At 44.7% G+C, this 71,197-nt stretch overlaps 1 protein-coding gene and 1 long non-coding RNA gene across 4 annotated transcripts; both read left to right on the forward strand.

Annotated features, from left to right (window-relative positions):
• The first annotated feature begins 2,981 nt into the window (after positions 1-2,981).
• Positions 2,982-48,768, forward strand: ARSJ (arylsulfatase family member J). Of its 3 annotated transcripts, none has more exons than XM_063337020.1 (2): positions 2,982-3,434; positions 46,228-48,768. In XM_063337020.1, exons 1-2 carry the CDS (start codon positions 3,058-3,060, stop codon positions 47,627-47,629), a joined length of 1,779 nt encoding a protein of 592 aa, XP_063193090.1. In that variant the 5' UTR covers positions 2,982-3,057; the 3' UTR covers positions 47,630-48,768. The 3 variants fall into 3 exon arrangements, with proteins under 3 accessions (XP_063193090.1, XP_063193092.1, XP_063193091.1); XM_063337022.1 differs by lacking the exon at positions 2,982-3,434 and adding an exon at positions 4,905-5,004; XM_063337021.1 differs by lacking the exon at positions 2,982-3,434 and adding an exon at positions 34,309-34,417.
• Positions 48,769-57,967: 9,199 nt separating this feature from the next.
• Positions 57,968-59,704, forward strand: LOC134516175 (uncharacterized). The gene is made up of 3 exons (XR_010071242.1): positions 57,968-58,038; positions 58,311-58,409; positions 59,568-59,704. It is a non-coding gene; the product is annotated as an uncharacterized LOC134516175 (long non-coding RNA).
• Positions 59,705-71,197: the final 11,493 nt, after the last annotated feature.

The raw sequence follows: 71,197 nt of genomic DNA on the forward strand, positions 1-71,197 counted from the left end.
AATATTCTCTGAAGTGGAATATTAATAGCACGTTATCTTCCAAGGCCTCTTTTACTTGAAAGGTCAGCAGAGTATTTTGCTGACGTAAGCGTCCTTTTGTTTTTACAAAAGCGTGAAGAGAAAAAAAAAAAAAAAAAAAGGGATGAAACGACGACTGAAATAAATAGGACGATGACTAGCAGGGATTGGTATGGTTAACGGGGCGCTGCCAGAAAGGCAGCACTGGAAAAATCAAATCTCCTGCTCTCCGCTAATGGCTGTGCTCTGTAGGGAGGGAAACTCTGTTGCATCTGCGTAATGATGGATTTTTATAATTTTTTTTTCTCTACCATTCAAACAGTCTTAATTCCAAACTCGCTTTCAGCCGAGTCTGTAGTTCTGCTCACCGACGTTGGTCACCTACTCGGGAATGGTCCCCTGTAGGCAGCCTCCTGCCAATCTCAGTGTTTTGGATGTGTTTTTATTTTTATTGTAAAAGCAAATTCCTATCTAGCGAGTTACAGAAAACAATATGTGGGTACCATAATGCATGGCTTGTATCATAAGTGTACCGTGACAGCTGCTGGTTGGTATAGTTAAAACAAACAAAAGAATTAATGAAAAATACATTCAACCACTAGAAAACGTGTATAAATTTGATCAGATATTTAGCGTGATGCCCTACTGTTGGCCTGAGCCTGTGGCGCTACTACAGCTTATATTAAAAGGACGTCATATTTTTGCTTGCCGTTCTTGCTGTACATGGGTTAACGGCAAAACAGCATTACTAATCCAATTTGCGTTTTACCATTTATAGTTTTTAGGTTTCTATATGCATTCTTCTGGTCTTGTAAGCGCAGGGGAAAAAGCAGGAGTAAAAAAATTTGAATAGAGAATTCTTTTAAAGGGAATGTCATTTCAATAGAGGAAGATTTTAAGGCTTTCTTCAGTTTAAGGTTTTGGAAGGTTGTGGGTGTTTTGGTGGGTTTTTTTTGTTTTTTTTTTGAAAAGAGCTTGCGCGAAGCGAGCTGTGAAGTTCCTCTGCTTTCACAAGATGACGTTCTGCCTCAGGAGTTAAACTTTGTAGGTTTTACAACGCAGATGTAATTTTATCAGTATCGCTTTCCAGTGTGGGCAAGCCCTGAGGTAGCGCGTTAAAATCACTAAATCCGCTTCTTACTTCCACGTTCTCCCTACTGCAGCCTTATAAACTGCAACGCAACGCTCCGTTATTTCTGAATAGCTCTTTTTCAGGGGCAGTTTTAGAGGGGGGACGTTTCCGTTCGCATTAGGTTGCGCAACATCAGTTAGATTCGACCCAAACTAAGGTTCCCTCAAGACGGTGTGACTTTGTATTTTTCTCTCTAGAAGGACACCACCAAGTGCTGTTGCGAACGGAATTACGTTTGTGCAGACATCTAGGCAGGCAAAATCCAGACGCTTGCGTTAGACGATGTTGTTGAAGGTAATTAAAGTGCGTAAACCAACTTGTTATCTAATACGCACACTATGGATACGGGTTAAGGAGCCGCTCCGTGTCCATTTAGTGCGTGGAAACGTCTTTGAAGGAGCAGGAAGGTGTACCTGGGAGAAAAATATTAACTCTAGGAACCGTTAAATTGACTGTCGTCCCGCCCCGTCTCTTCTGGCAGGATAATAAAGTTAGGAACTTTTAATTGGAGAAGCTGCTCCAGTGGTTGTGCTCCCTGCTCCCTCCCCATCCAAAAAAATTCTTGCGTTCTACGGAAAGCTCTTTCGAGGCGGTATTACTCAGAGCCAGGGGGAGCAGAGGGAACTTTTTAAGAGTACTAAGACTTCACTTTTAAGAGCAGTACTAAACTTTCAGTACTAGGATCCATCAGATTTTAGGAAAGGGAGATGGAAGCGTTCCTGCGGGGAGGGATAATGGCCGGGCCTGTCTCTTCTCAGGGCCCAGCCGGAGCCCTGAATACAGGATTTCATCCCGGTGGCTGTTTAAGAGTTAATGCTTTATAAAAGCTAGTTTGTCTAAAAGTTGTTGCTGTCGCGATGACTCGCGTTAGACAGGTCAAACCTGCACCTTTACTGCAGTTCATCGCGCATGAATGTGAAGTTCCTGCGTGCTGCGGCGTCTTTCGGGACGTGGGGTGAAGTCGCGTTTTGCAACGGCAGCACATTGCGTTACTTTAACCCAAATTTTCAAAAAAACGATAGGACTTCGAAAAGGCGCGTTCCTCCCGTTTGCCACAGCCTGACCAGAATTGGGAGGGTTCGGGCTTTCGGGACCGGTTTGTGGCTGAAAACAAATCCCGGTACGTTCATACCTTCCAGATGTTTGCGGCGATTTCAGAAAACACTTAAAAACAATCAATATTTCGGGGTGGGGGGGAGGGAAGGGGAGGGAAGGAGGGCAAAACGACCACCTAGCTTCGGGAAGGAGAGGTGGGACTCGCCGGCGGGGCTGCCCTGTGGAGCCTGAGGCGGCGGAGGGGGGGGGGGGGGAGGGGGTCGCCTCCGAAATACGGGGAGGGGAGGGATGGGAAGAAGAAGACGAAGAAAGCAAGGAAGAAGTTGCCGGGGAAAAACGAGAGGGGGGGAAAGGAGATGGGTTTGCAGAGGGGGAGCCGGAGGGAGGGGCGGGGATGGGGCCGGGGCCGGGGCGGGAGCGGCCCGGCAGCGCCGGAGGGGGCGGGCGGAGCGGGCGGCGGGGCCGAGGCGGGAGGGGTGGGGGGGGGCGGTGGAGGCGGCCCGGCCCGGTCCGGGTCGCCTCTGGACTCGCCCCGCCATGGGCACCCACCCCGGGGATGCTGTGAGCCCCGGAGGGGCCCCGCTCGCCTATCCGGTACCGCCACCAGCCCCGGGCCTCCGTCGCCGTCACCGGAGTTGTTGGAAGTTGGCGGTGGCTACCGTGAGCCGGGCTGCTCGCCACCTCCCCGCCCGGCGGGATCCCTGACGGCGCCCCCCCTCCACCCCCCCTCGGAGACTCTCTCGGTTTGTTAGGGTTTTTTTGTTTTGTTTTGTTTTTTTTAAGTTTTTGTGTGTGTGAGTTTTTATTATTCTTTTTCCCCTTCCGTCCCGCCCCTGCCGCAGCCGAGGCGGATGGCCGGCGGTGGGCGCAGCCGGCCCCGCCGCCTCGGCCCCGGGAAGATGCTGGCCCTGGGGCTGCTGGCCGGCCTCTCGGTCCTCAGCCTCCTGACTTACGGCTACCTGTCCTGGGACAGCCTCCGGCTCGGCCCCGGGGAGACGGAGGCCATGAGGAAAGGGCCGGGAGAGGGGCCGGGGGCCGGCGACCCCGGCTCGCAGCCTCACATCGTCTTCATCCTGGCCGACGATCAGGGATTCCGAGACGTTGGGTACCACGGCTCGGAGATCAGGACGCCCACTCTGGACAAGCTAGCTGCTGAAGGGGTTAAACTGGAGAACTATTATGTTCAGCCTATGTGCACGCCATCCAGAAGCCAATTTATCACTGGAAAGTAAGTTTACTGCTACTTCATCGTTCCCGTCACCGGCTTAAACGCCGTTGAAAAGAGCACGAGCCTGGCTACGTACGCCTCTGTCGTAGCCTGTAGGTTTTCTGATTCACTTAAAAACCGTGGCATTAAACAGACTTGCTAATACGTTTGAAATAGCGAAATAAAAACTGGCGCCGGGCGAGGCAATAAGGATTGAGCACCGCGAGCTACCCCTGCGAGGGCTATAGTGCGTTCCCATCTACTGCGGTACTAACGTACGTGCTAGTTGTCGAGTAACGCGGCTGTCACCGAGAAGAGATCTGCTTAGATTTTCTGTGCGCTTTCAGAATGATTTCCAGGAGGAATCGGTGTTGGGGAGCCAAAAACGTTGCGTTTTCTCCGGTGCGTTCAGTGCAGCCGGCACGTTGGGTCACCGGTCTCACCGAACCTTGCACTTAACGCGACTTCTCGCTGAGGGTTATATTGAATTTCGGAGGTGATGCCCCGGTGTGTCACGTGGGGATGAGTGCGGGGAAGCCAGGCTCTCGTTCGGGATCCTCTGAGCTGTGGTATCGCTCTTGGCATGATGCGGTTGCGGCTTTGCAAACGATTGGAAACTTTTAAGCCAGTTAAATAGGTGCCTCGCCGAGACGGTGCGAGCAGTGGGTTGGTATCGTGTGCTTTGCCATCTCTGGTAAATTGGGGTTTAGTGTGGTCTATTAAGTAATTAACCAATTACCCAACCTAAGGGCTTTCTTACATGTGAAAGTTAATAAGGATTAAGGCTGGGGATGTGTTTGTGTGTGTGTGTGTGTGTGTGTGTGTTGCATTTTAACTGCAGGAACGGTTCCCAAGCGTGGACACATTTACTCTGGAACAAAACCACCTTGTTTCTGTTTAGCGTAACTGGCTTTGACAGGAACAGAGAACCCTTAAGAGAGCAAAACAACATGAGAGGAAGAAAAGTTACTCGGTTTATTTTCTCCTTTCCTTCAGTATAAACAGGAACAAGGCAATGTTAATATTGCTGGTAAAAGAAACACATGTTTAACTAAAACAAGCAACTGGCCTGGTGTTTTGCATCTCCATATGGTAGAGCTGGAGATAATTCCTGGTCTCGGCCTAGTTCCCAGACTACTGGCTGGACCAGGGAGATTTGTATGGAGCGCTGACACGTTATCTACAGCAAGACTTCCGCACACATTGGTTTTCTTTTTCTTTTTTTCTTATGTGGAGCGTGCCTTAAAAGTTACTTGGAGGCACCTATGCGCTCATGGACAAGAACAGAGTTGCCCTGCGGCAACTTCAGTAATGGCTTGGGAGGGAAACGTGCATCAGGGTAGGGTTTAATGCGTCTCGGTTGTCTTTAAAGCCGTGCGGCAGTGGGAAGGAAGGACCTGGGCCAGCAGCGTGTAGCCAGCCAGCTTTCTGAGGACGGTGGTTTGGGAACCGACGCTTTGCGGAGGGAATGTCCCGCTGCACGGCAGTGACTCACCCGGCGGCCGGAGGAACGGGGCAACGGGATTCCAGGGGAACCGGGGTGCTGCGTTGGCTCTCGGAGGCTGCAGAGGTTGTCTGAACACGGGAAAGAGTAAGAGTAAAGCAAGGAGTAACAGTAATTCTATTTAACTGTTTTAATCCTTCCTTAAATACGGGGCAGTTTGCGTGTGAATATATACTAACAGTAGAAGGTAGGCATGTTCTGCGGAGCCCTGCTCTTTTCATCATCTCTCCAGGCGGAAATGGTTCTGCAACTCTGCCTACTTTGGTTTTGGAACCTTTTATAGGAAAAAAGAAATTTGCTTACACTTCGTTTTTATTTTCTTAGTCGGCTGGTCTAAAACCCCTAGGATGTTTTTTTTTCACGTTGTTCTACTTTGGGGAAAAGGAGCAGCAGAGAGAAAGAACTGCCTCGCGTGGCTGAGAAATAAGGGAGGCAACAGTGAGGGGTTAATAGGCTTAGGTAGAATATTAACGAGGCAGGTTCAGAGGATACTATTTTCCACGCTGGCTGAAGATAAAGGCTAGTGATAACTACTTTTAGTGCTTTCTCAGTGGAGGCACCTTAATTAAAATGCCGGTACTCAGAAGCCTTTGATCCAGGAGAAGCGCTGGTATTTCTTGGATCCCAAAATGAGTTAGTTCAAGGCCAAAAGCCCGTTCATCCACTGAAGGGTCACCTGGATGCTCCGTGCCTAACGCGCTCCAAGCCTGACCCGATTGATCTACGAAAAACAGGGGGAGTTGTGTAAACCAGACTCATCGGGGAGCAATGACTCACATTGCCAAGGGGAAGTTAGACTTCGGGCAGACAGACTTGGAATGCTCCAAATTCTTCCTAAGTCTCCAGGCAGTCCTTCTAAAGCTCGTGCTGGTGAAGAGACCCTTCTTTTGGTAGACGTCCTATGCCAGTGAACGAGCGTGGGGAAGGCGGTTGGAGGTGATACGTTAAAAGGAAGAGGTAGAATTAGCTCTTTTTTTCCCCTTCATGCCATACCACGGCGTAGCAGCTGGTGAGCCCATCCTTCTGACCGCTTCTGCTTCCCGCTCTTTGCTTTCTCACGCCCGGTGCTTGAGGCTTTGGCCTGATGTAATTTCTCGTTTCTCACCGGCATTACCTCTTTCCCCGTTCATCCCATCCAAAGCTATTGCTTTCAGGCGAATTAGTAAGGCTGGCTTCCACAGCTTTTTTTGACTTTGGGCTTCATTTCTGGGCGTGGGGAGGGGGCTGCAGCTGAGCTGAATCTTGGGAACGGGGAAGGAAGAGCGTCAGCCAGTGGGCTGAGTGCCACGTGTGATGTCCTCTGCTGGCCAGGAGGTAAGAGATGGGGCTCTGGGGACACAGCTCAGCCCATGCTCCTGCAGCTGGACTGCAGATTTGTTAATCGGCGGGTTTCGGAGACTCATCCCTAGTGTTGCTTTGCGCTGGATTGAGCAGGGCAGTGGCCTGCGTGTACTCAAGAGGTTATTGACCTGCTGATAAGTTGTGGAAAGACTGTGGGGATGTTTGGCTTTGGGCTCGTGGTTTTTTTTGTCTTCTAAAGGATGTGAATAAGCCTAAGTTGTCCTCCAGACCAATTGTATTGCATGATACCGTGTTTCTGTTGTTTTTTCCTTGAAAGTAACAGGCTGTATTTATTCTGAAATAATATGCTGAAATAATTTCAGCAGACTAGCTCGGGATACCTAGCTTTAAGCTACTGCTGAGGCAAAACCTGCCTTACGCAGACAGTGAGTTAGGTGAGAAGAAATTCGCCTGTGTGCATACGTTAGCTGTGCTGGAGCATCCTTAAGATAGAGAGGCGTGAATGTGGTGCAGAACCCAGCTCAACTAAAAGACTAGTTTTTAACTCATCCCTGAAAGAAACGAAAAATAATCACTTTCTGTTGTTTATGTTATTGTAATTTACATAGAAGAAGATAAAAAAGAAATAGCGGCTCGGTCTTCAAGTTATTCCCCTTAGGAAACGGGCTAAGAACACACAGGGATGCTCAGCCAGCGCCCAGCAGCCGGCTGGCCAAGCACTTACCGAGTTAGCTGTTGCATCTGGGCGCTTAATAGCCTTGATGATTTTTCATTGCGTCAGTAATCTTGTAGACCGGTTGGGTAGTAACGTTTGAGAAGATCTTGATTTATGGAACGGTATAGGTCCGTGTCACGTACTAAGAAAACCTGAGATTATTTGTGGGGGGAGTTTTCTGCGTGTGCGAGAGTGGATTGAGTGCGAGATTGATTTGTTATGGTCACGTGTGGTGTTGCTTATTTAGATAATTTGTTATGTTACATTATCATGAAGAGTCATCTCCTTTTTAAATGAAGATTTATTGAAGTCTAGTCAGTGCGTGGACAGTTTCCCAGAGTTTTTTTAAGAAATTTTGAAAAGTTACGACCAAAGGGAGGAGTGTTCCTTTGAGCTGGTGAGACAGAAAGACTGTCAGCTTAGATGAACATCTGTTGGGGTAGCTGACCCAATTCTATAGAGGGTATTACGCAATGTAGTTGCATTTGCTGGAGTAATACTTAATTTAGCAAAGGAATCTGAGAAATAAGACTGACTGATTAGAAAAGAAGGAATCTAGAAATAATATGCCATAAATGTTGTGGTGTTATGTAGGCAGCGGACGCCTGCTTCCTCTTCTAGGCTCCCGTTTTTCAGCTGACCATCAGACTTAGATGCAATGGAATCCCTTTGGGCCACAGGAAGGTTCCCGACCTACACGGGAGTGGGGATCTCTGTTGGTAGAAACCGATGCACAGCCAGGGTTACAGATCGCTCAGGAATCTGAACTCCCTTGCGCAGCGAACGCTTATGACTCATGGAAGCCCAGCGCTAATCTCAAGAATGAGCTTTGCATGATGGCTGGAATGTGGAGATGGAAGATGTTGAGAGATGTTGAAGGTCTGGGGAAATAAATCCTTCCCCCCCCCCCGCCCCGGATAAAATGAAATATTGAGGATTTGCTCATCCAAAGCAAACAGAAATAGACTGTATAATCAGTAAGCATAATTAAAGTGTTATTTTAATGTAAATAATTCTATCTTTTATCTAATTCTATAAATACTACACATGTATAAATATATGCAGCTCTGTCTAGCTAGTTAGCATGTATTCTCTTCTAGGCATCCCGGTGTAGCAATACAATCACATAGCAATCAACTATGTGATTAAAAACTATTGTGATTAAAAATCACAATATCTCAGCAAATTGAGAGTCATTTTGGCAAACAGAAGTAGACGAGAGGCAAGTTAAAGTACTTTGAATTGAAAGCAGTGCAGCTCACTTGCAAGCGAACAGAAATATTGCATTCTGGGCGGTCAGACTTCTTGCTAAGCCTCCTCTTTCCCCACCTCCGGGGTGCATAGTGCTCCAAACTGGGGCATTATTTCAGCAGTTGGGTTGCTCTGAGAAGGATCCAGGTCAGTGGTGTGTGACTGGGAAGATCTTCCGCGCTCTGAGTTGAAACGAAGGGTCTCAGAGACTTGATGGGAATACTGGGAAATGTATCTAACGCTCCGTTAGATATATATTCCCTATGTTGTAGTTAAGAAAATATGAAGGACTGCGGAATATCAGCCCCAGTATCAAGGGACGGTCTTGATACTTGATCTGCTCTGAAGTAAAGAGTCTTGGCAGTCATCGGTCCTGAGTTTAATTGTGATCAGCATTTCCATTAAGAACCTGGATGATGAAATAAAGTGTTCTGATTAAATACGCCACTAAAGTAGGAGGGACTGCCAGCATTAAGGGACTGTATCGGTATTGAAAATCGTCCTGACAAATTACAGAAATAATCCAGAAAAAAAAAAGAGGGAGAATTAAAGTCAGCAGTGATGAATAGAAGGTACTATGCTGGAGCAAGAACAACTTTACAAGCAGAGGATGGCGAGCCAATGCTTAGACAGCGTTTCTTTAGAAAAGTAGCTGGAATTATAGTGAGCTGTGCACTGAATATAAAGTCGGCAGTGTCATGCTGTTACCAAAAAGGCAAACGCCGTACCAGTTTGTATAAAGAGGGGGGAGCCTAGCAGATACAAGAAGCAGCCCTTCTGCTCTCCAGCTGGAGCACTTGTGCCCAAACTTGGGCATCGCTCTCCAAGAGCAACGTGCATAATTGGGTAGCGTCCAGCTAAGGGCCATCCGATAGCTCAGAAAGATAAGTGCGGAGGAAAGGTCAGAAGAAATGGAGTTGTTTAGTCTAAAGAAGAGAAAAACGAGAAGGGACGTGACAAGTCTTCAGTGTTTTAAAAGCGATGCAAAGAGAAAGGGCATAATGTCTTTTCAGGGCCGTGAGGGACGGTACGAGAAACAAGGGGCTTTCTTGAGTAGAGAAAGAACTTCAGGTTAGATGATAGGGGAAACTTTCAAACGCTAAGGGCTGTGAAACACTAGAATAGCCGGCTTTGGGAAATCGCTGAGTTTCTTCATTGGCAGTCATTAAGAACAGACAAGACAAATATGTCAGGAATGACTTAATGTAGTTGAATCTGTCTTGGGGAAAAGGGTTGAACTGGATGGCTTCTCGTCCAGCTCGTAGTCATCTGTGGCTCATTTGAAGTACATATTAACTACAGAAGGCGTGCTGAAGGAAAGCGTTCATAAAATATTTTTAAATGCTAGAAATGATTTCGGCGTTCATTCTGAGAGCAAATAATCTGCGTGAAAGTGTCATTTCAGTTTTCTCCTAGAAATTCCTGTTTTCCATATCCTTGTTTTCTCTGAAAATTTTCAAGATTCTTTTCCCCCTAGGCCTGCATAACTCTTGCGGGGTGTAATTATTTATTTCTGCTGGCTTCTTTCAGGACAATTTGTGGGACTGCTGCCAAAGATGTTGAGGTATCTTTTTTCCGTGTTCTTGTTACATCTTTCACTTAGGATGACATTGTCCATATATATATATATATATGTACACACACACAGAGCGTACACAGAGAACGAATAAATAATTAAATGTAAGGACTTCCTTTTCTTGTTTTGTTCTGCCTCTGTGCTTTCCTCTGTTCGTTCTGCGGAAAATTAGATCCAGGTCCTGCCCCGCGCTGTGGTCTCAAGCTAGAAGAAGTCTGTCCGTATCACCGTAATTACTAAGGCACTGAACAAAAGAGGAAAGTGTTGGAAAGGAAATCACACGCAAACAGGAGAGATTAAAAAAAAAAACAAAACAAAACGTGGAGGAAGTCGCAAAGCGTAGCGCAGGTTGTGATAACTTGCATCACCTTCTGGTAACGTTTAAGAATATTGTTTGATAGTTTTAGGCCTGCTGCTTCTAAGACAAACATAGCATTATTTGACATATATAATTAACTGGATAGTGGAAATGGATTAACTTGTTTGTTCATTGTGTAATTTATAAGAAGTGCAGTAAGTTAAAGACAACACAGTTGGAAATAAATTTGCAGAATCTGCGATCGTAAATTATCGGTACTCTGAGGAGTTTAAGTTCTAGACTTTCAGCCTGTGGTTGGTTGGGTTTTGGGTTTGTTTTGTGCTTCTTTTTTTTTTTTTTGAACTGGAAAAGAGAAATTATATTCCATGGAAAAGTTAGGCTTAAAATAATTAAGGCATTTTGCTCATTCGGTGTTGTTCCGGATACGTTTGCTTTGCAATCGATGATGCGTATCGCTGCCTATAACAGTAACTTGAGTGAGTGGTAGTGGCGGACTCCTGTTATAACAACTTTTACTTTTCAGTGTTCTGTGAATCAATTTGCAATGTCGACGGACGTTACCCTTTAAGCGAATTGAGATGGGGAAGCTGAGATGGGTGTCTGGAAATAAAACTTGTGCGGTAAAAAGATGGGATTTCCTTTCACGCCAAAGGATTTAGACCAAGGTGATCAAGTTAGGCGGGACTTAAAATTTGGACAAATTAAATTGATGTTTTCATTAAAGTACTTCACATTTCATGGAAAGATTGGCCAGATTTATGAGCTAAAGGTCAGAAGAAGAGGAAGAGCTGTCTATTTTCTTTTTGCTTTTGTGACACTTAACGATAATATCAGGCCCAGGGGTTCGTTTTTACCGTGATTGTGTGTATCTCAGTTCTGGGTTTGAGGTTTTTTGCGCTTTTGGTTTTAAATACATTTTTTTTATTTGTTTAGTTGAAATCAGGGCCTCTGCACGTGTTCATACAATATTGCTTTAAGGTAATGGAGGTCTTAAAACTCATTAAATATTTGATGTTTCTTGAATCCCTTTCAGATGTACGGTATTCTTATCGTAATATTTCATACCCTTAGAGTAATATTTCATTAATACGTGCACAGGCAAATAAAAATCAGAATAAAATATGACAAGTGAAAAGTATGAGCATTTATTTTGTATTACCACACGTCAAGAAAGAGGAGTGGATGAAAACTAAGCCATTAGATTTATGGAACGTGCAGATTTCTTTCGATTTTTATTTTTTTTTTTTCTTTTTGACAAACTTATACAATATTTCAAACTTGGGGAAGTTAGATTTTTTTTTTTTTTTCTTGTGTTGTGCCGATCGGTGTGAATTAACTTTTGCATGAAAAGTTTATCATTTCACGCGGAACCTGGTAATTTCCATGAAATCTGAAATATTAATGTTCAGTGAGTGGGTACCATTTGACACATGTGAACGATTGCCTCTTCCGTGCGTGACGTTTCACGCTGCGGGTTCTACTCCAGACGAGTAGGGTTTCTTACAGCGGGAGGAGCTAGCGCTTTCTCATTAATTCCTAGCTGTAAATCTTCGAGATTTCCTATTTCCCCTGTGGTTTTTGCCTTGTGTCGTATTCATAGTATTCATAGATTCATAGTCAAGATTCTTTCTCCTGAGCTGAATTTGCTTCGTTTTAGGATGTCTGCTTCAGAACGAATGAGGTAATTTCACCAGCCTTGATTAGATTAACATAAATAGCACAAGGTAAACAAAGTTTGCGCCTCTGTGAGCGATCCTGTGTAGGATGTGTTTGCCTTCCTTGTATCGAAAGTCTTTTTGTGGATAGCTGCCCAATTTATTAGTGTTCTTGCTTAAACGCCAGTAGGTCTGGCTGGTGGCCTCGGCTTGTCTCTGTAAATGTAAATTGTTAGGCTGAAATGCCATATAAAGAGTTGAGATAGAAATCAAGATAACAGTAATGGGCAACAATTTTTAAATATTAATATCAAAGATGCTTTTAAGCATTGAGGTTTGACTAAAACAGCTTTTGACTTTTTGTGGTCTGTGATGAAATGGAAGCATTTTAAATAGGGAGCTTTTATTGTACCTGCTGGCTCATAATAAGAAATAAGTTAAAGATGTTTCACGATTCTAGTTCAACTGCGATTGTAATACGCGAACTAACCGTGTCAGCGATCGCCTGCTTATTAATTCAGGCTGTCATCACCATATTATCAAGCTCTAGGTGGGGAGGGAGTTAGAAAACAAATCTGGAATCATGAAATACTTTTTAATACGCTTCAAATAGGAAATTGTCTTCCCGAAGGCGTGTACGAAGAGACCGTGTTAGATAATAAGCATTAAAGTAGACGTTATTGTAAGTATGCTGTGGCCGTAGAGCCTTTATTTTCCTCGGGGCATAAAATCAATAGATAGGAACAAACCCCATACTTTATTTTTGTTGCACCGAAACACCTGAAGGCGTTTGTGGCATGGCACCTTTCTCGTGGCATGGCACGTAGTATCCGCAGAGGGGCCGCCTTGTGGCACGCGGGCAGGGGGAAGGATGCTCAAGCCCTGGCACCGGCGAGGGAGGGAGGAACGCGAGACAGAGCGTGGGGCTCATCGGGGTTTACCTCTGAGGCACCAAGCGTACGTTCCCATCCCACGTGGGGGAGGAAAAAGACAGTCCAATGCCTCCTTTAAAAGGCATAAAAGAAGGCGTAGGAATGTATTTGGTTGTTAAGATTTATAAGCAGAAGGATGGAAGTGTTTATTCCAGTATTTGGAAGCTCTAAACAATATTTAGGGGGGAAAAAAAAAAAGTACAAAAGAAGGACCCACGAATCTTAACCGGCGCTTGCTCTGGCTTTTATTTTGCTTTTATTTTTACTTTTTGAAAAAAAAAATTTTTGAAATATTAATTCAGCTTTTTGGAGTACCTTTTTATGCCCATGCGTCCGTTTATCCGAATATTAGCTGGTTTCTAGGTAGATCTCTTGCGCTCGTTTTCAGGTTCAGTCCGTCTTTCTTTTCATTTACGCATTTTAAAGAGTTTCTTCCCTGATAGAGGGTATTGTACCATTACGAGATAAGATGATGTGATTTTTCTTAACGTTTATAGAACATAAGTGGGTACCGAGGTACTACTGTAGAGGCAATCTCTGGGATAAGAGGTTCCCATAAGAAATTAGTCCCCTTTTGTTTTGAAGAAGGAGAAAATTACAAGTTTGAAGAAACATTGCAATCTGAGGAAAACGGCGAGCTGGAGAGCGTGGAGAAAATTAGTCTCGGGGTAGGGGGAAGCAATGTAGTATCTTTAGACTAAATCTACTCTAATAGATATAGTTACCTCACAAATTGCGCCTCTCTGAATTTAATAAACTTTCTAAAAGCAATACTTACCATCACATTTTATATACTTAGTTTTAGTTGTCAGGTATTATAGTTCATAGAATCGTAGAAGACTGGGTTTGAGGGGACCTCTGGAGGTTGTCTCATTAGGCCTCCTGCCAACTTATATGACAGCAGGGACACGCAGACTTTATAAGCTCTCTTTTATTGTTTGTTTCCTCCTGGAAATAAGAAAATATTGCAAAGCGTACAGGAAATTGGAATCTAGACTGTTGTTAGGGAATTCCTTAGCTTTACCACGTTATCAATTTTAGTAAACTTAAGAAAACTGTTTTGTGAACTTTTCCGTATTTCCATTCATCCCTTTAAAATAAGGGTGTGTTTTTTTTCTTTCTGAGGGCCAACTGATGAAATTAGTTTGGTGAATTTGTTAATGACCACAGCATGATGGCAGCTCCTTCCTGAACTGTTCCATGGCCCTGTTTTCGAGAGAGACTTCTTATCAGGGAGTGGAGCGATAGGATGAGGAATAACGGTTTTACACTGAAAGAGGAGAGATTGAGATGAGATCTCGGGAAGAAGTTCTTTATTCTGAGGGTGGTGAGCCCCTGGCCCAGGTTGCCCAGAGAAGCTGTGGCTGCCCCATCCCTGGAGGGGTTCAAGGCCAGGGCGGACGGGGCTTGGAGCGACCTGGGCTGGTGGGAGGTGTCCCTGCCCAGGGCAGGGAGGTTGGAAGTGGATGGTCTTTGAGGTCCCTTCCAACCCAAACCATTCTATGATTCTGTGAAAGCTCTTCAGGTATGTTTGCCGATTTCTCTTAAAGCAGAGTGTTTTGACTTTTGTACTTACTTCACTACCGTAATTGCAGATTCATTCTGATTTGCAGTCTGCTTCTAGAATTTCTAGTCTCACAGGATCTTACGTCCTTTCCTACAGGAGGCGTTTCTTCAGTTTTCTCCCCGCCTGGTAGAGGGTTTGTGACTGTGCAGAAGGCAAGGCTGAGGGGAAGCTCATCCCTCTCTTCGGCTGCCTCCAGGCAGGAACAGAGAAGGCAGGAGCAGGTTCTTCAAGAGGAGCGCAGGGAAAGGCAGAAAGGCGATGGGCACTGGTCGCATCAAGGCTAGATCAGGCTGCTCAGAGAAGTTGTACCATCTACGTTCTCGGAGAAATTTGAAGTCAACTGGAGAGTGCCCTGGGCAACCCGGTTTAGCTTGGAATTAGCCCTGCTTTTGTTGGGGGTTGGACCAGAAGACCTCCACAAGTCTCTTCCAACTTGAATTATTTTATGGCTCTCATCTGTCACAATAAAATTCCTGCTGGAGGGGAGGAAGGAGCAACTTCCGTGTTGTTTCTCCCCCTGTAGAAGTACTCTAGGCCAAAAAATAAAAGTATTTGGAGTGTTTGCCTGCTTGGTTTACGGCCCTCAACCAGTCTGAACACGCGCCCTCCTGAGTCATCGTAATTACAGCCCTAGTAAAGTCTTGCTTCTTTAAGAACGCAGCATACTGGTTAAGAATATAACACCGCTAAATTTAGCATTGTCTCTCGAATTTTGAACAGTCGCCTGTACTGCTACCAGATCTATGCAGGAAATATAAACGTTAGTAAAGGTTGAGAGACTTAGGTGCGTCAGGTATGTCCTTCACTGAAGTGGTCGTACGACTTGTGAGATTTATTGCTGTCTTCTTTCTTCTTAGCTTTGCGGTTGCTGCTCTTACGATACGGAATTCATTTTAATAGGAAGATGAGAATTCGACCTTGTGCGCAGTGCGGAAGGAAGATAACGTTTCCTTGGTTCTTAATTTTGTTACTCGACAACTTCGGCCCTCTTACATCGTGAAACCTTTAAGGCTCCGTTTCATCTTAAAAAGAATGGGCCTCTGTGATAAACTGAGGAATATTTGGCCATCTTGGTAACGCTGCGCATGTACGCTGTAAGTGATGCAGTCTTGTGTAATGATTAAGAGCTTAGGTAATACTCTTTGGCACTGTTAGAGCCCTGTTGAGTCTTTACTCTGTCACAGATTTCATTTTATCACCTTTGGCAGTAATGTGCTTCCCACGGTGAAACTGCATCTAGCTTCTCTCGGAGTTTTAAGGTTCTCTGTTGATTTTTTTCAACGTCTTGTATCTTTTTGCCACCTGAGACAATGACGCGGTTTATATATCGGCTTTCCGTGGTCGCCGCCTTCCATTTTCGTGTTCCTTGCCCCAGTTTGAAATGTGGGGACTGCTTTCTCTGGTGGGGATGTGGCTTTGCAGAGCGCATCTGGCCAGGGTTGAGCTGATGGTGGGACGGAGCCCGGCAGCAGCAGGCTTCCACGTGCAGGAGTCGAATATTTTCGGAGACGTTTTCGGTAGGAACGCTTCTGCGTGCTTTGCGCTCAGAGCTTTCTCTAGACTACATTATATTCCTGCCACGCGAAACATTGGCTGTTTTCCACTGGGGAAGCATAGCTCGAGTGGCGTGTTAATGTCTTCTGTGTTAATGTCTTCTATACTAACCTCCAGGCTCTCATCTGTGTTGCTACTAGAAGCCAAGTGGCTTTCTTCAGCGTCCGTTTGGTACTCTGCCCGCTGATACTAAACGTGACCTTGAAGAGCGCTGGAGTTTAATAGCCTGAATTCTCTCCGTTCTCTCCTACACTCCATTGGTTAACCAGGCACGATCTTTACCCCGACGCTGATTTAACGGCTTTGTTTGCGGAGATGTAGCTTTTCTGTGCAAGTCCTTACGAGTGCTTTGGATTCTGAAAAACTGTCACGTCAAGGTGGCACTTTATTATTCAACGCGCTTCCTCGATGTAACTGAGTCATTCCTGCTCACTTCAGTAACAAAAACCTATATTTTGCTACCATTAACCATGGTGAGTCAGCTTAGGTAAGGCAAAATTAAGTTTGTGGGCTACTTTGCTTTGTTTTTCTTAATAAACAAGTCACAGTCTGAGACGTCTTAAACAACAACAACAAAATCAGAGTAATGCATTTCTGTGTGAAATGATTTTATGTCATATTTGGGTTTTGGGGAGTGCTTGGGGAGCATTTCTGCTCCTTAGAAAACGATTGCTCTTCGTAATAAATCCCTCCCATTCGTCAGGATGGCTCTTTGACCTTTTCCGCAGTATTCCCCCAAAAAAACCAAACCATTTGAACCTTTTGCGTTGTTCCAGAATCAGTTTCAAACCTTTGCAGCCTCCCAGACATCTTCCAGGCTTTCCTGGGTACCAGCCCACCAGGTTGTGCTTTTGGAATCTTCTCTCTGCTTCCAAGGCCAATCAATTCGGCTGCCCGGACTTAAATCCATTTTCTTCGTTTCCCTCCTTATCCTGTCTCTGGCACCAAGCGAAAGGGGACCCGAACCAAGTCTTCTCCACAAGAAAGAATCGTATCACCCCGTCTTTTAGTTCTCTAATTCTTCAGGTATTTTTGGGCTGAATAGCGAGCTTGGCGTGTCTTTCAGACACGATCAGAATTCACGTTAATCAGTTACTGGCACGCATGTGTGCGGCTTTTGCATCAGTAAGGTAAGAACATTTATACTTGCCTTTTCAGAGGATTTTAAGGCTGGATTACCTGGAGTTGATCACCGTAGTAAATACGGTGATACTTTATCGGATATAGTTTTAATATATATAATAATTAATATATTTAATAATAACCGGATATTTCCGGATACGGAAATAAAGTAAATACTTTAAGGAGTCATAGGTAATAATCCTTGCATAGTTCTGAAAATACTTAAAACCGGTTTAAAAGCCTGCTGCCAAAGGAGATTTTCTAACAAAAACTTGATTTTTATCCCGTAGCTTGCTATCAGCGTAGCGTTTAAAAAACCGGGAGAGAAAAGGTGATACTAACAGGGAAGAGAAGGAACTTTACAAAAGTTACGCTGATCCTAAGAATGTTCGAAAAGAAAACAAACCTAAGGCACTTGGAAACAGTTCAGGGGTTTCTAATTAGATATGACATGATATGATATGCGATGTGATATGATAGATAGGCAAGATTATTCACCTTTTTAAGTTCACCCTTCTTTATTCAGACCCAACCACGCTTCACTGATTTACTGCAAGCCCTGGAATTTCGTTCTCTGCTCCCGCCAGCTTGCCTTAGCGACGGAGGGGAGGTTGGTTAACGCTTCGGTTTGCAATCTGGTAGGAGAACAAGGTGTTTTCAGAAAAGCAGATGTCCTTTTCACAGCATCATCCCGGGTTCAGCCCCTCTCCGGGATGGCTGGCTTGGCTGGACCCGGCTCCCGCCGGACCTGCCGGCGTTCCGGCAGCGGGGAGGAGCTCCTCATCTTTGTTGCTCAAGGAAGAAATTAAAGGCTGCGCTGCTCGCACTGGGTTTTCTCAGCTGTGCTCTGTGGATCTCATGGCCTTTTGCTGCACGAAAGCGGTCTCTGTTCAATAGAATCTCAGCTGGCCTGAGTGGCTGCCGCACGGCTAGTGCTCTCCAGATGTTCTTCCTCGCGGCTCCTGAACTGTGCCGGCTGGCTTCTGGCCAGCTCGGAGTGGAGCGAACAGGCTGGCATTTGCTGCTTTGTATCCATAGAGATAGCTCTGGAAAACAGGGCGTTTAAGAAATCTTACCTTACGCCATCCTACTTCAGGAAATTGTGACAAAAACGTTATCAAAATATGTGGGAATAACTTCTTCCCAAAAGCCTTCAGCAAAGACTTCCACGCTTTCCCCAGGCAATCTTAGCTGTAACTGCAGTTATATAGCTTTTAAATTGTCTAACTTCCATCTTTCTTGCTGCAGTTTAAGCCTGCGATCCCTTGACAATTCCCAACTTACTTTGCTATAAAAAGGCGATAAATCTCCTATACATCTGAAGTCTATTATCACGTCTCTCCTCTTCCCTTCTCTAGCCTGAGTGAAATCAGCTCTCTCCATCTTTCCATGTAGATCTTGGTTTATATATACCTCTGATGACCTTTCACGTTCTCCTCTGGACTTTTTGTATTTGGGCCTATTTTTCAGGAGAAATGACGCCCCGAACAGGACACGGTGTCCCGGTTGAAGCTGGACCAGTACTACCTCAATATGTAGTTCTAAATCCCAAAGTTTCTAAAATATTTTCACTGTTGAGTGATTGGAAGGCGGTACATCAGCTCCTTTACTGGCGTGAATTTACCTCGGCAGAAAATCTGGCCAAAGCATCCGCGTTATCAACGAGCGTACGACTCTTTTTTTTCCACTGCCGATGGGTAGGAAATGTCACAAGAACAACAGATCTCCTACTATTTTTACCAGTAAAGCTGCAATCTCCAAATTAAAACAAGATGGTTATCCTTACGGGTTTGTTGCCGTTCGAACACCCACGTTCTAGCACAGCGCAGGTCAAAGCGCGCTTGAGCCACCCCAGACCGTAGGAAGATAACAGCCAAGTTGGAGATATGTCCCCTCGCTGGTCTCTGAATGTTTAGATACGAAGCAAATGCGTTTCCTTTTCCTCTGACGGGCCTGAAAAACCTTTGTCAGCTGTTCTATTGCTTTACTTTAAACAAGGGCGTCATGCGTTTTACTTCGCCGATCGCTTTTATACATCCCAATAAGACGATGCTTTTTTCCCGCAACACCGAGTCGCTGACGACTCAGCCTCAGGTTGGGTGACCAGTAAGCTCTAGAGCTTACTGGTCCCAGAGCCCCAGGTCCGTAGAATTAGATGTCTGTTGGCCTCTTGTTTAGTTCAGGCTATTCCTCTAATTCAAGCTTGTTTGGAATTTCAGCTCTCCTCCCCAGAAGGCAATGCAGCAGTTCTACTAGTGCACGTTCGCTGTCTGCGCAGGTAATGACGTTTATTGTGTACAAATTTCACCGTAAAATGTATCCATAACCCATATGAAAATAATCACTGTAAATGTAATTAACACAGTCACTTTTATTTATTCCTCACAGGTGTATTTAAGAATGAAAAAGCCCCTAGCTTAAATGTATTTATTCCAAATTCTTCATCTTAGAACTCGAAACTGAATTTGCCAAATACGTTTCCAGGATTAGTTAAGGAATATATGGGCGTTTCGTGATGTCTTTTTCAGCCTTGGGCTTTTGGAATCTTTTCGTGTTTGTTTCGGTTTGGTTTGAAGGTGTTTCTGCTCTCCCTTCTCCGTGTTTCTGGTTCGTCAAACGAAATAATCACCTCGGGTTTTGGCATTGCAATGTCAAATGAGCCATGCCGTTGTCAGTGCATCCTGCTATGCCAGAATATTACTGGATGTCCTCTGTGCATATTAAATGAAGATAGGAATAGGTTGATTGACCGATCTTAATTAATTTCTGTGTTTTTCTGAACAAGTGAGGTGAAGAATTACCCAAATGAGCGGACAGAACCATTTCTGTAGCCATCTTCTTGTGCGGTCACTGGCAGAACAAGGCTGGTACAAGCCGGGAGACCAGGCTGTCCTGGTTGGAATCCCAGTTGTGTGCTTCCGATAGCGAGCAAGGAACGATTTGTCTTTTGGGCTGAGCCCTGTGGGGCTCGTAGAACTTCGAGATAAAGTTGGTTGAGTGTATTTCTTCACAAAAAATGGTCTGTGTTGCAGATCAAGGTGATCATAAATCACATTCAGCTAATACACAGGTACAGCTCTGTATTCAATAATACAAGGACGCTTGTACTCTTTAATGTTCTCATTACTTGGTTTCTCTGCTGAGGAAAGACCAATTCCGTGAACTAACGGACATTGACGTATGAAGGCATTTGCTTAAAAGACCGTTTGAAGCTTTCAGGTCTTTTGAAGTAGACATACGGCGTTTAACAGCAAGGCCATTTTCTACAAAATTACGGTTGGGGCCTCATCAGGTTTTAAAGATTAGAGATGACCAATCGAGTACGCTCCAGGTATTGCCTCTACTCTGGCCGCTACCTGTTTTTATTAGAAATACGACCTTTATTTTCTTTCCAGTCATGTCCGGCAAAATGGAATTGTCACTTACTATCAGCGAATGGGATTTTGGTTTCAGGAATAAACCACGCGTGTTCTTAATTGCGCGTAAGAGTTTCTTCTCTTCCTCTCCAAAGAACATGGATGACGATGAAGAAGGTAGGAAAAATAATCCCTTGCTAGATTGCAACCACCAAGATTGTATCACAAAAAATGGAAATTGTCAGTTTCTTCATTTAAAGTGGCATTACTGGAGAGGGCAGTGTCTGTCGCTCAGCCAGGGATCCCTGGTTTTTGTATATTGGCAGGTTTTGTTGCCTTTTTTCCCTTAATATTAGTAAAACATCTTTGTGAATTGGCCAGATTCTGTGCTCGGTACTGTAGTTTAGGAAAACTCAGTGGTACTCCTAATTTTCAGAAGAGCGTGCTAAAGATTTTAAACCATCTCTATTCAAAAGAATAAGCGCTACAGAAGCACCCAGCCTTTTAGAAAGGCTTCCTAGAAGAAAAACTTCCATGCTCAAGAATATGTTACTCCTGAAAAGAAATGCCGTCATTTCCCCGCGGTGAGGGTAGCACGGCCTGTAGAATAGGTGTCTCTCGGCCGCCTGAACGTATTGCCTGACCTGATTTTTGTCAAGCGCAACTACTGTATTAGGAATCACCATCCAAATGAGAATGATGGCAGAAGAGTTCTGCTTTTAGAATGATTTATACCAAATGATGGCGTACATAATTCTGAGGAGGTTTTAAAAGAACTGTCTTGCGTCCAATTTGAAAAGGGAGAGTGGCGGAACGCTGCATGCCGAGTAAAATTTTGGTATCTAGAAAAAGATGAGCAAGGGAGCCGTGAAAGTTTTCATTTTCTCTGCCACCGTTCTTCTATGGAAAATAAATTTGCTGTCTCACTTGAGCTTTCAGTCTGCTGGCAACAAATGTACGTGGCCGTAGTAGTTAGCTTTAAAAAAAAAAAAAGCGTACAAAAAAAAAAAACCCTCATCCTTGTCTAGCCTAATTCCCTTGGCTTGCATGTGGGAAATTCTGAATTTAGCAAATGGAACAAGCGTGGTCTGAACCTGCTCTGTTTGGTAGCAGTTGATAAGTCGTGTCAGAACAGCCCTGCGTACTTGGAATTAAACTCTGCACGTTTCTGAAGGAAACACGTGCAAATATTACCACGCCGCGAAAGCGCGTCGGAAACAGTTGGTGCTGGTACAACACTGGCCAGGAAGGGATGGCATTAAAATATTTCCCCTCCGCCGTCTGCTTTAGGCTTATCAGCTGCTAATGCCGTACAGAAACCGGGTCTGTCTATAGTTCGCCCATCTGAACTAAAAATATTTTCCTGCATAAACAGTTTTCTTTTCAAAGAAACCTTTCAGCATTTTGGGCTTTAACTGCCATGCTTTAAATTGCAGTCAGTTTGTCTCGCCCCGAAACCTCCAACGCATCAAAATCGGCTGCAATTAATAACTTACCGTCAGTTGCATCGGCACGAATGGAAATACTCCGGGTTTACGGTGGCCCAGTGCGGACTCGTTAGTGACTTCATATTGGAAAGTATTCAAATTCTCGGTCTAAATGGAGTAGACGCAGAGCGTAAATTTAACCTCGTATCCTTTAAAAGTATACGCAAATATTTTATGCAAATGGCCCAAACACCGCAGACTCCATATAATAAATTTCAGTCGTTTCTATGAGGAAACCCCAGCAAAGGAAAGAGATCGCGTGGAAACGAACTCTAGAAAAGTTTACTGTAAATGTAAGTCAGTATCAAAAAAGACTTATTTCAGTGGGTCTTGCAGTTCGAAATTGTAATTTTTAAAATTTATTTTATGGGGGTTTTTTTGTTGGTTTTTTTGTTTTGTTTTTTTTTTAATTTCATTCATTTTACCAAAGACAGCCAGGGACTGCACTTCGCCTCTCACCCCTGTGCCGGACGTGTGGGTCACGCCGAGTGTGTAACTCTTGTGGGAAGGCGCGGTTCGTGTTTTCCTCCACGTTCCGCGGAGCAAGCGATGCTCAGTCAGCCTCAGGCGCCGGGAACGCAACGCGCTCAGCCCACCCCACCTCCTGTCCTGGCAATCTCCTCTCCATGCCTACGCGAAGAAGGGCCGGGGAGGCGGGGAGAGAGGGGGAAAGGCGATATACAACCATATAGAAGACATTTACATTTTCTGCATTCATCAGGACCCTTCAGATGCCCGGGGCAGCGTGAGAAAGTTGGTCACGAGCCAGAGATACAGTGCGATATGGTGATAACGTCAGGTATGTGCGTCCATCTCCCGCCTGGTACACACAGGAAACAAAGCAAGCCTTAGCCAGAGATAAATCTTCGTCCGTCTCCAGAGACGAAGTCCTGATTAGGTGGTTTACTAATTTTCTTAACTGGTAATGACCGCCCTCTTCCTAGTATTTCGGAAGCATCTTTTTTCCATTCGTGTATTTTTTTACATTAGTTATGTCTTTGTTAGCTAGACGAACCTAAATTTAAGACCCAGTGAAGCAGTTATTTACAAGATTTTATTTAATGCGCACACGCGGTTTTGCCGCGGTTAATGAAAAAGATACGACTTATTAAAACAGAAATAATTTGTTGAACATAAAATGTCGTTCCCTTAAAGCTGTAATTTGATACAGCGCCTAGAAAGAGCAGTGTGGATTTTCTTAAATCAGTTGTTTAGTTAATGGACTGTCTGGGCTTATTTAGATTTATTTTAAGTAAGTGGTAGGCACGTGAAGGCAGGTAATACATTAAAAAAAACAGAGAAATGTGCACACGCAAGCACAGAAAAAACGGAATGCAGCTTAACTGTATGTCCCCTCCCGTTTTCTGCTGGGACTGAGGATTGTGGCAAAAAAACCCCTGGGTGTTCTGAGTTCTTGTGGTACAACTGGAGGTTGGCGCGCCGGAAAACATGTCGGGGGGAGAACAGATTGCTTCCCTTCGCTGAAATAGATAATTTAACCTATTTACTATGTATGGCACACAGTCGTTAGTCTGGAAGGCAAAAACTGTTCCCAGGCGGCGTGTGTTTCCTGATATCACTTGCTTCTAAATTTGCACCTCATCAGTTCGTTATTTAAGGAAGCGAGGAAGGAAAGAAGCCTTGTCTTAATTTGTGTAGGTGGATGATAACGCGAGGGCCGGCAGAGCAAGAGGGACAACCTGGGGTTGAGCCAAGAGCCGAACTTTTTCTAGGAGGGAGAAGGTTGCCCGGAGAAGCTGTGACTGCCCCATCCCTGGAGGGGTTCAAGGCCAGGTCGGACGGGGCTTGGAGCAACCTGGGCTGGTGGGGGGGTGGTCTTTGAGGTCCCTTCCAACCTAAACCATTCTATGACTCTAAGGTGCTGCCTGGAGCACCAGTGCGCTGGGTGGTGATATGGGGGTAAACGGCAAAAGGGAAGAAATAGGAAAAGATGGGCCCGACGTCCCCCGCTTTCTGCCCTCCTTTGTTGTAACCCACCCCCCCGCCCTGGATTCACGCTAGGAATTTCTGAAAGCTGTTTTCGGAGGGATAAAGGGTGAGAAATCCCGTATCTGTAATTGTCATCACAGACGTCTGAGAAAGTCACTGAACCGTGGAAACTGCAGCTACTTTGGTCTTAAAGCCTTGGCCCTCCATAGCTGCTTCCGTCAAAGGATTTCACGCGGCTTTAGCGACATGGATAAGGTTGGCCTCACAATCCTCCGGGGGAGGAGGAGAACTGAATTACCATTCTGGTTTGCTGAAATGAAGAGCTGTGATGGGCAAATTCCTTTTGGCTCAGCTGTGTGGCGTAAGACACTGATACTCTTGCCTTGCTCAAATCTATCCCTTTTCCGAACGTGTCGTGTCCCCAGGTGCCAGAAGGAGCGAAAAAGGAACGTAATTTTGGCATTGCCAGCTTGGTATTAGCTTAAGCTATCGTTGAAGCTAGGTTTCTGCTAGGGCCAAAGCACATTTTCTCTGTGGTGGGCAACCTCCGAGAGATGTAGAGAGAGTGAGATCTCAAGAGGATGTCACTATTTGGTAGAGTTGGAGTCCTACGTGCTTCGTCCTACGTCTCAAGGGAAGTTTGAGACAAATTAATAGAGAAATTCCACTTTTCCTGAATCTGTGTTTTGTTTCTTTAGCTGCCGGTTTACTTTAGGATGGAAAAGTGCAACGTGCAGGCCCAGTGTTTCTTTTTTTGTTGTTGGGTTTTTTTTGGTTTCTTTTCTAGAAAATGGACTATCTGCAGGTAATAAAAGGCCACCAAACGCTTTTTAAACAAGCAGCTGAAAACATGGCCATAATTGGGAAGGATTTTGAAGTAGGAGTTATTGAGTCAGGAGAAGCGGAATTTTGTGAGCACATTCCTGAGGGAGTGAGTGGGAGAAATCATTCTTTCTGGTGAGAGCATGCAGTAGCGAATATGTGTTTTGAGGTTTTATTAAAAGGTATAGTACGCTTCGCGTGATTCCACTTGTTCAGCAAGCTAATGTAAATCTGTCTTTTCTATCGATAGGCTAATCAAGAGCTCCGTAAGAGTCACGCGCTTGAAATTTTTAGCATTGTGAGATTGTTGTGTTGTTTCAATTTTCCTGTCTCAGTAATGCACCTTGGAAACTACAGATTCAAGGAGAGAATGAGAATTATTTTTTTTTATTTTTCATACCGAGAGAAGACAGCAAAAAAGAAAAATATTTTTTTCCAGCTAGAAAAGTTAAAAGAAAAACAGGTGGATGAGCAAAATATAGCGCTTTTTACTTTGTTGGCTCCAGGATTCTGTTTCGTACCACCAGAATATCTGCAGCTGTATTAGGGGTTGTATAAATGCCTGAACTGTACCTGCCTCGACCGGACTCCGGTTGTTTCTTTTCTGTTTACGTCCTTCTGTCGTAGTAGTTTTCTACGTAGAGGTAGTTTTCTCATTTTTCTTCTGCTGAGATTTGAAAAGTGCCCCACCTTGTACCGATGCGTGAGACCAAGAGGAAAGCAAGAGTTTCAAGGTGGTGGTGGGCTTTCGTAGAATCATGGGATGCTTTGGGTTGGAAGGGACCTTGAAGATCATCCGGTTCCGGCCCCCCTGTCATGGGCTCTCTTTTTTTTATTATTTTTTATTTATTTATTTATTTATTATTTCCTGAAGAAGACATAACAAACTCTTAACTTCTGATGTTAAAGAGCATGGTTTTGAGACTGGGATTGGAATCGGGAACCTAAATGCGGGAACTTGAACCGTGTCTGTCCCGATATCCCTCATAAGTCCCGTAGCTGTCAGAAAAAGGCGTCTTTTTTTTTTTTTTCACCGTTAAATCTGCTTCGCTATTCTAGGTCTCGGAGTCTGCGTCTGCGGAGCAATAGTTTGAGCTCTAACCTGCAGCGTAGCTCGAGACGCCGGTCAGTGAACGTGTTTAAAAAGAGCAACTGATAGAGATGTGGGCTTCTTCCCGTCTCAGGCCACAGTGCTAATGGTAAAGGCTGACGTGTCTGTCTCTCCTAGGACATTTTCCAATTTAAACTTTTGTAGTATTGTTTCCACTAAAAGGTTGGGTTTCATTGGATTGTCTAATGAATTTTTTTTTTTTTTTTTTTTTTTTAATGGAAGTGTTACTTCACCAGACAAAATAAATGGTGGTGTTACTTCACCACTTTTCAAAAGTGCTTGTAGTGTGCTGGAGAAGTCTAACGTGCAGTGGGAAAAGATGGCAACGTGAATATCCATCCGGACTGTCTACTGGTAGGCTCTTTGTAATATGGGAAACTTGTAGAAGATGCATGGAATTCCTGAAGCCTTGTAGAGAGCTAAATAGGTGCACTCGGGCAAAGCAGTGACGTTCATGCCGAAGAAAACCGTATAAACCAGAGCAGAAGGCAAAATCCGAACTTCTTGTGGGTGAATCTGTGAAGCTCATATTAGTTTGGTCCCAGTGACCCTGCGAGGCTTTTATTCCAGCGCATAAAATCCTTAAACGTCGCTGATGCAAAGGAAATGTATATGCTCAGAAGGAATACTGATGAGAGATTTTTCCAGAGCAAAGGAAGTAAAAAGGAGGCTTGTTCATAAGCAAGCGCTCTAAATCATAGCGAAGCTAACATCTTAATTTGGAGTTCAGTTCAGAGTTGGAACAGATATTTCAGATCTTGTACAGGGAATGCGGGTAATCTCAGACGGAAAGTAGATATTTCCTTCTCAAACCAATCAGACGAGCTTAGATTCTAGGATTGCAATTTGACTGTAATTTCAAGCCTGGGTTTGTTTTTTTTTTTCCCTTTTTCCCTCAGGAATGAGAATGAAGACAGACGGGAAAAAAGTGTGTGTGTGGGTGGGGGGAGAAGGCACTTTTGAACTGGAAAAGTTTGGAGGATTCTCGAAAGTGTGGTTAACGCGGTCCTATTTAGCTGTGTTGGACTGAGATACTTCCACGGGCTGTACGAAGTGCCTTGCGTTAGGTATTTATTTTTCCTCAATACTAGAGAACCTTGTGTACTTTATGAAGCACCGGACGTTTGCCTGGAATAGCCTCGGAACAGCCCATGTGCCACGGTCCGTAATTCCAGATACGCAATAAGGTACGTAGACATATACAGCCGTGGTTTGATTTTTCTGGTGGCAATCAGGATTGACGTTAATCCACAGCGAGAATACAGAAGGTGGTCTTCCCTTATTCCTTTTTTTTTAATTGTATCTTCGGGAGTGGCTAACTTCAGGTGTATAAAAAATGAATTAAAAGCTGTGTGAACTTTACTGCTTCTAATATATCGGACTACAGTTGTCTCCACGCAACCTTGATATCAAGTGGGAATTTATCGTCCTTCGGGTTGACGTGTAGCAATGGCAACAAACAGGATCGCGGTTGCGGTTTTCCTGTTGGGTTTTGGTTTTTTGTTGGTTTTTTTTTTTTTTTTTTGACAGACAAGGAGGATGAATTTCTCATAGCGTATGAGACACAATTTCAAAGAGACAAAGGAGAATCGGTCGATGGGTCAGGGAAACCCGGTTCGAAGACCCGTAGCTCATAAAAATATTTATGTACCGTTCGGAAAATAAAGGGGAAAGGGAGCTCATGTAACGTACCAGAGAACTGAAGAGCCAGCACAAAACACTCGTTCGCATCCCACAGCTGAACCGAACTTAACATATTTCAAGAGAAAGTGTGTCCAGCCATGGCTTTTCTGCAGCTGTCCCAGGCTGTACGCCATTTCCAAATATCATAATTTGGTCCTTTGCTATTCTGTTGTTCCTTGGCTGCTGCGTCGTTTCCAAGCTATGCTCGTTGTGACCGAGTGCAGAAAACTAGCTTGCCACAAGATTTATTTTTTTTTTATTATTATTATTTTTTCCTGCGTAATAAAGCAAACTGCAAATGAAAAAGGGGCAGGAGGGAAGCAACATGAGAAAGTTTACTGGAAGGTTTAAACTCCAATGACATTCCAAAGGGGGGAAAAAAACCCAAACAAACCCAGATCCCACCACCGCCACCCCAAAGCAGAAAAGAAATCTTAACTTCCAGGCAATAAAAGCCGAGAATGAATTCCGTTGTCTGTTAGCTAGCTCGCGGTGCCCTTTCCACTGTTATGACGTATCGTCATGTCTAGATTACATGTTTTTCAAATTTCTTTTGATTTTTAGATAAGTAGCTATGTGGTTTTTTTTAAATACTGTGCTTATATAACAAATACCACTGGCTTTAGGTCTAAAGTACTGTTTACTGAAAGTTGTAAAGGACAGCGTACAAAAAGTAATGAAAGGCTTAATTTAAAGTTTCAGGTTAATGTTAATAACTGGATCGAGCCCTAATGAAATCACAACGGTCCACTCCGATTCTAATGTGATTTCTGTGGAGTTTTCACCTTTCCCTTCTTTCTTTTCTTCCTAACACAGCGCAGCCGTCGCCGTTCTTACCGGGGGAGATTGATGCGCTTTCCCCAAATGACCGTCAGTGCCGCTTCCCCGTCGGTTAAATAGATTCTATCAGGAAAGATAGAAGAAACTTCATTTTCCCAAGCCAGAGCCAAACTGTGTGTTTCGCCCAGACTCTCCGCTCGCCAAAGAATGTGAACTTAGGTTTTACAGATCTTTTGCTGCTCTGCCGTTTTGTTGCCGCTGACTCTTTAGCCACCTCTCTCTCGCGCGCGTTTTTGATTTGGAACGCACATACGCGAGCCTGGTTTCGAAAAGCAGATGTTTGACTTTAATGCAAGTAAAAGCTAAGAAGTCGGTCCCGCAATTTATAGCGCGCTGCTCGGGAAAAGCTGGGCATAAAATGAACTATTGAGGAATTTGACAGTCCCGCAGCCAGATTACTAGAATTCGAAATATATTACGTGCTGAATATTGAACAAGTCAACTGGGACGGTTAAGTGAAGAACTGGTGCGTTTAGGCGGCGTGGTTAAGTTGCAGGGGCACGTTCGCAGCAGAGGTTGAAAATGTGTTTCATAGCGTGCACCCGCTCTTGTGAGAAGCCTGGTTAATTGATGCTCGAGAAGCCCATTGCGCTCAGACGGTCTTTGCAAAGTTGGCACTGACTTACGAAGCTCGTCGTAGGCGGTAAGGAAACGCAGCACAGGAAGTTTCGGGTTCGGTTAATGTAGGTGGATTAAAAAAAAAAAAACTGTAGAGAAAATTGTCAAGACGCAAACTTGATCTAGTTTGTGACTGAAAGTCAGTGAGGGCCACGCGTCCGGCTATGGTCTTGCTTTTCTAACCTTCCCTGGTGCCGGGCTGCCTTTTCAAGAGCTCTCTTGTTTTCTATCTCTGGGGCGCCGACCCAAATCATGGACTTTCCTTGTGCCATTGCGGAGCCCCAGGCTCAGACGGGGAAGACGAGGGCTCTTTCTACAGTGACGCCTTGGGTGCTGCGTAACTTGGCGTGAGATGCTTTATTTTTCCCTATCTCAGAGTGCCTGTATTTAAAATAGGGATGTTGATGTATCTGTTTTGTGGGCCGCTTTGAGACTGTGGAAAGGAAAAGCTGCGTAAGAGAGTTATATATTGTTGCTGCTAATAGGAAAATACAGATTAAGAATTTTGTCACCGAGTTAGCTGACAGGCTCCCCGAAGGGTTTACAGCTTCTTCTGGGCTGCTTCCCTCCTATGTGACCCATTAGAGCCGCGCCGGGAAGACAGATTTGTTTAGTGAATGGAAGAGTCTCATACAAACAGAACGGAGCAGATGTGATGTTCTGATATTCGGCAGTTTTATTAACGTCTTCCCGTTCTCCCAAATGAGGATGGCTCTGTGGTATTGTCACAACTCATCAGCTCTGCCTGGTGATGTACGGTCGTAATGCAGACAATACTAGACAATGACAGCAAATTACTGTGCCTGCGTTCGGTTGTGCCGATTTTCTCCTCCTTCAACTCTCTTAGCTCCCCAAGAGGAAAGAAATACTTTGTCTTCTCGTTCATGACAGATACGAAGCATGCCTGGTTCTTCTTTCTTCTCCTTCCCTCTTTTCCCTTTTCGATACCCACGACTCCCGTATTCTTCTCCCCAGGCAGAGATGAATGTTGAAAAGAACAAGAACAGACTCTAAATGATGATGCTTCATTTGTTTGGCATTATAGCATTTTGTTAATTTTGCCACGATTATTAACCACTGAAATCCCTAATTTCACAGCCTTGGAAGGACATAAGTGATTAGTGAGCCACAAGTTATTTGACACTGATAGAGCGATGTTCCACGTAGTTAATTGCTCTTGAAAAGGAGTGATGGGGTATGGTCTTACTGTCGTCTTTGTCAGCAAATGCGTGGCTTTTACAAGAAACCCGAAGGTCGAAGATCAAATGTGTAGGAGCTGCTTTTCTTTGATGATGATAATTTTGGTTTGGAACCGCGGAGAAAACCGCGTATGCCCTTTTAATTTCCCTTTTGCAAAAGGGGAAAAAAAAAATGGGGAAGGACTACATCATTGATGTATTTACTTATACGATATACAGCTCTACTGGGGCAAGAGGATTGCAAGTCAAAGTAGAGAAGAGCGTACTGATCTCCTTTGTCAAAAAGAAGCGTTTTGGACAGTGTACGTATTTTGTCCTAGTAAAAAAGCTGCCACGCTACTCTAAGGACCTAGATGTCATTTTAGACCTCCCCGTGCCCGCACAAGCGTACGTAAGTTTGTACCCACCTTAACAAATCCAGTTGCCCTGGCTGGAGTGCCAGGCTTACAGAAAAATATTGAAGGACCAGTTTGGTTTTTTTTTTTTAAAGGACGCTTAATAATGCAGATTGGGATTTTTTTTTATTTTTTTTTTAGTTGCTGTAACTTGTATTGATTTCACGGAGATTTAGGGACATGTTTTTGAGAATCCCGTTAGGCACCTATTTGTGTCTTTAGCCGTCAAAACATTTATAGACGGGTTTCTGAAACTCTTGTGATGTTGCAAAGACTGGAAGTCCCCGTAAGCATCAGTTGAAGAACAGGCAGTTCTTTAAATCCGTCCTGTTCAAGAGAACTCTTTGATCTCCACGGAATTCAGGCAGGTGTGGAAGGTTTGTCCGTACAAAGGGATCTTCCCGAGTCAGACCTCTGTAGCTATTTAACGAAGCAAACACTTTGATAAACACTAAACGTGTTTCCCTCTCACCTTAACAACTAATGTTTCCCAAAGAGACGCTACTTCTGCCTTTTCTTTTTCATTTTTAAAAGGGTTTTATTCCTCACAGCTCCAAAAGAAATCTTTGAAAAAGTAAATGCCTCGCATTCTGAAAGATCGCAATTTAAATTACTCCGGTTTTTCTTAATTGTTTTTAATTTACAGTATTATGTTGATTTTTGTCTTTCAACTGTTGAAGTTAGTGATGGAAATGCATGGGCTATGACAACGTATGCAATCAATTAGTAACACAACACCATAATTCATGCTCACTCTTTCTGTGTAATACACGTGGGTGGGATGCAGGGAACTCGGGAATAAGAACAGCATAGAGCTGAACGAAAGAAACATAAATATAGGAGCATCTTTTGGTGTGACTGTAGAACAAAGAGGGTTACTATCAGGGGTCCATCTGGTAGTCACCCCTTTGAGTGCCTTAGAGTGTGGAAAGGGCAGCTCGGTCCAAAGTACCAAAATAAGAGATCCGAATAAGGGCCCTGTGAAGTCAGTGGAAACGTCATAGACTCGTAGAATGGTTTGGGTTGGAAGGGACCTCAAAGACCATCCAGTGCCACCCCCTGCCCTGGGCAGGGACACCTCCCACCAGCCCAGGTTGCTCCAAGCCCCGTCCAACCTGGCCTTGAACCCCTCCAGGGATGGGGCAGCCACAGCTTCTCTGGGCAACCTGGGCCAGGGGCTCACCACCCTCACAGCCAAGAATTTCTTCCTGGTATCTCATCTACATCTCCCCTCTTTCAGTTTAAAACTGTCACCCCTCGTCCCATGGCTCCCCTCCCTGCTCCAGAGTCCCTCCCCAGCTTTCCTGGAGCCCCTTGAGGGACGGGAAGGGGCTGGAAGGTCTCCCCGGAGCCTTCTCTTCTCCAGGCCGAACCCCCCCAGCTCTCTCAGCCTGTCCCCACAGCAGAGGGGCTCCAGCCCTCCCACCATCTCTGCGGCCTCCTCTGGCCCCATTCCAACAGCACCGTGTCCTTCTGGTGCTGAAGACTCCTTAACTTTGATGTCTGAATCAGGCTGATAATCCCATCCACCTCTTCCAGTTTACTCCTTGCCTTGATGTTCTTTTATAGGATAGCGTAGAATATAGAATAGTATAGGACAGTGCAGAATTTTATAGGATAGTATAGAATATATAGGGTAGTATAGACTATATATACATATAGAATAGAATATCTCCCTCAATACGTGTGTTACTCTCTTGAAAATTTGTATCTGTCCTTAAATTGCTTACCACAGGGTACGTGATGCTATGATTACTCTATTAAACAAATATTTTCAGGTTGGGGGGGAAAAAGCCCTGCAGAAGGCAGGCGTACAGCGTTGATGGCACCAATACATAGGCTCCGTGAATGTGCCGGGATTTAGTTGTTTAATAGATTGAATGCACACTGCCGAAACCTTGTGCGTGTCCGATTCACGCCTCGCTTACGTTTAGTCAGCTCGCTCCGCTGCATGAGTCGTTCTTGTGGTATTTTCGTCTGGGATCAAAATCACCTGCTAACGTCTTAAATAAGGCACGGTTTCGTTAATACGTTAACATTTTATAGCAAATATTTCACGTGTGCTTTGTCTGGTTTTAGACGTAATTGCTATACATGTAAGAGACGCGGTTTCTAGATTTTTGTTGGACTAGCAATGATTAGGCACCTGTTTCCATTCACCCCCTGTCTTACGCTCTGTTTTATTTCCCGGCCTATTGCGCTGCGGCCTCAGTTTCTGTTAGGCTTTTGGGCGCTCGGAACGGTGTAAATGAGAAATGACCCATCGTTAGAAAGGATTAGAGAGCGCGGCGGCGACATCCAAAGTAGCGCTACTTGTTTGGCTAAGCCGGATTTAGGAGGGAAGTAAAGAAGCGTTTATCCAAATCGCTTCATTATTCGGTCGCGGGGAGGTCTGGAAACAGCCGTGCTGTTAACCCCCGGCCCTTATTAACTCGGGTTTCGTCTCTTCCGTGGTGCAGGAGACCGAAGGGAAAGGGCAAGCGTAGGAGGATGGTGGGAGGGAGTTTCCCAGTGCCCCGTGCCCTGGCATCGTGCGACCATCAGACCTGTGGGCTGCCGTCGGTCACCGAAACGGAGAGCTTTCTGATTTTTGCAGCCTTAATGTTTTTTTCCTGGCTTTTGCCTAAGTTGGACAGAGCGCAGAGATAGCGACTCGCGCCCCTTGGGTGGAGAAGCAGCAAAGGGCCCTAGGAAGCAGCGTCCTCTAGGACGGGAGGCAGCCGTGGGAGCTGGATCTCGGGGAATTTCAGTATTTGCTCCTGTTGGAAGGGCCGGGCTGCGGTGAGCTGGGCACGGTACCTGCGGAAGCTCTTTTGGTGCTTTTGAGTTCCAACATACGGAGCTTTTAAGAGAGAAAGAAACTGATGACCGCAGCGTTTAGAGATACATGGGAAAAGAGTTCAATTTGTCTTCATGCTTTTATTGCTCTACAGAAATGTAAAAATCCCTAAAGAAAGGCATCGCGCTCTGAATAGAGCCGTTTTCCTTTCTTTTTTATGCCGCATTATACCGTGTGTAATATCCCTGATGCGTTCGTTAAAAGTTGTCACGTTAGATGACTGACGGCCCTGAAACCCCGCTGCCCACTCCTCCCTCCCTCTGCTGCGGGGAACGGCAGCGAAAGCATTGCACTTCCATGTTGAATCTCCCCGGCGAATAAACAAAGATGTTTCATTTCCCCACGTTGTCAATCAGGAGCCTCGCATCGGGTTAATAAAATACTTCCTCACCTTAATCCGTTACCGCTTTGGGAGCGCCTTCAACCCCAGACGTTGTCTTAACCAAAAATGGCCTTGCATGTTCGGAAACACGGGTTTTAATACCGTATTTCTCAAATGAATCGGGAAGTAGGAAAGAAAATCCAGCAGCGCTAAGGACAGTCCGAATTTAACGAGGGAGCAGGATCCAGCTCCGTAGCCAGCAGTACGTGACAGAATTCCTACGTAACTGCCGGGAATCGTGGTAAATAAGCAGATGCTTCTAAGTGCTCTGTTTTAACAAATCCAGCTACAAACTGGTTTTTAGCATCAGTGTGAGGCTCCTTTGCCGGTGTTTTTTATCAGAAGGTTAAAAAGCCCGTTCTGAGCGTTAGCCGCGTTGCAGAGCGGGCACGGTGCCGTGCCTGCTTAAGGGGATGGGAAACACAAAAGCCTGAAGAAACTAATATGAAGGTGTCAGAAGGACGAAAGAATTAGAGGTCGGTTGCAGTGCTCGGGCTAAAAACTACGCAAGACCCAGAAGACAGCGTGTCTCTTGGCTCCCAGCCCTCTCTTTTCAAGTCAAGGTTATTCCTTTTGCTAATGATTCAGTGCCGCTGCTGCTGCCAGTAAATGTCAGCCCAGAAAGGACTCCCCGCGTTGTTGAAAAGTCAAAATGCGTGTTTTTTCTTCAATCCAGATAAAGATGTTCTTCATATTCTCAGGGCCGTAGCTTCCCTTGGAGGATTACCTCAGTTCTAGCAGAAGCTCTGCTGGATTTCTGGCTTGTGTCTGTCCCAGGATACCCGTAGAGACAGCGGCGAAGGGAAGGGCATCCTTATCTCGCTGGTGTCACACGTCTTCAACAGGAGGTCTCTGGGTGGACATTGCAGTCCTGGCAAACCTAAAGTTACGTTGCTGAAGTGGATTGAGTGGATTGCGCGCTCTCGCTTTTTCAGTTTTGAATAACCGCTTATCACTTAACATGCAACCGGTGTGTCAGCAGTATCAATTACGAGCGTCCGGAAATGCGTAATTAAGCTTTAAACATCCACGTTCCGCTGAGTCGCGTTGCTCTCAGTGGATATCCTGCTGTGCTGAACCGCTGCGTGAGATATGGGAGACGAAGGCGGAGATAATAATTTCCTTTTGATGCAAATGTACGTGTTTTAACAGTACTGCTCTACGATAGACCGCATTAAGCAGAACAAATAGAATAGCAAAGTTGAGATGAAACAGAAATAATCATCCAAGAACCTAGAAGAGGGGTTTCATGCATTAATTCAGGGATTCGTTTTGATATTTCGATGACGCCGAGCAAAAATTTGTCTAAAAGAGTATTCAGTTGAAATTGAGGGAATCGACCCTTCTATTTAAGGAGGTACATATTGATGAAGGGGGCTAGAATCTGTTCTCCCGTTCCTGTAATAGGTGCTTTGAGACAGTCGAGCTTGAGACATATCGTAGAGCAGGATAACAGGAATATTACAAATACTAAAGAGAGATCGTGGCCATTACCACTTGATTAGCGTACTCTATAATAATTTATCTCTAATTTTAAAAATTAGAGATAGTCTTAAAGACTAGGCTATGGTTTCAGTAGAAACTTAGTGGCTTACGATATACTTAAGCTCAATAAAGCGATGAAACTATGACATTCCCCAATGTCATGCTCAGAAATAATACATTTATGTAGCTGTTCCACGGTTAATAGAAAATTAGAACTTTCACAATTTCACAAAGTTTGGATGTTGTGTGAAGGCATCTGAAACACTTGAGATGTTTCTGAAGCTCCAGACAGTCCTGGTTTTCTTCGATGCCATAATGTTCTTTAATTACAAAGCAATTATCTCTCTCAAATGATATAATATAAAACAGCTATCATATAAAAAAATGGTAGTTGTTAACCTATATTTTACATCCTGTCATTTTGTTACCTCAGTCATCCTTGCTGTCAGTTCAAGGTCACTTTACAGCATTTACGTTGATATAGACTCTTAAGTACTGCATATATGAATAATACATAAGGGCAACATTAATTCAGAAATAGTAATGAATGGTCAAAAGGGCTATTTTAATTAACGTGTAAGGTGAGAAAAAAACTGTTTGGCTGCTACCTAAAGGACTGCTATCAAGTATGTCATGTTTATGAAAGATGTCTTCTTATGAAAGCCAACCACATAATGACTGTCTTTGCCGTCCCTTAGGTGCATTCACTGAACAAATTCTTCTAACGAACTGATTCTCCTACGAGTTTCGGCCTTGAGAATTTTCGCTGAAAAATATTTCACGTGTATACGTGGCAATTTTTTTTAATTTTTTTTTTTCTGGTGATGTGAAAACACCTGCGTTATTACCCATTAATGTAGTCTGTTAGGCAGAATGCTTCAAGGAGACGCGTTGAAATTTACTCTGTCCGTAAGAATGACTAGTCCAGGGTACCAACAGTATCTGAGATGGTGTTTTCTCCAGCACGGCAGCGAGCATGCAGGTTAAAATGAAGGCCGCTTTTACATGCTTGCAGCGCTCAGGGGTTACGTGCTGTATCATAGAATCAATCATAGAACCATAGGGTTGGCAGGGACCTCTGGAGATCATCTAGTCCAACCCCCCTGCCAGAGCAGGGTCACCCAGAGCAGGTGGCACAGGAACGCCTCCAGGCGGGTTTGGAATGTCTCCAGAGTTGGAGACTCCACCACCTCTCTGGGCAGCCTGTTCCAGGGCTCTGCCATCCTCACAGGAAAGAAGTTCCTCCTCATGTTTAGGTGGAACTTCCGATGCTCAAGTTTGTGCCCGTTCCCTCTTGTCCTGTCCCCGGGCACCACTGAAAAGAGCCTGGCCCCATCCTCCTGACACCCACCCTTTCAGTATTTATAAGTGTTGATAAGGTCCCCCCTCAGCCGTCTTTTTTCCAGACTGAAGAGACACAAATCCCTCAGCCTTTCTTCATAAGAGAGGTGCTCCAGTCCCCTCATCATCTCGGTAGCCCTTTGCTGCACCCTCTCCGGCAGTTCCCTGTCCTTCTTGAACCGGGGAGCCCAGAACTGGACACAGTACTCCAGGTGCAGCCTCACCAAGGCAGAGCAGAGGGGGAGGATGACTTCCCTAGACCACTGGCCACGCTTTTCTTGATGCTCCCCAGGATGCCATTGGCCTTCTTGGCCACAAGGGCACATTGCTGGCTCATGGTCATCCTGTTGTCCACCAGGACTCCCAGGTCTCTTTCCACCGAGCTGCTCTCCAGCAGGTCGGCCCCAACCTGTGCTGGTGCGGGGGGTTATTCCGCCCCGTAGCAGAAGAGAAGAACCTTTTGCAAAGCGGTCTGGGCGGTGTCCCTCTTCTGGCGTGCTGGTCTCGCTCCCGCTTCATGCAGTGCTCGCAGCAGGGTCCGCAGACCGCTTCCCGAAGTTCCCAAGGGGGAAACTCTTCTGCCTGACAACTTATGGCGTTTAGACTCCATTTATCTCATTTGCTCCTGGTTTTCCTCCTGTAAAAGTCGCTGAGGCAGGACTAAAGAACTCATCCCTTACGAACGAATTGGTTTTCCTTTGTCGTTTGCCCGCCTTAACTTCAGAGAAATACGCAGGGATGGCCAGGTTGTGTGAACGTCTCTTCTTGCCAGGGTAGCTCCAGTATACTGAGCTCCCAGCGCCGCATTTCTTTTCCTTGCAACGCATTGATTAGGTGTAATATCCGATGGGATCTATTTTTGCCGAGAGCCCAGAATTTGGTGGCAACGTCTGGATTTGTGGTTGGCATGCGAAGGATTGAGTCAAATTGTTTTGTTTTTCACGTCGCTTAACGTGTAGACGTGAAACCGAGAGCGCTGATGATGCAATCGCACATTTTTTCTTTTTTTTTTTTTTTTTTTTTGCCTCCCTCTTTTTTTTCCTAAATGAATAAAGTTGGAAGCGTTGTGCTCTGTTTCCACAGCTGCGGCGAACTGGGAGCAAAGAAAACAATAGCTGCATACGCACATCTGCATTCCAGCTGCTGCCGACTCCCACGTTCTCCTTTATCCTCTCCGTCCTCCCATCTGAGCAGATAAATTGCCTCAATGACAGGAGAGGTTAGTGGCGGATGTGCTGCCAGTTTAATAACGTTTTTGTAAAAAACAGGGGATTAGTGTCCGAAAATACTAATTACAGCTTAATTTGCGGGGGTGATTTAAAGCGGAAACCTCCGCTTGAGTTTCATTCGGTGATTTTTGCTTTTTCCCTGCCCTCGCGGCCGGGGAGAGTAACCCCGAGGAAAGGCAGATAAAGGTTGCCGGGGTGTTGTTTTTTTTTTTTTCTCTCCCAGCTTGGTTCCACAGTCGGTTATTTTCTTTTTAAAGCTGGCAATTCCAGAGACGACAGTTTCTTTCCCGCTGTTCGCCAAGCTCTGCCTCGCCCCTGGGGCGCCGGTTGGGTCAGCGGGAGTTGGGGAGATGAAAGAGAGTCGAGCTGGTGCCTATCCCCGAGATGCAAAATTGATGGAAATGGAGAGCCAGCAAAACCCGACGTTTTCTGGCTTGGTTCTCCAGCTTTCCAGCAGGGGCTGCCGGGGCTTCTGAACCACCGCCAAGATTTCACTGGAAGGCCCCCTGGTTCTTGCTGGTGTGATAAACGTTGATTTTTTTTCTTCCCGTAACTCCAGGTGGCGTTTCTAGGTGCCGGGTGATAAAAATACGTTTGCAGAATAAGCGATGTAGCGGTGTAAGGACGCTATTCGTATGACCAAACATCAGGGCTTGTGTGAGATCAGAGTTTCCGAAAGACTTGGAGGTTGAGTTAGTGCACCAAGATCCAAATGGCGTTTGGGTCAACAAGGATACCTCAACTCCTCGCAAAAAGGTAATGGGAACAGAACTGATGTTATTAGTCCACAAATTAATCGCTGCTTTTTTTTTTTTTTCTATTCTTTTCCTGTCTGGAAAGAGTCTTAGCTGATGTAAAAACACAAAAAAAACCACCCCTGCTCCCCAAAAACTTGAAAGTAGGGCAAGATTCAGAATCTTTCAAGTGAAATGTTTGCAGTAGCGCTGCCGGGGTGGTAAAACGGTAAATAATCGGAGTTAGAGTTTTTATGTAAACGCTTGGTTTAGGAGTGGGTATTTTCCTGCCCTGATTTATAAGCACATAAAAATTCGCGGGATACGGCGGAGGATGAAATGAGCGTGTGTATGGCTGCGTGTGAAAACTCCGGTTTGGTGTTACGTGGGCCGGCACAGGGAAAGTCTGCACAGGTTCCGAGCTCGCGTTTCGTCTTTAACGTTGCATTTGCTTCTCCGATCCGTCTGCGTTCGTAACCCGCCTCCCCCCCACCCAGCCCCAGAAAAAAAAAAAAAAAAATCTTAAAGCTACAAACTAGGACATAAAAATGGTTAAATGATGATATAGAATGGTTTGGGTTGGAAGGGACCTCAAAGCCTGTCCCGTTCCACCCCCCTGCCCTGGGCAGGGACACCTCCCACCGGCCCAGGTCGCTCCAAGCCCTGTCCGGCCTGGCCTTGAACCCCTCCAGGGATGGGGCAGCCGCAACGTGATAGATTCATAGAGGTTTTTTTCGCCAGGAACCAGGACTATCAGTGCCTACTTCAGAAAATGGACAGTCTTTGCCTCCCTCAAATTTCTTAAAATGAATAAATAAATAAATAAATAATAATTAAGCGGAGTTGGTCAGGCTGTGGGACAGTATTGCGTACGCCACTTGCTGCAGCAGAGCTCATCCGAACCCTCCAGCCGTAACTCCCGTCCCAGTGAGGAACTGCCTCCGTACCCTGGTCGTAAATTTTGCTCCTCTTTTTTTTTTTTTTTTTTCCTCCCCCTACGAGGAGATTTGCTTCCGTAATTCCTGCACCCACCATCTCAGAGGAGTAAATCCCTAGCTGGAGTACCATTTGCACATATCGTATCATATCGTATTCATATCTTCATTCAAACCACTGGGATGATATTCTAGCTATGCAAAATATCTTACCCCCAGTCTTAAGCAGGTAGAAGAACAGGCCCCGTAAACCAATGCATCCTTTCTACCCTTAATTCATATTGTTCAGCAAAAGGGTGCTTTTTGTGACAGATCGTGTTCTAATGTCGAAGGCATTTCCTTCACTCCTCGGTGGTGTCCAGAATTTTAACCAGGACAAAATGCGGCACGGCTGGCTGGAGAGTTATTTCCATACCTCTAGCATCGCTCATGTTCGTGGCACAAACTTTGATTGCTTACTTTGGTCCCGTTTCAGCCAACTACCTGGCTGAAATCACATTCTTATGTAAACTGTATGTCGAACTGAAGCCTTGGCTGTAACTTTACTTTGGAACCAAGTATCCGGAGCTTAGGGCAGGAAAAAAACCCACTTTTCTCCCGCGCTGCTATTTTTGAAAAACAAACTGTAACTTTTATATAGTATAGGCTCAAGGCTCCTTGAGATTGTTTCTGAGAAGCATGAAAATACATGAAATAATTCATATATTGCATGAAAACCAAAACTTTCATGCTAGCGTTTAGTCCCGCGGAGTAGCACACGGTTGCCGTAGACCATCGGCACTGAAGAACTGTGATTGACGGAGTTTAGCCAAAACCTGGTTTTGTCTAGAACAGATAGCCAAAACTTGCTACCGTAATAAATGCTGAGATGCCGGCTGCCTGCTTTTGCTCTCGTGGAAGCAGGGTAAGTGGGAGTTAGCAAAGACAAGACTGGGCGCCCGTCTCTTAAGTTAGGAGAAGACTGGAAATAAGACGTGAAAATTGAGAAAGCATCAGTACGTTTACGAAATGCAAAACGAGAAAGAAGCACCGTGGCTACGGGCTGTGGCTTTCCGTTGCCACCGGTCTGAAGGGACTTGGGAATTGCCGCGCGCTGGCTGCTTTGCAGCAATTCGCGTCCGGCTGCGTTAGCTTCGTTTGCATCTCGTTAAAACCAGCTTAGCTCTTTCTCTCTGCCCCAGTGCCTCCTGTATCAACCTGCCCCTTTTCCAGCTTTGCGCTGCGATTTTAATTTTTAAAACCTTAGCACATTCGGCGTAAAACATTGAGGTTTTTATGGCAAATGTTTCTGACGCAGCGTCATTTTTGTGTGATTTTCGCCCCCCCCACCATTGGTCCATGTCTGATCCAGGAACTTTGCATCTCTCTGCCGTGCTCTTCATCAGCCCGTCCGGAGGGCTGGAAGCAGGGGAGCTTCTGGCCAGCTTCCCCTTCCCTCGCGAGCATCTTACAGAGCTCAAAACAACTCGGAGGTAAAGGAGACCGAACATAATCTGTCCGAAAGAACAGCTTTTTCAAATGATTAGGGTTCACAGGCTCCATGCTAAAGGCTCCGTCCGCTATGAAGAAGTCTTTACGATTTCTGTTTTCTCTTACTGGTCGTTTTCTCTTACTGGTCTTAACGCTTCTAAGGATTTGCTGGTGGCAAATGGGATGGTGGGTTGTTTTTTTTTTTTTGCTCCCCACTCCCCTGGACCACTGGGGACTGGAGACCTCCAAGCAGAGAGTGTCATCAGTTTCTGTATTCTTTGCTCCTCTGGCGTAGCTGTGTTTCTAGCTGCCGTGGGATACAAACAGTTTCGGGTAAGATGTCAAAGGCTGTTCTTCTAAACCTACTTAATAGACTGGGAGCTCCTTGCCGTATTTTATTTTTAACAAGGAAATGCGTAATCATCAATAACGATCCCTTTAATTAATGTTAGCCGGCATACCCTAGTGCTATTGCTCTGTTTGCACCTCCTTCTGGCCAATGACATTTTTTTTTATTATTATTATTTAAAATATTCTTTTCTAAATCCTAGGCTAGAGTTTATTATTTTAAAAATTGAGAAAATTTGTTCAACATATCCTCAGCTATGCAAGCATAATAAAAATACGTTTTCCACGTGTACGAACTAGAAATATGCTAGCAAAAGTTCCTGAAATTAGAGACTTCAAACTGTGCTTCTTTGTTAATCCTCAGCGAGCCTTAAAAGAATCTCGGCTTGGAGGCAATTGCTGCAGTATTCTAAATTTGTGAAAGCTGAAAATCCCCGGTTTTGTACACGCAGATGACACAATTAGAAACATCCCGGCTTCGTTCTCAGTGCAGAACCCACCCTGGAGTTAAGGGGTGGGGGGGGAAATATTGAATAGAAAACTCCTTAGGGAAACTCGTTTTAAGGAAAACGGGTTTGGCCTACCCGTGTGTAAAGCTGGCCAAGCACCCCGGGGAGGTGAGGCGTGCCAGGAGAACCTCTTCTGCTAGCCAGAGCCCCATCCTTGCTCTCCACTTCGGGGGAATAGTAGTGAAAACGTGCGAAGGTGATGGCCACGGATCCACTTCTCGACTTCGGTTTGCTCTCCAGATGAGGACTGGGAAACTAATTCAGCCTTCCTGAGGACATCAGAAGGGGGAAATTAAGCCTCCAAACGTTAACGCGTTCCTCAAGCTCGGGTCAAATTGACTTTAGGGTCCCCGTGGTGATTTACAACCACAAAGACTCTGGCACTCGAACGTACGGTTGACCCTTAACAACTTAATGGTCTCTGCACCTGGAGGCTGAAGGTAGGAGTAACGTAAAAGCCGCTGGCTTTGTGTCTTTCTAGATTAAAACAGGAAGGGAAGTCACGTTGGAAAGGAGTATCGCGAGCTCAGACTCAGGATGGAGGATTTATTTGTTTATTTATTTGTTTTCCGAAACCTCTGGAATATTTCTCCCAGCATCCCAGCGGCCAAGGGCCCGCGAAGTCACCGAGATACTCCCTCTGGGAGTCCCTTGCTTTAAAGTTTCCGCTACAAACGAGTAAACAAAGCGGTGCAACAGTCAACTAGCGTGAAACAGCTGCCTGGGCTGGAACGGCCATCGCAGCGCTCTTACGGGAAACATCTGACCGACTTCCCTGCTAGTGAAATAGAAATAAGAGTAGAAGAAGCGCTAAGAGCCATCCCCGAGAAATTAATTTTCAATTATTAGCTGGACGTTTCGCTTGGGTTTTTCCACTTTACTCAGTTCCTTGCTCTGCCCATTTCAAATTTCAGGTGTGTTAAGCGGAGACAAACATGGTCTAGAAACTCGGAGGGGTCCGGAGAAAGAAAGCACAGTACATGCGTATCAAGTATTCACAAGTCCTAAATATATATATATTCCTTATATACGTATATATTTATGCACTTTACATACCTACGTTATATGAATATACGTATACTTTATACAGAATATTAGCAGTTTATTACCTTTATGTAAAAACTGTCCATAAAGGTCAAAGTCTAAAAAAAAACCTATGAAACGAGATTCGGCGGCTTGTCAGCATTTGCTTGTATTTAACTGTTTACTAGTGTTGTAATTATCTTAACGAATTCCAGGCTGTTCACGATCGTAACTTGCTTTCTGCACTGGGGGTTAAACTCTACCAATTGGTTCTAAAGAACTAGCTAGTCTTGTGGTGGGAAGCGATGAAATCTATGGCGTGTATTTCACAGAGGTTTCGTGGCAGTTTTTGGCCTCGTTGAGTTTATCTTCTAGAGAACTCCCCCTAAATCGGCATCTGCCTCTTATTTCCTTTATGTTTCGCCTTGTTCAGTTTTTTTTCTTCTCTTGCACGGTATAAATAGAGTTTCAAAACAGTAGTGTTGTTGAGACGCTCTTCCTATTGCTATTAACGCCGTTTACTTCCACGTAATAACTGTCTTTTGCTCAGATTACTTTGTTTTCCCCTGAACGGTCCGCAAGTCCTTTGAAAAAGCAAAATACTTTCACTGAAAAAGTAATGTTGGCACATAATGGATCAATTAGGAAGGCAGGCGGCGCAGAAGAGTGAAACAAATCTTCACCGTTTTTGTCACGGTAAAGAATATTCTGGTAACGAGAGGTTGATCCGTCTTTGAAACGACTCTGCCGTTGAAGTACTTAAAATGGATTATTTTGCAGGTGCCTTTTTTTACGTACGTGAATATAAAGATGCCCGTGGATTTGGATGTGTGCGTAGATGTGTATGGAGGAGCAGAGCTGCGCCGTAAATAGCGCGGACACGCGCAGATGGGAAACGCACGGCAGGCGCGCGGGAAAAAGGCAGCGGCGGAGGGTTGAAGCAGGGCCGCTGTCGGTGCGGCGCAGCCGGCGTGTTGAATAACTTGCTGAGGGGACTGCCGAAAATATAAAATACGTTGCTGTATGCCGGATATTTTCCGAAGCAGAATACGTATAACTGAGGCTAATTCTCGATATTTTTGCGGTTCGGCCTTTGTCAGATTAACAGCGTAGGAATTTCACGCTTGGGCGTATCATTGAACGACCCGAGCTGGGGAGGCCACGTGGTGGTTATGAATTCTTCATGATAATTACCTTTGTATGAATATCGGACTTTCGGTGTAGGCTTTGTCAAGAGGCACGTCGGTGTGCAATGTGTCGCAAATTCTGTTGCCTGTTCTCCCCAGGAGAAGGGTGGAAGGATCTCTATTGCAACAACATGGCTCTTTTTAGAGAAAATTCTGACTTTCAGCAAAATGAGCTTATCAGGACAGGAGAAACTGTCCGGCTGGGACCGGGGGTTGATCTCACGATAGAGGAGGCCGTCAAGGTTTACGAAAGCAGAAGCCATTTACTAAAATCGCAGGGTGCGGGCAAGGACTTTTTTGGTTGGATCGTAGAATCATGGAATGGTTTGTGTTGGAAGGGACCTCAAAGCCCACCCAGTGCCACCCCCGGCCCTGGGCAGGGACACCTCCCACCAGCCCAGGCTGCTCCAAGCCCCATCCAACCTGGCCTTGAACCCCTCCAGGGATGGGGCCTATATAATATTCCCTCAAATAAGGGGAATTTACTGCAAGAGTTTAACAAGGCAGAGGAAGGAGAAGGGGAAGGGAATGAAACGTCTTGTGAACAAGTCCCTGAGGGCTCTCAAAGACGGAGTGAACTGAAGTACGGGGCACTGCTGTTAAGTCAGCCCCGTCTCCTTATTGTAGTGTACCTGTTCTAAAAGGAGAAGAATATGACACTTGAATCACGGGAAAGAGGTGGGTATTTGTGTGTGCGTGACGTTCCTTTTACAAAAGCAAAGTGTAGGTCCCGGAAGCCCCGAATTTTGAGCGTACGCTTTAACTCCTGCAGTATCTCCTGGGCCAGCACCAGCTCGCGAGCGCGGGGACGATTGGATGGCGGGGCTCCAGGTCCCCAGGCTGGTGACGGGAACGATGCTCCCAGACGGTGCCAGAGAGACAAAGGAAAGCAGCAGCGTTACAGCGTGTGCTGGGCGCGGGCTAGCTTCAAGCAGAGGAGGCGCAACACCCGGAGCTTCTGCAATAAATTAGTTAGGCTGGAGCTTCTGGTTCTGTGGCAATAAGTTGAAGAATGAAACGGGAGTTCCACAATTATTACAGATTGGCAGGCGTTAAAGACATCTACGGTGCCTTCTAAGATCTTGGCCAGGAAGACATCATATAAAAGCAGACGTTATTTATGGACAGACAGGGCCTAATGTTTTTAATTTTCTAGATAGCTCAGGAGGCCCGTCGGATTGGCGATACTAGCAGAATGTGTCAGGACGTTCCAACTCCTACCACCACAAATTAATAAAAAAAAAAAAAGTGGGTGTGGGGAAAGATTCGCAGTATTGGTGGACCTCGCTGTTGTATTCGTGACTGCAAATTTAATCAGTTCTCACACGCTTTGGTTTACAACGCGCTGTCACGTTTTATTTTTTAGTGTCAAACTGATATAAATGGATTTGTCCTTGATTTTTGAGACGTACTACTGCCCATGCTGAATTCATTTTCTGATCATCTGGAGGCCATATGTATTCTTTACACATAGACTGTACGGCACTGCAGAATTTATTATCCTATTCTTTAAATATACTGCTGTTACACGCTCAAAGTCCAGCATATTTATATGCTGGAGATACGTATTTTGACTAGCTCAGCTCAGGGAGGGAAACATTTGATGGAACGGTTGGGCAAGGACAGAAAACGACTGCCAAACACGAGAAACAGTGATGGAATTATCGCTTCCTTTCGAGTGATCGCTCGTAAACCTCTTCCACTGGAACCGCGGATGCGTCTTTGAGTTTTGGCCGGGATATTTGCTTTTCACGCGTACTTATGCCTCTTACTCAGGAGATAAATGCCGGGGCGCGGGACTGTAGGTGTTCCATTATGCACGTGCTGATGACTGGCTCCGTTGCTCTAATATTAGTAATATTTCTGCTAAGTCATAGCCCGTGTGCCTATCGCGTGATGGATGAACGTAATACAGAAGGGATGCCGGAAAGCTCTGTGAGTTTGACTGCTGGCTTTAAAACAGTCGTGCCCAAAATAATGGTTCACGGGCAGCGCGTTGCCTCTGAGGTCCTTTGGGGTTGCTCACAGCTACAAGGAAGTTAAAGCATTTCCGATGAGGCCAGCGGGGAGGGAAGCGTGTGATGCTGCTGTGTCATGTTTCTCGTTCGGTATTGTTGCCCGCTGGCCAAAGGATGGCGGGGAGGGGGGAACCGCTCTTAAACACTTGCGAAGCGAAACAGATGCCGTTCTCCTGTTTCAGCAGATTTAATAGTATGACCTCGTTAGTTTTGGACGTAGGCACTTCCAGATACTTCCAGAGAAAATTGCTGCGTGCACAGGAATATTTTCCATCAGAGCGGGTGTCCGTGTGTAAGGGGCTGAGTGTTTCTTTCCCCCCCACCCCACCTGATGCCTGTCTCCTCCTTGCCCCCAGGTACCAGATACACACCGGCCTCCAGCACTCCATCATACGGCCAACCCAGCCCAACTGCTTACCTCTGGACAACGTCACGCTACCTCAGAAGCTGAAGGAGGTTGGTTACTCCACGCACATGGTTGGCAAGTGGCACTTGGGGTTCTACCGCAGAGAATGCATGCCCACGCAGAGAGGGTTCGACACTTTCTTCGGCTCGCTCTTAGGCAGCGGCGACTATTACACTCACTTCAAATGCGACAGCCCCGGGATATGTGGCTATGACCTGTACGAGAACGACAACGCGGCTTGGGATCATGACAACGGCATCTACTCGACGCAGATGTACACACAAAAAGTACAACAGATCTTAGCTTCTCATAACCCCAGGAAACCTCTATTCTTATATATTGCTTACCAAGCCGTCCATTCGCCTCTTCAGGCCCCAGGCAAGTATTTTGAACATTATCGGTCGATCAATAACATCAACAGGCGAAGATACGCCGCGATGCTCGCTTGCTTGGATGAAGCCATAAACAACGTGACCCTTGCTTTAAAGAAGTATGGTTACTATGAGAATAGCATTATCATATATTCTTCAGATAATGGTGGGCAGCCAATGGCCGGAGGAAGTAACTGGCCTCTCCGAGGAAGCAAAGGGACCTATTGGGAAGGAGGTATCCGTGCTGTTGGGTTTGTCCATAGCCCCCTTCTGAAAAACAAAGGGTCTGTGTGTAAGGAGCTTGTGCACATCACGGACTGGTTCCCCACTTTGATCACACTGGCAGAAGGGCAGATCGATGAAGATATCCAGCTGGACGGCTATGATATATGGGAGACCATTAGCGAAGGCAGACGTTCTCCACGGGTGGACATCTTACACAACATTGACCCGATTTACACCAAAGCCAAAAACGGGTCCTGGGCAGCTGGCTACGGGATCTGGAACACCGCCATTCAGTCCGCCATCAGAGTGAATCATTGGAAACTACTGACGGGAAATCCGGGATACAGCGACTGGGTACCTCCGCAGGCTTTCAGTAACGCGGGCCCCAACCGCTGGCACAACGAACGCGTTTCTTGGTCAGCTGGCAAAACGGTGTGGCTTTTCAACATCACCGCTGACCCGTATGAACGAGTGGACCTCTCTGCAAGGTACCCAGATGTAGTCAAGCAGTTGTTGCGGAGGCTTTCACAGTTCAATAAGACTGCGGTTCCCGTTCGATACCCGCCTAAAGACCCTCGGAGCAACCCAAAGCTGAACGGAGGAGTCTGGGGTCCGTGGTTTAAGGAGGACGAAAAGAAAAAGAAATCAGATAAAAGTAAAGGGGCGAATAAGCAGAAGAAGAACAAGAACAAGAAAAAAGCAAACCGGAAAAAAGGGCAGTCGTTACATTGCCGTTCACGTCTTGCTGGTGGATAAGACCCTAAGCGCGCTCTTCTGCCAAGCCAGCTTGGCCCAACTTTCTTGAACTTCTGACAGCACATACTAGAAACGCTAGCTCTGCACTATGGATGAAAGTTGTCGTCTTTTAATTTTTTTCTCTGATTTCACCAGCGCTCTGATTTTCACTCGGCACTCTGCCTTGAGCGTACGTAAATGTCCACGTGACACGCGTTCTCCTCTACGGGATGAATGGCGCTCACCCGTCGCAGCTACGTTCCAGATAACAACGGCGATGATACCTAATTTCAGTAAACTTATTTGCGATAGACCAACGGCGATTCCTTGCCTAAATTAGTTGGAATATTTGGCGAGTATGGAGATGTTAATGCCGGATGTTCGCAAACTGGCAGATGATTCAGAGAGAGAAAGGAAAAACAAAACTTGAGAACCCCCGTGGGTCAGAGAGTGTCAGTCACCGACCCATGACAGTTTTTGATACAACACGGCAAAGACGCGAAGCCGTCAGAGTAACTTCTTAGAGGTGCTGGGAAGGGAGGGGGTGATAGGAGGAAAGCTGCTTTGAATTAGATTTTGTCCGTCTTGCCCAAATCTGAAATGTTTTTAAACTTGCCTAGGTGTTCTAAGCTCCCCCCATTTGCAGGAGAACGCGGCGCCGGTTGTTATTCAACACACGCGAACAGCTGGCACGCGCCATGCGTAATTTATTACAGGCATAGACAAAAATCACATCACCAAAGTGAATGTAATATTTAAAACACTTTAAGATAACTCTACAACAATATATAAAAGACATAATTTATTTCACAGCACAGTACTTCTTTCTCTTCCCTTAAAACTTTTTAATTACTGGGTGATGCAAGGTACCCCTTTGGGTGCTGGGGTTGTTTTGGGGTGTTTTTTTTCCTTTGATTTGTTAATTTTATTGCCATTCTATCATTCAGAGTTTTATTTAACAGATCCATATCCTCAGAGTACTGTAAAACAAGAAAATACTGTATTACACTGCTAGGATGAGAAAGGAGAATGATTCAGGTGCATCATTTCATTATGCATTTGCCTCCAATTATTTTGAATGTAACAAAGCGATTATTTAATTTCGTAGTCACGTGACTATTGTTTGGTTTCTGCACAGAAGCTAGGCCATCTTTATGTTTGGGGGGAAAAAAAATTCTACTTTAAACCTTTTATTTATGTATCTATTAAAATAGTTTATTTTTCTGGCATTCATAAAAGTAGTCTGCCTCTTTTTTGCATCAAAGATAGCAATTCTGTCCTTGATTATTTTAAACGAACTCAGTAAGCTGTTTTTTTATTGCTGTTTGCTTTCGGTGCAGGTGTGATTTTACGGCACGTCGCTTCTGACACAGAACTTCTCCTTCCCCTATGTCTGTAATTTGGGACCTGCTTCAAACTTTGCCCTTTTCCAAGGCGTCTGCATGAGTGATTAACGGATGTGCTGACGGCACGCTCTTGGTGATCTGTCATAATTGATACAATACCCGTGCGCGTATAAGTTTCAAGATGAATTGATTTGGGTAAAATCGATGATTCGTTTGTTGAATAGCTATAACTTTTTTCTTTTTTTTTTTTTTCTTAATTTAAAATAAGCACGCTTTTCAACTGCGTCTCGCTTGACTCAGAAACCACCTTTTATATAAATGGATTACAGTTGAAAATTTTAAGCATTCGTAAAATCAAGTGCACGCTAAAATCCGAATCATTTCCAACTCTCCAACACCCCCTGACCTTTTTGGAAAAGAAACTAACTGCAGACGTATACTGCCAAAAACCCAGTAAATTGCATATTTGTAGCTATAAAGCAGAATAAAGCCGTCATTAATGAACGCCTAGAAACAAGCGAGTCATATTTTAGACTTACTTTTGTGATGAATATACTGGGGAGAAGTCAGAAATGGACCTCCTGGATTGTTACCGATAAGTCGTAATTATAAAAGGATGACGTGTATCTGCATAAGCGTTTGATATCGTCACTGTCGTTTTTCATATTGTGTGGTCCTTGAGAGGACTGATTAATTTTCTTAGAAATCTGTCTAGCTTTACTTAAGATGCAGACTATTCAATGAGTAATCAGGAACTCAAATGTTCTCTAATTTCTCACTTTTTTTTTTTTTTTTAAATGTACCGTTGACGTCCTTAAAAGAGATGATGATAACGTCTCGAGGTACCATACTCCAAAACGTGGTGTATGTAATTCATGTCTTTTTTTGTCTTTGAGAAAAAGTGAGGTGTTTGAAGTTGGTCTGGGTGAGCTATCCCAGCTATCCAAACTGGAGAAATGTCGAAATGATGACTTTTTGTGATGTATACCTTTTCGAGCTTGGGAAAGAATCTACGTGTCAGCAATAAACATCAGGAGAGAAGCGAAGGACGCAGGAACTGATTCTGAAACGTTATACCGTCTAGGTCCCAACTTCACACATAAATCACGATGTTTACGTTGGAAATACCCCTGTCTCGCTCACCGAGTTCCGCATTAGAAAGAAATAGTCACGTTTCTGACTTTCCAAGGTCATTTAAAAAAGGCCAAAATTAGACGGGTAAGCTAAACTGTGCATAAAGGAGGACTAAGATATTTTAATTTATTTTGGCATAATAGAAACAAGGCACCGTAATTAAGTGTGATCCTCCTGGAATCAACGATCCCCTTTTTCCATGAAAGTTTTATGATCGCCTTGGCTTTTATTGGACTGAAGCAACCCGAGAGCATTAGTCTCTGACAACATTTCATTCTATAATTATTTATGGCTGTTCTCTCGCAGGCAAAATGGGAGTCCTTGAAAAGAATCGGCGCGAAGCGGATCAGTTCTTGCATGCCTCTATATTAAATAAACGTGCCACAGGCGTAAGTGTTTGTGGAGTACGCGATGGGAGTAGGTTTTCTAAGGCTGCACTTGCTCTTAGTTAGGTGATGCCCTTGAAATCGATACTCTGGTCTGATACAAGGGCAAAAGTTGGATTTCGAGCGGGTTTAAAAATAACCACAATTTGGGAGCCTTCCTGAATCTTTTGCTGAAAAGATCCCGATGTGAAAATACTGTGTTACAGTTTCCCTGTCTGCTCTCACTTAATACTTCTTTTTTCCCCTCCGGCAATACGCTGGTCTCTAGTTTTTGGGGATGCCGCGTAGCTCTCAAACCTGACTTTCTGTTTACAGAGTCGTAAGCAGTTCATGCGGCCTCGCAGCAGGATCTCACGGGTTACGGACGTCTCAGAATGTGTTACGTGCCCGGTCTCAGGGAAGGTATCGTAGGTAAACACCGCTGACAGTTCAAAAAAGGCTACTAACCTTACTGCAAACCCCCGGCCCTCCTAATTGCTGGGCGACGTAGCGAGGGAGTTACCGCTTTCCTCAGGCTGATAGGTTTGTGCAGAGGCACTCCTGAAAACCAAGCGATATTTGGGGCGTAAGACAGAAACTGGTCTCTCTACCCACGCGTTTTAAAAATCTACAAGAAGACTGGCTGGGGGAAGGAAATGCAGGGAGGATTTTTTTATTGGTTTAAAGTTGTCTCAAGCTTTCTATTCTCTACGTGCTATATGGGTCCAAGAAAGAGGCAGGTCCGATAGTAACTCTCCGATCTGGTCTTAGTGCCGTCCGCACCTTTGGGAGGACCAGCCTGAGCAGGGAGACAATGTTTCTTCCTTTTCCATGTATTGTTGCTAGCTGTGGCCCTGGATCATCATTTCTACACCAAGACAACCTGAAGAACAAGAAGGATGACTGCAAGGAAGAGAGGAAGAAAGAAAAACTTGAGAAAGAGAAAAAAGAAATAACAACAACCAGATGTAAGAAAGCTTTGCCTTGTGCTCTGTGCTCCTTGAACGTGGTATGTCGTGCTGAATTGCTTTCTAAAATCTTGTAAGTGTGAAAAATGCTTGTGTTGTCCTTTTCAGGTTCTCTCAATTTTATTCTAAAGCTCTTTGGATGACTTTTCTAATGGTTAGATGATTTTATCGTGTTGACTTTTTATTACTGTTATTGTTGTTATTTAGTTAGACATAAAGTTGGAGACAAAACACTATCCCGTCTACGGACAAAGACCAGTAGAAGGAAGTGCCCGGAATGGTAAGTAAATCTAAAATGTCAATCTTTATGTATGGGTCACGTTCTAAGATGTGAGGGAAAGTCCATACGGTTGCGGAGCTCAGCCATGGAATATGAGTTATCGTAACTAATGGAGTCATTAGTGTCTGAAGGCATCCAAAAGGTTCCTCTGTCTGCTGGGACACGAGGCTTTCTGGGCATTGAATTAGGCCATTAAACCCAGCAGCTTTCTCTTTCTCCCTGGAAGTAATGGGTGCTGATTGGATTTCAGTCTCCGTGTTTTCTGCGTCCGTGTTTTTCTGTCTCCATGTTTCGTGCACCGCGCGTTCAGCAACCAACACTCGCGCGTCTACGCCGCCGTCCGCCTTTTGAAAGTCGCCTTTTGTAAAGCGCATTATCCTTCCGCAACAGAAAGCGAGACAGCAGCAAAAGTTGGAATTCCAACACGAGGCCAGACATTGGGATGCAGCATTTAGGGAATAAACTAGGAATGGGCTTGCTGTTAAAATTTCTTAACAATTGAAGGAGCTTCGGGTTTGGTTGATGGCAAAGAGTAAGAGCAGTTTGCACAATGCAGTTGGGCAAAAGAAAGGAGTATGTCTGAATTCTCCTTGAACTACAAGGAGATACTGAATTCCTCCCAGCGGCGTACTTCGGTGCGGATGGGGGTGCTGGCTCTACCAGCTTCCACTCCAAAGGCTGGTCAGAAAAATCTCTGAAGAAAGAAACAGAAAGGAAGAAAATAACGTATGGTATGTTTTACAGGACTTTTGTTTCCAGAGAGGGAGATCTATGAACAAAGCATTGTACCTTTGCTGACTATTGTTGTGCGTTATACGCAAGTCCCAGAAAAAACACGTGTTATTTTTCAGTATGTCACGTTCAGAGACTAACTACGGGTTCCTTTTGTTGTCTTCCTTGAAACCCAGTAAATACGCATCGGCGATGTTCAAGCAAAGCAAGTAAAATCTAGTTTTCTTTATACTATGTCCACTATTAATTATACTATCAATGTCAGGTCTGCTTTTCCAAAAGCTACCTTCAGCTCAGAGAAAGATGCTGCAGGATCCAGTATACCTGTTGACCGCTGACTTAAATGAGCTGTGTTCTCAGGACGGCGATGACTTTTCTTTTGCTGCTCTCAATCTTTTATTTTCTCGTTTCCAGGAACAGGCAGAGAACACATGTTCTCACAGGGGGGAAAAAAAAATAAATAAATAAAGAGCATCAGATTTAATTTAGCAGTTAGATAACACAAGCTTCACTTTAGCATTCCATTCCTGTTCGGCAGAGTACGGAATAACGTAATTTATTTCATTTGCGTGAAACATATGTCAAGGTCTTGATGAAGTGGAGGGGTTGCGTTAAAAGGCCGGCCAGTCTGAAAGCACAAAAATGTTCTCTTTCCCTGAATTACGCTTGTTTTCACCTCTGCCAAGCAAGCTAATAATAAGGGATATAAATACAGTTAGCAGCCTGAAAGAAGATCGAATTCAGTGCCTGGATTTGAGTTAACGTTGCGGCAAAGGTACATTCCGTGATAGGGTTAAAAGTTATTTCGTAAATTCCACTTGTTTCAATTCCAATCAGGGCAAGGTTGCTAAAGTTTAGCTTGTGATTGAAATAACAGAACTGATTAATCCCTGGTACTGTGAATTTCCCTAACGAGTGGAGAACGGGGTCCTGAAATGTCATACCAACAGAGCCTGACAAAGGCATTTTTAAAATTCCTTACAAGCATCAGAGTCTCGGTAAAAGTCAAGTATTTAATCCCCTAAAGTGAGTGCAGGCTGTGACGTTTGTTGTCGTTCCCTAGGTTTGGTTAAAAAGGTCGCTTTCGAGAAGGACTTTAAATGCAGCTGCGCTTCTGCTGGTTAAGGTGAGCCAGCACCAAACTGCGGGCAGGAGGAACTCGAAGGGGCTTTAAACGAAGAACGATTCGTCATTAGTAGTATACGGAGCGCAGGTTGGAAAAGGACATCACGAGCATCAGAATCCAGCACCTTAGGAGAGGTTTGCCAAAAGCTAAATCGATAGACTAATTCACTCCTTTTAGATAACCAAGATATAATTTTATTTTTTAAGATGGCTGGAGAAGGAGGGGAGACGTGGCCCCGGGAGAAAACGAAGAGCACCAAGCTGTGACTGGTATCATAAATTGAATGAAGAAATTCACAGTTGTTTAAAAGGAACATTTTGGGAGAGCGAACTGAATGTCAGTGAAGAAATACTTCATCTATCATCATCTGTTTTTCTTCTAAAAAAAGCCAACCTTCAAAGCTCTGCATATTGGCAAAACTTTAAGGCCCAGGGGCGTAACTAGGAATATCTTGCCTTTGGGCAGCCCTCTTAAGTCTTTCTCTGACAGCATACCTTTTTTATAGCGATTGGTTCCGCTTTTATTTGGGTTTTGGTTAGCAGATTTGGTTACGTTTTACCGCTCTGAACGGAGTGAATATAGTTAGTGTTGATAAAGAGCTGGAGCTTTTTGGTCGGTGGTGTTTATCTTTACCGAACCGTTTAGGCTCTCTTGCTAAGCAATCTCTTAGCAAGAGACTATTTCTGTTATACTTAAATAATTGATCTCTGACTACCGTGTAGCTATGGAAATCACATTTGTGTGATCTCCCTTCTGTTTGGAGAGCAGAGGACGGTATTTTTGGGGGGGTTTTTTGCTTTTTTTTTTTTTTTTGTGTGTGTGTGTGTGTGTATGGTTGGACTCGATGATCTCGAAGGTCCTTTCCAACCATGAAGATTCTACGATTCTGTGATCTGTGGTTGCTAAAGGTTGCCCTCCACACGGAACGGTGCGCAGAGAGGCCGAGGGAGCGCACAGCCCTGGCCTTCAGCCCAGAGGACTTCAGCAACTCGCAACCTGTCGTCTCCAAACATGGTTTCTTTGAGATTTTTACTGCTGCTAGAATTTATTCTCCCCCCCCCCTTTCTCTTTGAAAAGAAAAAGGTGAAATGATTAATTTTGCTTTCGACATCGGCTGTGAAAGTCTGCTTGGAAACCCCCCTGGGTGGAGTGGGTAGGACGAGAAGAACAAGAAGTGCCTGGTTTGCGTCAGGAGGAACACGCCGTGCTGCTTCCACCCCCACCGCTCTCCTCGGCCTCCCACGGCCCCAGCTACCCAGTCATTAACAGGAGAGTCATTAAACTCTTTAGCACGTGAGTATGCCGAGATCCAGTAGTTATCCCCGGATACTGAGCCCGTTTAGACGAAACGGTACCCTTTGTGGTTCCTGTCCTTTCTTTCCAATGTCTTTCTTACTTCCATGCACCGACTAAACTTGTGGGATGGTTATACTAAAATCAGCGGAAGGTTTTTCAGCAGGCTGAGGGATCTCAGCTGACATCTGTTTCCTTCTCATCCGTGCCAGCGGAAGACCAGCGTGAGGACGTGTACTAAAAGAAAGTCCTTGACGTCCAGCTAAAACCATGACTTTCTCGTAGTGGTCGTGGCTGTTCCTCAGAGGTGGGCAGGAAAGCATTTCATATCATGTAATCCTAAATTCAGCTAACTTCATAAACAAGTGATAGCTGTTCTCCTTGTGCGTCTGCTTACGCGGTGGACTTGTTAAATATACAGTGTCTTGCTCAAGACTCAGGCTTGTAGGTTGCCATTTCCTACCCTTCCCTTCAGTTCCCATTTCCCCACTCAAACCTAGTACGTTCTCTTTAACTAGATGATAACTGTTACTTGAGTAAACACGATGAAAAGCATCCAGTTCTGATTTAAAGCCAAAAAATACGAAGAATCTATCGCTTCCCATTGTAGGCCTCTTGCAATAGTTAATATCCGAGTTAAAAATATATATGCCTTCCTTCTAATTTGAATTTTTTTTTTTTTTTTTTTTTCGGTCTGGCTACAGACTGCGGCCTCATGTTACCTGTATCCCCAGGACTAAGAGTCCTTTGGCACCTGGTGTTTGCCTCTCATCATTGTACCTCTGCGTTCCAATCTTTAACCTTTAAGTATTCCAGTTTTAGTTTCACGCAAGCTACACACAGGAAGAAATACCGCCTCCTGAGAAGAAAGGAGTACTCCTCGGCCTCTAATTATTCGCACGTCCTTTGTGACTCTCCAGTTGATTTAAGGTTTCTCACCACTCCAGCCATTCTCCTGGTGCGCCTTCGTTCCGTGTTACACATATTCGTATTTTTTAGCGACACATATTTTGTGGAAGAGGCTGAACTTCTGTGATTCTGTGCATTTTTCAGGCAATCCGCGTCTCTTCGCAGTTGCCCCGTCCTCCCTGTTGTATACCGCTCCAGCCGCCTTTGCGTCACCTGCAAAGCTTGTCTGCAGTCATTATTTTTTTTTTCACGGGCTGGACCCAAAACCGCTTCCCGTGAAAATAACCTCCTTTTAATGAGGATTTCTCATTGACGGCTACGTTGGCGGCCCATCGGGGAGCCGTCGCTGACGCGATTTGATGTGCGCTCTGCTGGTACTGGCGGAGTTATTTTAACCTGTTGATCGCTTGGTTCAAGTAGCAAAACAGTTCGGGCACCCAGGAGTCGTGAAAGCCTAAATCTCCTGCGACGGGAGGTGGAGGTAACGCTCAACCTCTGCCCTGAGCCTAGAGCATCCCCTGCTGCTTCAGTCCCGGGATGGCGCTCCCAGTCCAGGAGCCCTGGCTGGGCACGTTGTGTTTATTTTTGTTGTCTGCCGGGAGGCAATCTTTTACTCTTTAGGTGATGTTTATTCTTATACAGAGAAAAAAAAAAAAAAAATAGAAAAAAATATCAAGTTTTGAACTGTCCTGGAAAAACGATGTTTTCTCACGGCAAATGCCGTTCTTTGTCTCAACTCCTACAGCCGTTTTCTAAAAGGCCCCTGCGCGAAACAGAATTACCATCGTGTTGGGTTTCTCCCGGTTCGCTCGGCCCTCAATCTCCTGTTCTCTTCTAGAATTTTACGTCTTGTCCGTCTTTCTCTTCGCTTGCAATTGTCACTTATTTTCATTGAAAGCAGTAATGCCGTTCATAATTCTGCATCCGCGCTGGGTCCTGTAAGCGTGTCGGCTTTTAAGCGATGCAGATGTTCCCTGATCCGCAGTACGCAATAAACAGGTTACCCCGTGCAACTAGATGAAAGATTAAAGCGGTGCTTTTGTTAGCTAGTTGAAGCACAAGCTTTTGCTAAATTATCCAGCATGCCTTTGCCTGACCATCTGTTTCAAACGGAAATGAATCTTTGGCTTTAATTATAACTCTCTTATGAATATTATTTTTTCTTTTCTCTTGTAACCCAGTCTGCCCTTTCGGAGACTGCTCGAAATCTCCCTGTGTTGTATGAAAGGGGGCGTGGGGCCAGCAGAGTGGCTGATAGTGTGATTTCATTTTTATTATTTTTTTTTTATTAGCCTTCCTGTTAATGATTTTAAATCCATTTATGCACTTGCTGCAAGTTGAAGCAAAAAAAAAAAAAATCTTTGTTCCCACACTGTGTTTACAAATTTGCTCGAAGATACCGCGTTATGAAGCAAGTCGAAGTACAAACATGTTAAACCATATGGAAAATCCGCCCCAGTCTTGCTAAATTGTTCCAATGTTTAATTACCCAGATCACTAAAAGCGTGCACCCTCTTTCTAATAGTTTTTTCTAATTTCGTGGTCTAGCCCTCCGATCGTACTATAATTCTTGACGTTTTCCCGTGAAGGTCTGCATGGATTGAGACCAAAGACAAAAATCTCTGACTTTGGGTGCTGTTCTCCAACAAAGAATTACTCATCTCAGTAAGGATTTGTCATTGAAGTGCTTTGTAGATTTTAATTATTTTATGGTTTGGTTTTTTTTCAAAGAAAGGGTGAAGTCATTCTTTTTATTTTAAACTAAATGGAGGGCAGGGAGGAGGAAACGAAGAGCTCCGGGGATGTAGGGGGTAGTCCTTACTGTTGGTAAGACCTTCTCTGGAGCTCTTGGCCTTCATCTTGGAAGGAGTGGGAAGGGGAGCTCTCCTTCCTCATCCCCTGGTAGAGCGGCTTCCTTTTCATTCACGTCGTCAGCAAACCATTAGCCCTTCGGTTCCTTCTAGCTGCGTTGGCCAACGTGCCCTGCGCATAGTTTTCTCCTCCGCCTACCCAGTCTGAATCATAGCACTGTCCTAACTTGCATCTTCTGTGGTGCAGGGCAGCAACTCCTTTTTATGACCGAGAAAGAAAAGAAAAACAAACTGCGTTACGCTTCCTGGCATGTTTTCCAGCTCCACTAGAGAACTTGGCCCTTGCTAGTCAGTAAGAAGACCTTGAGCCAGCAGAGGAATCTTCTTCCTGCCAAGCTGTCTTCCTGAGCAGAGGCCAACTTATAGCAACGCAGCGTGGAGATGAGTCAGTCAAAAATGGACTTAGGTAAACAGTTTTACACTGCAAGAGGGGAGATGTAGATGAGATCTCAGGAAGAAATCCTTTGCTGTGAGGGCGGTGAGTCCCTGGCCCAGGTTGCCCAGAGAAGCTGTGGCTGCCCCATCCCTGGAGGGGTTCAAGGCCAGGTCGGACGGGGCTTGGAGCGACCTGGGCTGGTGGGAGGTGTCCCTGCCCAGGGCAGGGAGGTTGGAAGTGGATGGTCTTTAAGGTCCCTTCTAACCCAAACCATTCCGTGATGCTATGATTCTGTGTTACAGAAATTTATGCCGTGTCTCCAGAGACAGCTGCGTTTATTTCTTCATCCAAGGACCACTGAGATGGGGAGGTATTTGAAGACTCCTAATTGAAATCCTAGGGTAAGTGCTGGTCTTCTCCTCGTAACTTTTACTCATGCAAATTTCGGTTCTTGTCCCTCTTCATCATCAGCTGTCGGTGCACATCATCACCATGCAGGCCTACGTGTAGCCCTGCTCATGAAAGAGTTTAGCTCATTCTTTTAAAAGGATTTCCAATTTAAAAGGGTGCCGGATTACCTTTTTATCTTCTCAGAGGTATTTTCTCTCCAGAATGACCAGGGTAACTTTCATCAAGGCACGTTTTATTCAAATGGCTTCATAAAATTCTTAAATTAAAAGCAACATCTTTTGAAAATACAGGTAAAAAGAAATGAAAATGAGAGGTATTTCTCGTGTCGTATATCTAGCTTTCACTCTACAGAAGTTGATCCAGACAAGGCATGCACGGGATACTTGCATTAAATAAAGACCTTTAATTTTTAGGAGAGAAATTTCTCCACTCTTCCCTCGTGGTCAGTTCAACTGTACTTGTTAGGCCCCGTAGGTGTTTTATAGTAGCATTGCAATAGGGTTTTTCGCCTCTTCCACAGGCGATATAGATAGATATAGCTAGATGGGCTGCTTCTGGGGGCACAGACATTCTCTTTGCCCTCAGAGGGCAGATTACCTTACTTTAAACGGTGACAGAAGGTGAGGAATCCTTCCCGCTCCTTTTAAAAGCGCTTGGCCATCACAGCGTTCCTCTGTTACCCGTGAATTACGTCGCTCTGCCCGCCTTGGGAGTTTCACGCAGTGATTTGTGCGGTCCTTCTCTCCGTGCGGGCCACCCAGACCTTGGATGCCGTGTCCCACATTCTGTCATCTTAGCACTCACTGCCACCATTAAAGCAGCCCGTGGTTTTTTTTATTTTCCTGTCGTATTTCGCACCACTAAGTGCTCGCACAGAAAGCGTATCTACACTAAATGTTTCATACGGCTCTTAAAGGAGTCCTGAGAAGGGTTAGCTGTTACTTTATAGAATGATAAAGGCAAATGTCTTCACACTCCTCCCTTCCCCCCCCATTTCTGTCCTATATGCAGTGAGTGAAAATGATTCACTCTGATTCATTCTCATTCCCTCCCAAGCTGTGTCCTTCCCTGAAAAGTACAATATTTCTTTTCATAATCTCCATGAATACTGTGGCTGTGACTTCTTTCTCCTGCGTTTCTCCTCGCAGAGAAGTTTAGCAGCAGCTCCCGTAAAGAACAGGCATCTGAGGAGCATGAGAGAAAAGCTGGTATTATATCCGGGACCAACTCCCCGCACCTCTCGGAAAATAATATATACCAGCTCTTGGTCAAGAGAAACCTGCTCCAAGAATTGCCCAGCTGCACCTTAAAGTTTCTGGGCCGTGAAACGCAGAATAATAGGATTAGAGAAGCAAGAGATGGAAGATACCTACAGAGTTCTCTTCATTTCCCTGCAAATGAAGGCTATGGCTTTACACGCTCGGCCTCTGGAAAAAAAAAAAAAACCAAACCAAAAAACCATCAGTGACTGTACAGATGTAATTGGCTTGTGTAAAGCAGGAAAGACGCTGGTGTTTTCATCCAGTGCTTCGTCGGTGTTTGAATGAAGACCTCCAAACAGCGTTCATCTGGATTTTTACACCAGCAGGTGACTGTTTAAAACCTGTATCCTCCGTCGCTGTCTATGTCTATATTTAGTACAATAAAAGATATTTAGGCAATAAAAGGTAAGCAAGACTTGCAAGCATTATCACACGATGTTAGCAAAGTTCCTCTCACGGCAAGACAAACAGTTGTATTAAGCAGCCTGACCCTGGAATTCGGACACCTTTCCTTTTCCAGTCGTAAATTCTACAGGATCGACGACTTCTGAGTGTTTATCGTTGGCGTTAGTCCCTCTCTGTACAGCTGGTCCGTCGGAAATGAAGCTTTGAGTATTTTTTTGGGGTTCCAGCTGCCCCGCTTCGGGATGCGAGAAGCGCGCTCGGCCTCGTTAAACCCGCAGGGCTTGGACGCTGTTCTCGCCCTTGGGCCACAGTCAATGTTGCGTGTGGGACCCGAGGGCTGGAGTCACTCCCTGCCATGAAGCTCAGCGGCAGATCCAGAGCCGACTCCGACGCGTCTCCGCGCTTCTTCAGCTGCTGACGAAAAGGTGATTTTTAAAAAAAAACCAAACAACAAACCAAAACCAAAAACAAACCCAAAAATCCCTCAGAAGTTAGCCAGATGTCCTCAGAGAAGCTGAAGACGGAAATATTTCTCACGTGAGCGGTTAGACGTAGAGAGCGGAGGCTGCTTTGGTGGATTTCTTGGGATACCAGCAGCCTTTCCTACAGGTGGTGGGGAGCAGAGCTGCCTGGTGGGTTTCTGCCTGGAGTTCTGTGGGTAAAAGACAATTTGGTGCTTGATGTTGAGTTCTTAAGCACGTAGAGGTCCTACAGGACTAAGTTCCCCTAGGCTAAGAGGGGACCAATGCTTTTTACAAAGATGGATGAGGCAGCTCCGCTAGCGTGCCACTTCCATTGCTTCCCGCCCCGAGCAGAGATCCAGAGGCTATTAGAAACCCGGGAACCATACGCTCCAGGACTCTCTGTCTGAGAGGTCAAGTTGCCGCTGCCAATAAACAGCAGATAAGGCAGGAGCAACTTCCGTGCCGCTGTTGACGGAGGGCGGGGAAATCAGAAGGAAGAAGGAAATTCTAGGATTCTACGAAATGCTAAGTAGGAAATTATTCGTTGGTGAAGGGAGGGAAAAAGAAGGAATCTTTTCCTTTAAGCTCGCTCATTTCTTGAATTCAACACCGCTAACCTGAAACACTCTGTTTCTTTTCAACTCTGCTTCTCGTTTGCTTTTGCATTGCTTTCATCTAGAGTGTGAAATTCCAAGTCACTGTGAAAAAGCTGCCTTAGGAATATTCTTGGCAATACTGCAAGCAGAAAGTACTGGAAACCTCACAGGAGAGTTTGTTCCAGCAGCACTGCCATCCACATTTCACAGCTGCAGGGACGTTCGGAGCAAATCTAAACACCGTCTTTTCCCTTCTACAGAACCTCGCTGAGGCAGGAGTACCTGGGACCAGAAAAGTTTTATCACGTTATGCCGCAATCACGACCCGCTGAAAAGAAAGGCGGGGGGGGGGGGGGCGGGGAGAAGAAATGAATCCACGAGAAAAGTTTCATAAAGGAAAAAAGGGGGTAAGATAGTACAACCCGGTTACTGCACGACAGGCTGGCCACCGCGGAAAGATTCTTAAGGGCAAACGTGTCTCCGCTGTTTATTGCAGCCACGTTTGGCAGATGTGTAAGTGAAGACGAGCCGGTGCGGGGATGACTGTCGGGAAGCAGAAGGTAGCGTTGTCTCTCCCGTTGCCTTTTCACGGTGTCCATTCTAGCGGGCCAGGGAGGTTTGTTTTAGGGAATGCTTTCCGTAACTGCTCATAGGTTAACTTTCTGAAAGCATATTTAAGTAAAGCAAGTGCATGTACGCGTTTATGGGGGAGTTAACCTTTCCCATCCTCTTACAGGTAGCCTAATTTAGCTGCTGGGCTTTACTGCACGGGTATTTTGGCTTCGTCAGTGGATGGGATGAAGCCTAGTACTCGTAAAAGATCTTAAATATCATCTGAAGCTCAATGCTTCATCTAAAAAGCCCGGGAGATGGACGGGGTCCTGACTGCCCCATTTTGACCAGGAGATTATTGCTCCAGAGAAGCCACAATGGAGGAGACATAAGGCTGGATTGTGAAGACCCGACTCCCTCTTGAAGAGGCCAAGCCGCGTTGGCTTTGCCGTTAAAACGCAGAGGCCTTCAGTGCTGAAACTGGGTAAAAATTTAAAGGGCATAAATGCGATTCAGAACTTTATGAGCTGATTTCACCCCGCCTTTAAGGGCTGTCTTCCTTGAACGACACAGAACCTCAGCTTTGGCTGGTATAGACCGTGCTACGGTTTTCAGAGCTCCTCAGGGTGCCCCTAAAGGAAAAGTAACATAGCCAGAGGCGTACTGGGAAGTATGCTGGCATCACTGATCTTCTGTTTGGTCCTAATCCCAGTTTCGCTTCAAGTTTGCGATATAACTAACACTTTTGAAGTTCATTACTTTCAGAATTGTTGTGCTCTTCGGCAACAGACTGTGTTATTTATTCATTGGTACTATTGAATTTTCCCAATTCTCGATCGGAATCGACAGATCTCTTTTTCTAATCCTGGCAGCTGTAACAACCACGTAACTTGCTATTTAACCCGCTTGTGTTCATTTAGGGAAAAATCATTGGAGAGGTCTCCGACAGCGTAAAAAAATCACCTGTATAGCAGTGGGAACGTGTATACGTGTAAGGAGTGAGGCCTCTCGGGACATAGTTTATCGCTGATTTTATCAGTAATTTTTATGCACAAGTCTAACTGTTTTCTAATATATAATATCGGAATAACACAGATTTCACTAGGCAAATTAAGTGCTGCGTAAAACTGCTGTGCAAATGTGAAGATTTGAATTAGAATTAGATTAGAATGCTCTACTACCAGCCAGAAGAACGCAATAAATGGTCAAATGCTAGGCCGGTGAATTTATTGGAAGTAAAGTGTAATCTCTAAGTAGGAATGACTGTTGATGGGTTACGGTCTAACTGGGACAGGGTTCAGGAATAAAAAGCTGGCCTCGGCATTAAGAATAAATCACGTATAGAAATAGCAATCTGGTACAGTTCTGTTCCAACTTCTGAGGATCCAGCGCTGTCTCCAAAAAGGCATCCTGGAGCCCGGCTTCGTTTGGTGATGCCTCAGCTCCGCTTCGAGTCAGAGGGAAGGTAAGTAATAGCAGTTAATTACAGCTACGTCAAAGGCTTGTGTCAAGCCCTGTAGGCAAGTCAAAATGGAATAAAAGTCAACTAACGTGCTTCTGAGACAACATTTCCAAATAGATTATACCTAAGAAAATACCTGAATGTATTCTTAAGGTGTTACAGGAATAGGAGGTACAATTTTCTTGCAGCAAACGACTTTCAGACAGAAGATGGTAATCACGCAGAAGGGGAAAGCATTAACAAATACTCGATGGCACTAAATAATCCTCTTTAAAAATTTTCCTGATTGTCGTGACCTTTTCTTTTTCTCGCTGAGCTGACCCGCGTGTTATGAGTTACTGGCTGAACTGGGTGCAAAAACAAAAACAAAAAAACCCCCAAGTATTTCAGAACGACTTAAGTGAAAACAGATGACAGTTAGAAGATGGCTACGCTAGAACAACAGTATTCATTATTAAGGAAATAATATATAACAAGCTGTATAGAGCACTGGGGAAAACATTGGGAAGAGGGAGTATACGTTTTTTCCAGTTGTTACATTATCTTCCAAAAAAATACAGTCACACGCACATACTATGTTTGCAGTAAAATTGACGCACGGGGGGAAAAACGAAAAAGGTCCTATAAAAATTTCAGCAAAGAAAATTATTGCTTGTACACGGTGCGCACACACACACAAATCACTTCTGTTGTTAATAGTAGCTTTTCTTAGATTTTAATAAGTATGAAATCTTTGAGTTATGCCGTATTGGTTCTGCCGTTACAAAAAGAAAGGCGTATTCTGTGTAGTTCTATTGTATATAACTCAACAGATACAGCAAGGAAAATAAGTGAATTTATGTGTTTGGGTAAAAAAGAAAATATGCGGTATCTTTATGCTCTTCTCTTTAACTTCAAAACCAAATTCTGTTCTTTCTCCTGTAGAATCTGAGCCAGGTGCTTCAGGACGAGAGGCAAGACTTGACCTGTAGCTTTCCATGCGGGCTCTTCTGTAGTTTGCAACAGTTGGGTATCGGCCCAAATCACTGTACGTGAGATTTAATTACGATAAACGCTCAATGATCTTGATGGGTTTATAAATGTTTAGTCCCTCCTTGTGAGTGTTCCCAAGCTGTTGGGTTTGGTGACTTCTGGCAGCGTTGAGTTCCACGGTCTAGTTACTATGGAAGGGGTATTTTTGTTTCAGTCCTGGTTTTCACACCTGTAATTTAATTGAGTATCATCTTGTTCCTGGGCGGTGAGGTGCAGAGACAGAAGCTTCTGAGTCACCTTCTTTATTTGATTTGCTTTCACGTATCCATCCTGTGAGTTTCTTTTCACAAAGCAGAGCCTCTGTCTTTTTCTCTTTTTTTTTTTTTTTTATAAAACCAGAGGTTTTCCAGCCCCTTCGTTACTTTTGTTCTCTAACTCCTGCTTCTGCAGCACGTTCCCTGACACGAGGTGACAAGCGCAGTAGAGCCTGGCTGGCGAGGGCTGCGTTGGTGCTTCATATAAAGGAATCACAGCTTTTGTCTTATTTAGTCGCTTATTTCTCATGCGTCCCGCCATCCTGCTAATGCCTTTTCCACAGCTCCACATTTTTCAGAGACTTCAGTGAAGTTGATTGTGAAGTATCAATGGAGTATGAAAACCGGTTGACTGATTAGAAAGAGATATAATTTATGAAATATATTCAAGATAAAAGAGAGTTAATAAACTTTTTCGCTCCCGGAGTGGTTATAACATCACAAAGAGGAAACGTACGCTTCCATCTTTTGCTAAGGGTTTGACTTTGTTTTTAGTTTTTCCTTTGTTTTCCTTGTCTGTAAAATAAGTCATCCATGCGGAAAATGAACAGTAATGGAGTAAGTACGGAAAACTCTGAATCGTACAATAGGCAGCGGAAGGACAGAGCTATCTGGAGGTAGAGGGTACCCTCAGGATTTATCACGTGTATCTAGATTATTTATTTTTGTCATAAGAAACCGCTTGCGTGTCATTTTAGGTCACTTTACATTGATCTGACTGTCCTGCTTGATCGGCGTTCATAATCTCATGTTACAGATCGTACAAAATTATAGAGAGGTGAAAAAGACGCCTGACAGTTTTCCTTTGTTTGTTACGTACCGTTTATGTTGCCGCGGCTTTGAAACCAAGAGGAAGGCGCTGGTGGGAGCAGTATCAGAGCTGGGCAAGCCGTATCTCTTCTTCATGCTGTTGGTTGCTAATTGTGCCTGCCCGCTTCGGGTCTAAACCAAAGGCCCGGCAAAGGCGGGAGCAAAGAGCATCCGGGTACAAAGCAAAACCAGCATCTTCACGCAGCAAAAGCTCCAGGCAGCGAGGCAGGATTCAGTATTATTAAGTGCAATGGCCAAGGGAACGAGTTGTAATAGGCAAAAGTTACCAAGAATTCGTGTCCGCCACATATGGGAAATGTATTCTAATATTGTTTTCATCTGTTGTGTCTAATCAAGTGTGTTTTTTTTTTTTCCTGGGAAAGGGAGTTGCAAGTTGGGAGTGGCGATGGTTTTCAACAGAATCGCTCATTCCTAGTAGGAGAAGCGTTTGGAAAAAGTTGGCCTACCCAGTTGGAAGCGCTGAGAAATTTCTAGGCAGGTGAGCTGTAGAGGCACCCACGAGATGGTAAACTCTCACTCTGCGTTTCTCAACGGTCAAAACGCAGTTTTACGCCTTTGAAAGGTTACATTCTGCTTTCCTACGGCAATACCTGAGCAGTGCACGAGAGCAGGCTCTTCCCACCGGCTCAGAAAGCCGTTTTACCCGCTGCAAACACAAAACCCCTTGGAAATAAACAGAGCCGTAAACGAGTTCTGCAGACGTTGGAGTCGGTACAAAATGCGGCGGTTCGACACGGTTACCCACGCGCTCGCACAGAGACGGCGCAGCCCTCTCTGCACTCTTGCGAAGAAACTCTTATCTACAACAAAACTTCCAAAATCTCCACTGTTGCTCGGAAAGTATCAGTGTGGACTAGTAAAACTAGCGGGGTTTTTCGTAACTTGGCTGGACTCGCCGTAATGACTCGCAGCATGCAATAATATTTTCCCCTTGGAGTTTGGAGAGTAAGAGTTAAGAAAGCTCAAATCCTTTATTATTCTGGGCAGCTGTAAAGGAAAGTATTTTGCGTTGGGTTGAGAGAAATTACTTGAGGCATGTATTTTTAAATTGACGGTGTTCACAAACCCAAAGTGATCCGAATTGAGGCTATCACCGTTGTTCACGGGCTTTAATATTTCCTTTAATTTAATCAAGGGGCGGGGGGGAAAATTATTGCTTGGGGGGGGGGAAAAAAAGTATACCCCTCCCCCCCTAAGTTTTACTATCTTTGCGCTTTTTTAGGAAACCGATTATTTTACATTTTATTTCTAGAAAGTGAGTCACGCCCCTGTTTAATTCATGCAGTGATCCGAATATTGCGACTGCAACTTTTTCTGTCAAAAAGCGGAACAGCTGCGTTGAGTTTACGTCAGCCGTCAAGGGGTGTCAGGCCTTCTGGTTTTCGTAGTATTGGTTAGCTGAGTTTGTTGGAGCCTAAAGCTAAAGGGAACTTCTGCACGTAGCAGCGATAGAGACAACGTTCAAAAATACTTCTTGGCTAATAAGCAGTCTATGCTTACAGTGGAGAATAATGCAGAAAGAGAATACGTGAAAGATACTATATAATGTCAAGAACGGCAGAAACTTGCTATCTTTATAGGAAGAGAGAGAGAATGAGTATACAAATGGTGGCTTAAACACTCATTTATTGGCTTTGATTTCTCATTTCAATCAAGCCACCTATCTAAATACTGCTTTTACCGAGATTTAAGCGTACGGGTATCTTCGCTCATGTTAGAGGCCGAGAACGTTGTCTAGAGCCACAGGACGAATGCGCCGCATTCAGTATTTGCAAAAATGCCCTGTTTTCCCTTCCAGCCCCGAGTGATCCCGGAGATAGAAATCCTGGATAGTGATTCCCACGAATAGAAAACACGGCGATGATGTTTATCTCCGGAACAAGACGCGGAAAACGGTAAGAGCAAACATCCATTCTGTCAGGTGATGGCTATGAAAATACCGTCCTACTTGAAATCGGTCATGTACGTTTTCTGACGCAGTGTTAAATTCATCCTTATCCCAGGCAGAGTCAGTCGCATTCTTTCCACGAGAGGCTGACAAGGCGATTTCTTGTGCTTTTACTTTTCTCTCCTCTACAAACAAGCAGCTGGAATGGCTGGTACGGCCCTTCCATTATTTACGTTAAAAGGAGAGGAGAGAAGGAAGAGGAGGATACAAGGGAAAAGCAAGTTTGAAGCTGCAGGGAAAATAATTATACTTTCTGAGTACAGCAATTCAAATATATCATAAATGGGGTCAAGTAAAAATAAATGGAAGGAACCATACCAAAGACAATGCGCGCTTATTGTTCTGTAATTTTATGGTTTCACTTCTCTGGCTTTTCCTGGGAAGTCCCCCGTATGTCACGATTATGACTAGCGACAGCTGTCATTTGTTGGTTGTTCCTCCCAAATTGCTCAAGGCCATCAGATAAACAACCCTGCTCACCTGCTACTACGCTTGTTCAGTTGCGTGTTTTCCTTTACGCCCGAATTCTCTTCCCTGAGCGGCACGCTCAAGGATTACATCGGGAAATTCAGCCGCAGTTTCTGAAATCTTTATAGACAATGAAGCATCGACTCGCCGAGATATTATGTTTCTACCTTAACATACATGCAGTCGCGAAGCGTAAACATTCACTCGCTTAAACGTCATCGTTATTTTCACCCAAAAGCCTTTGTAACTTTTCTGTAGAAAGATCCCTGTGTCAGCTAGGGAATGGCTACAGACCAGTTGTCTTTATCTACTTCATCTGCCCGCAGTAGAGGGAAAATTATAATGCTCAACATTTCTTTTCATGGCCCGTGTCATCAATCTGTCGCTTTGAAAAAGAAGAAGTAGTTAAATTAATTATTCTCATATCGATTCCCCTTTGCCAGATTCATTAAACTATCCTGTCCCTGCATAAAAAAAAAAACCAAACCCAAATACAAGTCTGGGTAAAACTTGGCAGAAAAATGCATTGCCTCCACCAAATGACTCATTTATATTTCATTGTTTTAAGAGGTTTCCTCTGTAAATATTTAATAGATGATGTATATAGCTAGACGAGGCAGAAAACTTAAAAAACCTTGACTGCAGACTATCGTGGTTCCTGAGAAACTTTTTGTAATCAGAAAGGAATTAACAGCTCGCTCCTCGCACAAACCGATCAGATTTTTACAAAGCCTAATTGCACAAATATTAACATCTGTCCAAATACTTGCCGTTAACAAAACGCGGGTATTAGTAAATGCTTGCAAACAAGACTCTAGCAGTGGTTCACCTGCGTTCCCGCAAATGAGTCGTCTTATTCACATCGACAGCGCGAGGCACAAGTTTTACTGTCCGAATCGAAATTAAATCTGTATCTCATGGTGTAGGGCAGAGAAAGGCGTCCGCGTATTTCTTCCACGCGTCTAATACTCGACAGCGAAAACCTTAATTGTCTATTTATTGGCAGTTTCTTTGCCAGGTTCGGAGAGACCAATGCGCCTCAAGCTTATCGTTTCCACCGAGGATGAAGACGGCTCCAAAGTCAGTACCGCCATAGTAGCTCACAAAGCAGTGACCCATCCTGTGGCAACTGATAACGAAATCTAAACGTTAGACTTGTAAGCGTGCAGGGGCCGTCAAAATTAATTGTACTTGAGTGTAAGCCGTTGAAAAGCTAAATCTCTTCAGGGGAGGATTTGTGCAAGTGCGGTTTTCTTCGGGGGGCCACGCAAATCTGCATTGCAATAGCCTGTTTCCTGAGGTTTCCTCGGGGATCATGGAGAATTTATAGGAAGGCTGTATGGTTTTGTGTAGTTACACCGCCTTTACCAGCTGCACGACATTCCTTCTTGAACGAACTACGTTCCATAAAAGCAATTACAGCAAATTCTGGGATTCTTCTTTTCATTTCCTTTAGTAGTTCTGCAGGGACAACTTTTCTTTTAACGAGTAACCAGAGCAGGCACATGCGGTGGCAGGGAATGCTACGAGTGAGCCCGCGCGCTTATCCTTCTTGACGCTGAGGATATTTGGAAAATGCCACGATGTCTCCACGCATGCTGTATGCTACTCAACTGCAAATATGTATGTAACTTTATAAGAAGTATTAAGAAGAGCATATAAAGATTTACTCGTGGCGCGTGTGTTGGGTGGGAGGCACAAAGGGAAATGCTGGAATCCTTCGATACGAACGTTCTTTGAGGAGGGACTGGATACCTATGGCCGTGCAGACCAGAGATTTAATTTCTACTCCTGTCTTCTCTCGCGTTGCCACTTGGGAACGCGGTACTCTTATCAATACGGGAAAAAAAGGTCTTTCCTTTCAAAGCAACAGCACAATAAAAGAAAGCAAAACGTGACCTCATTTGTTGGTAGCAGCGTTGAGATGAACTGCAGCTCTGACCTATTTCTCCAGAGTTACAATTATCTGCTGTAACGGTACCATTTTACTTTTTAAATCCCGGATTACTGTACTCTGAGATTGAGAGAAGTTCCTCTCTCTCTCTCTCTGGTTACAGACCTTGTTACTTCAGGGGGAAGCCAGCATGAAGAATGAATGAATGCATGTGAATGAGCAACGACAGGGCATGGGATCAAGTCAGCGTAATGGGTTTTAAATTTTTATTTGAATTTATTTTTTTTTATATATATATATAAAATTATATACACTTTCGTGTATATGTAGATAGATATAAAATTTACTTCTGTGTCCATACGTGTCCTCACGGGGAATGATCTAAACTGAGGCCACGTGGTGAGGGATTTGGGTTTTGTTCATTTCTTTGGCAGGCTGCGCTTCGCTGAGATACCATCAGCCTCTCCGTGCAACGTGGGAGCGATAAATATAAAAGGCTTTAAGAAATCAAGTTCTTACGTAGTCAGAACCAAACCCCTTGCTGATAGCAGTTGACATCGCTGCCTTTAAGTCAATTTAATACTTGCTTAAATCAATGGAAGGAAAGTGAATTGTATTACGTGAGGATCTGGTATTTATAATCTGATTTATTTTTTTTTTATTAACGGCGTATCCTACCTTACAAAACCTTTTCCCCCCTGAGTTTCGTATTTACCTATGGTACCAAAATGAATAGAAAATACGTTCTTATGTTTTCCTGAAGTCAGATTTCCTTGGTAAATTTTCAGTCTTCAGAACGTATCATTCCATCATTCTCCGTTTTACGGCTCAGGATACCGTTAGCAGCCTTCACAGCAACGCTGCGCTGGTGACAAGCATTGAGTCCTGCCAAACCCCGACAGGCAGAAATCGTGAATGAGGTTCTCGCAAGCGGAGGATTAGCTCTAAGACTGAGTTTCCAGGGGAAAAAAGAAAAAAAACAACAACAAAACCCCCAAGCCCAACTCACATCTTTTCATTTGCCCTCTGCTTTCTAGCACGTTTTAAGCTTCGCCCCAACTCGTGACACTGATAAAACACTTGATGCCGCAACTGTGTATGCCAACTGCTATAAACGTAGCCCTCCACTTTCACCGAGAAGAGAACCTGGTCCATTCAGGCCATTCGTTTCGCGTAGGTTAGACTTATTTTAGTCGGTCCTCTTATTTTTGTCTGATAGAAAACCATTCCCTTTTTTTGTCAGACGCACTGATAAGGCGATCAGGTTAAATGGTGGTTCGGGGCTTGGTTTTGCCCCGTTGCCTTTCATCCCTGGCAGTAAGATGCTACGAGCACCATCCACGGAATGCATGAATTTTGGAGAGCGAGAAAGCCTTTCCGTGGTCGCAGAAGGCTGATAAGGATAAGGCAGTAATAGGATCAGGCAAGGATAAGAAAGTAAACTATAACTTGAATTGCTCTTTGTCAGGGGCCTCGTTTGTTTTTTGATTCCTACGCGAAGTCGTTAAGTTTTGCTGCGAGGGGAATGGGGAATGGTACTGGATGCATTTCTGGCTCCATCCCCCGGGGGCTGACACCAGGCTAAGCATCTGCTAGCATCAGCTGAATAT

This window comes from Chroicocephalus ridibundus, chromosome 5, assembly GCF_963924245.1.
Source record: "Chroicocephalus ridibundus chromosome 5, bChrRid1.1, whole genome shotgun sequence".
Lineage (NCBI taxonomy): Eukaryota > Metazoa > Chordata > Aves > Charadriiformes > Laridae > Chroicocephalus > Chroicocephalus ridibundus.

Coding starts and splice junctions, on each gene's coding strand:
- ARSJ (XM_063337020.1), top strand. CDS start 3,058: ATGGCCGGCGGTGGGCGCAGCCGGCCCCGCCGCCTCGGCCCCGGGAAG. Junction 3,435..46,227: donor AGCCAATTTATCACTGGAAA/GTAAGTTTACTG, acceptor CCTTGCCCCCAG/GTACCAGATACACACCGGCC.